Genomic DNA, 66,690 nt, shown 5'->3' on the forward strand with positions numbered 1-66,690 from the left:
CTTGACTTCCTACTTTTGCATTCCAGTCCCCTATAATGAAAAGGACATCTTTTTTGGGTGTTAGTTCTAAAAAGTCTTGTAGGTTTTCATAGAACTGTTCTGCTTCAGCTACTTCAGCTTCTTCAGCGTTACTGGTTGGGGCATAGACTTGGATTATGGTGATATTGAATGGTTTGCCTTGGAAACGAACAGAGAATATTCTGTTGTTTTTGAGATTGCATCCAAGTACTGCATTTCAGACTCTTTTGTTGACCATGATGGCTACTCCATTTCTTCTGAGGATTCCTGCCCACAGTAGTAGATATGATGGTCATCTGAGTTAAATTCACCCATTCCAGTCCATTTTAGTTCGCTGATTTCTAGAATGTCGACGTGCACTCATTCAGTATGCATAATGTATAATAAAGTGAATATTTTCCCTGTAAAGCTCAGAGGAATATGTATATATATATTGGACAAGGAAATGGCAACCCACTCCGGTATTCTTGCCTGGGAAATCCCATGGACAGGGGAGCCTGATGGGCAGCAGTCCATGGGGTCGCACGAGTCAGAACCTGACTTAGCAACTAAACCACCACTATTTGTATGTATATATATACATACACACACACACACACACACACACACGTATATAGGCTTCCCTGGTGGCTCAGATGGTAAAGAATCCACCTACAATGTGGGAGACATGGGTTTGATCCCTGGTTGGGAAGCTCCCCTGCAGGAGAGCTTGGCAACCCACTCCAGTATTCTTGCCTGGAGAATCCCATGGACAGAGGAGCCTGGCGTATGGTCCATGTGGTTGGAAAAAGCTGGATACGACTGAGTGGCTACGCACAGCACATATATGTGTGTGTGTGTATATATATATAATGTAATCATCACTGCTGCTCACCAAATATTGTTCTTTTTTCTAGGCACATGGTAAGATTTCCCTTTCCGCCTTCTGATATTTCAGTGGCCACGAGACGGGCTTTGGCAGGGACGTGTGAACAGAATGTTACATGTCACTGCTGGACCCAGAATAAAGAACTATTTGCACATCCCGGTTTTCTTCCCTCAGTGATTATGAAGCTCAGAGATGGGGCCTCCCTCAGCTTAAGTGCAGAGGATAACATAGAGCAGAGCTCCCTGTACTGGGCATCTGGCAAGGGTGAGAGATGGATCTTGGCCTTTTGAGCCCCTGAGAATTTCCTGTGGTTCATTAAGCATCATCAAGCCTGTCTTGCCTAGTGTGTATATTTTTGTTTTTAAATCAACAGAGAAACCTGCTGTTCACTGTATTTCTTTTGAGTAACATCCGCAAGACAAAAGTGGCTGAAAAACCACATGGTTGAGGGGGAGTCTAGGTGGTGATATGGGTCCGAGTACTTGATTAAAAGGTAACCAGATCTAGTTTCAGTTTTGCCACCACCTACCTACCTCTGGGATATGGCAATTCAAATCATGTGATGATATAACTTAAATTAGATTCAGGTGGTTTGGATCCCACTGACCCTGAAATTTTTTTCACAAATATTAGCTTTTTTTTTAAGTGCACTTTTTACTGTTTATTGTAATAGGAAGAGGCAGATGTCAGAAAAAAATAATTTAAAGTTTAATTCTTGTAGAATAAATATTTACTGTGGCTTTAATTATTCTTAATGATATCTTTTCATGAAATAGTTTATGTGGTTATAGACTTCAAATTTTTAAATGTTGATATTCTACTTATTAAATATATTTTTCCTATGAATTAAAAAGTTTTCTCAGTTTCCCACATATTTTATAGTTCTTAACTTTTAAGAAGCACTTTGGTTTCTCTGGTGGCTCAGATGGTAAAGAATCTGTCTGCAATGCTGGAGAAGGGCATTTTCACTCCAATATTCTTATCTGGAGAATCCCAGGATCATAGGAGGATGGCAGGCTACAGTCCATGGGCTGCAAACAGACACGACTGAACGACTAACACTTTTGCTTTATCCAGATAGTAAGATTTATTGGATATTACCAATCTTGAGAACATTCATATAGCCATTTACGACATCTTGGTGTGTTATAGTACCCCACTTCCCAAACAGATCTTAACCAGTTGTTTCCGTGTGCCAATTATTTTTTTTAATTGTACTGTCAAATCATTATGTGTAAGTAATATAAAATAGCTCCAAGTAAGTGGATAAGGGCTTTTGCATGGTAGGAATTGTGCAGAAGTTTAATAACTGATGAAGGGCAATTAGGGAGAAATCAGAGGAGAGACAGAGCCTACATACTTTAGATAGGGTACTGAAGCCAGCAAACAATGAATTCTTCCTTGATTACGGAAAAGACATTCTCTTCTCTGCTAGCACCTGAAATTCCTAATTCATAAAGATAGGCTGAGAATCTAGTTATAATAAGGAATATTTTTTTCAAAGAAACAGCAGAAGTGAAGTCATCATCTTACATTATCCAAGCTTATAGAAGACTTGACAGGTAGCACCTTCCCATATTACCTCCTCTCAGAAAGGAACTATTAGACTTCATAGTTTGTGGAACAAGGAGTCTTCTGTATGACAAAAATCTTATGGTGTTGCCAACAGGAATCAGGGTCAATATTTTTAATTTGGGTCCTTTGGAAAATAAACATTTATTTGATTACATCTTCCTTCCATTTAAGACTGAGTTTTTGTTTATTTTTTCATTGTTAAAGTTTAAATTCCTCTTGATATGATGATATCTTAATGTATGAGTGAAAAGAAATTTATTTCTTTTCAAAAACTTACCATTGAGAGTATTTGTAGAATTAGAATATGTTTATGTAATAGAACATATACATTTATGTATATAATTCTTTTTTTTTCTCTTCTTCAGCAAAGTCAGAAAATCAGATCTTTTGGAAAAGTATTCAGTTTTCTTTTCCAGACCTCTATGATGATGTGAGACTTTTAAATTACTTTAGCATGTACAAGTTAGTTTTTTTTATGTGTATGTATAACACAGAAGGATATTCAAATGAAGAATCAGATCAGCATGTTAATAATCAGCTGCTTAATTATTTATAACTTAAGGCAAATAGCATCAATGTATATATTAGAAACATCATCAATATCATACTTCCAAGAAGTAAGTTACCTAGTTAAAAATGAAACATGCCTTTGTAATAGGAAAGCATTATCTGAAAGACAGTGTATGATATGGGATAGTCAGATTTTGAGTCAAATATGAAGAGTCATCTGCAGCTGGTATGGTCTGCATTGCTGTCTATATAGATAACAGTTTATGTAGCACCAAGACATAGCAGAAATACTGCCTAACTAATTAATTAACTCACTGAACAATTATCAGAACATTTTCTTCTCTGTCAGTTAAGGTGGCAAATATGTAAGAAACCATGTGCCCATTTTGTGTGTTTTCTCTCAGTAATATTAAAATTACTGTAATACATGGGTCTGAGAAGGCAATGACACCCCACTCCAGTACTCTTGTCTGGAAAATCCCATGGATGGAGGAGCCTAGTAGGCTGCGGTCTATGGGGTCGCGAAGAGTCGGACAAGACTGAGCGGCTTCACTTTCACTTTTCTCTTTCATGCATTGGAAAGGGGAATGGCAACCCACTCCAGTGTTCTTGCCTGGAGAATCCCAGGGGCAGGGGAGCCTGGTGGGCTGACGTCTATGGGGTCACACAGAGTTGGACACGACTGAAGTGACTTAGCAGCAGCAGTGCTACAAATGGTGAGGTATATCAGAAGTTTTATGCTAAGAAAATAGCTTGGGCTAACTTGATGAGAAAATGAACCTGGTTGCAGTTTGCCCATATAATCATGCTGAAAGCCAGGGGATCAAGAACAGAAAGTGGATATGGACAAATAAATGAAGGCTGGCTAGAGAGCCGGAAGGATACCTAATCACGACTCATGAACACTCTGGTTGGTGGCCACTGGCATAGCCACTTGTAGATACCAAGGCTGTTTTTTTACTGTCTCTGCCAGACCATTCAACATGGGACATTCAGCTTGCTGCCTTTGGACTGCACATTGATCTGTTAGACAGTTGAGGCGGAGGCTTCTGCCATTAATCATTTCTCAGCTGCTTGCATCTTTTGAAATCTTGGTTGGTCAAGCTTGGATTCTGAGCCTATGACCAAGTTACCAGGAGGGCAGGAAGAGAGTGTCTTCAGTCACTTTGGCTTCTGAACCAGGAAGCAACACTTATATAAACCGAGAATGCCGCACAATAGGCAGTCCCTGGGTGCTGGTTACATAAAACAACCAATGTCCACCAAGAATGCCTACCTGTGTCAATTTTCAATGCAATAGGAAGGACATACAACCAACTAAAAGGTGCCTTATAAATATTTCTACTTAAAAACATGTTTTTATTATTCATCTGAAAGTAGTAGTCTTTTCCCTTAAGCGGCATGTCACAAATTAATGAACTTCAGCTTAACATGATCTCTTAATTTTCATAAACTTGTCCTTTTCTAATTATGATTACACAAAAATTCAGTAGTTAGACTGCTTATTTTGAGTACTGTCTTGAGGAAGTATGATGCATTTTGGAGTGATCTAAATTGCATGTTAAAGTTATATCTCTCTTTGTGTTTCAGATTCATTCATTCTCTCACTCAGTAAATATTTCTGGAGCACCTGGGCCCTGGGAATAGACCAGGGCACACAGCAATCAACCCTGATTCTTGTGGAACTGATTATTTCCTTTGCTTTTAATTATGTCCAGTTTTGGTCTTCCCTGTAGCTCAAACAGTAAAGAATCAGCCTGCAATGCAGGAGACCTGGGTTCGACTCCTGGGTTGGGAAGATCCCCTGGAGAAGGGAATGGCTACCCACTCCAGTATTCTGGCCTGGAGAATCCCATGGACCGAGGAGCCTGGTGGGCTACAGTCCGTGGGATTGCAAAGAGTCAGACACGACTGAGTGACTAACTCTACTACTGCCACTACCATGTCCAGTTTCGATCCTGTGTTCCTTAGACCCTTCAGCCTCAGGCGTGGGAGTACAACGCTGCAGAGACATTTCCATCCGTTGCTGGGGAGTTTACTTTTTATCTGGGCAGCTATGAAACTGGTACAGCTTCTGATGTTAAAATTGAGTGAAACGAGTCTTCTTAAGTTACCATAATCCTATGTGTTTTTCCTAGATTTGCCTTTCCAACTGTGTTTATTACTGTTTTTAAGGATCTTATTCTTTGCATTAGTAGGTATAAGGCTCTAAAAAGAAGCAGTGCTCTTGAGGCCATATTATCTTCCCATACAAGAACAGGTGTGATGTAACTGCATGAATTTGGGGCATACATTTAAGCTTAGTTCTTCTTTCCTGCCCCTGTTCCCATTAGTCTTCACCTGTGTGTCAGGAGTGATACTATTTCAGTCTCCATTATGGAAATTCTGTAGATTGAAGTGATTTTATTCACAAGCCATTCCCCTCCCCACTTTTTTTTTTTTTAACTCTGTAAGATCTGAGAATAGGGCAAGGAACAGAAGGAACAGTTCAGTTCACACTGGCAAGAAGATGGCCTGAAAAATCAGGTACCTTTTTGTCTTTAAAATATTCCTCTTAAGTTCATCTTCATTCTATATTCAGTCGTCCTCTTATTAAAGAAATGCATTTAAAACTTATTTTCTTCATCTTTAATGTTTTGCATTTTTAATATGCTGTGCCTGTGAGGTTTTTCTTCTTTATTTTCTTCTTTTTTCTTTATAATCTCTTTGCACTGTAGTGTGGCATATTGATCAAAGAACTCATGCAATTTTTTTCAATTCTGGAGAATTTTCATTCATTGTCTCTTCAAAACTTGCGTCATTTCCATTTCGGCCATTTTACCTTTGGGACTTTTAGATATATGTTGGAATTCTCATTTTACAAATCACGATATTTTCTATAATCCTATGACCAGACCAGAAATTTTTAAGTCTGAAAATTCATGACAGACTAAAAGAGCAGAGTTACTAAGTTGCTAATACTTATCACTTGCCTTTCCTGAATAAGAATGGACTGCCTGTCCTGAAAGATATAAAATAAAGCTTCTATTTCCTCTGATTTCCTTTTTCAGCAGCTATTAAGATCGCAGATGTGATGACTCCATTGTGAATGGCAACAAAGTGTAGACAACCCAAGAATGCTGTCTTAATTGGACAACTGCCTCCACTAGTATATAATGTCCCACTCTCTGACCTTGATCTGTGTGCCAGTGAAGTTTCCACCACTTACAGTAACTAACTGGGTTACATATCTTGTTGTAGGGCTTTGAGTGATATGCATACATCTTGGCTAAGGATAGAAGTCAAGTCTAAATTACTCTGAGACAGAAAAAAAAATACATATATATATATGTATATATATAGAAAACACTAGGTTTTGTGGAATAGAATGCCTTACCCACCTGATCAACTTGGGTCAGAGATGTTGATAAACCTCTTCTGCTTTTTCAGTTTACTTTTTAAACTCAGTATTTTTGTATTGGGGTATATCCAATTAACAAACCATGTTGTGATAGTTACAGGTGAATAGCGAAGGAAGGAATAGTTAGGGAGTTGGGATGGACATGAACACACTGCTATATTTAAAGTGGATAACCAACAAGGACCTACTGTATAGCACAGGGAACTCTGCTCAATGTTATGTGGCAGCCTGGATGGGAGGGGAGTTTGGGGGAGAATGGAAACCTCTTCTGTTTCAAAATGTGACTGGTGATGGAAGAAAAAGAATATTAAGTGACTTTCCTCAGCTCCTCTGCCACTTGTGTCTGCATTTTAGGCAGAGCACTAGCCCATAAAATAGAATGAGCTTCAGCTTTATAAAGTGAAAAACAAAAGAAGAATTTTAAATTAGTGATAATTTTTGGCCCCTGATTAATTGAATGGCTACAGTATTGTGTCTCCAATATTCAGAGAAGCTCAGCTCATAACTGGGCTTATAATGTTATTAATTACATTGCACATTTTTGTTGAAAGCTTTCTATGATCTCAGCACTGAAATTTTAGTGAGAGATAGTAAAAAAGATATGTCTTCTAATAGGAAACATCAACTTATTTACCAAACACTTCTTGAGATCTACTGCTCTGCCAAGTGCTTGAGGGAAAATTCTAGTGTGTATCATACTGTAGATGCCATGTCCTTGGCATTCAGTTCTCACCAATTTTTTAAATTGGAGGATAATTGCTTTACAACGTTGCAGTTGTCACTGCTAGTTTTTCTTTTTAAGCATCATAAACACCTGGGTAAAATACTTACAATACCCCATGAACAGTATGAAAAGGCAAAATGATAGGATACTGAAAGAGGAACTCCCCAGGTCAGTAGGTGCCCAATATGCTACTGGAGATCAGTGGAGAAATAACTTCAGAAAGAATGAAGGAATGAAGCCAAAGCAAAAACAATACCCAGATGTGCATGTGACTGGTTGTAGAAGCAAGGTCCGATGCTGTAAAGAGCAATACTGCATAGGAACCTGTAATATCAGGTCCATGAATCAAGGCAAATTGGAAGTGGTCAAACAAGAGATGACAAGAGTGAACGTCAACATTCTAGGAATCAGCGAACTAAAGTGGACTGGAATGGGTGAATTTAACTCAGATGACCATTATATCTACTACTGTGGGCAGGAATCCCTCAGAAGAAATGGAGTAGCCATCATGGTCAACAAAAGAGTCCGAAATGCAGTACTTGGATGCAATCTCAAAAACGACAGAATGATCTCTGTTTGTCTCCAAGGCAAACCATTCAATATTATGGTTATCCAACTCTATGCCCCAACCAGTAACGCTGAAGAAGCTGAAGTTGAACGGTTTTATGAAGACCTACAAGACCTTTTAGAACTAACACCCAAAAAAGATGTCCTTTTCATTACAGGGGACTGGAATGCAAAAGTAGGAAGTCAAGAAACACCTGGAGTAACAGGCAAATTTGGCCTTGGAATGTGGAATGAAGCAGGGCAAAAACGAATAGAGTTTTGCCAAGAAAATGCAGTGGTCATAGCAAACACTCTCTTCCAACAACACAAGAGAAGACTCTGCACATGGACATCACCAGATGGTCAACCCTGAAATCATATTGATTATATTCTTTGCAGCCAAAGATGGAGAAGCTCTATACAGTCAACAAAAACAAGACCAGGAGCGGACTGTGGCTCAGATCATGAACTCCTTATTACCAAATTCAGACTTAAATTGAAGAAAGTAGGGAAAACCGCTAGACCATTCAGGTATGACCTAAATCAAATCCCTTCTGATTATACAGTGGAAGTGAGAAATAGATTTAAGGGCCTAGATCTGATAGATAGAGTGCCTGATGAACTATGGAATGAGGTTCGTGACATTGTACAGGAGACAGGGATCAAGACCATCCCCATGGAAAAGAAATGGAAAAAAGCAAAATGGCTGTCTGGGGAGGCCTTACAAATAGCTATGAAAGGAAGAGAGGTGAAAAGCAAAAGAGAAAATGAAAGATATAAGCATCTGAATGCAGAGTCCCAAAGAATAGCAAGAAGAGATAAGAAAGCCTTCCTCAGCGATCAATGCAAAGAAATAGAGGAAAACAACAGAATGGGAAAGACTAGAGATCTCTTTAAGAAAATTGGAGATACCAAGGGAACATTTCATGCAAAGATGGGCTCAATAAAGGACAGAAATGGTCTGGACTTAATAGAAGCAGAAGATATTAAGAAGAGGTGGCAAGAATACACGGAAGAACTGTACAAAAAAGATCTTCATGACCCAGATAATCATGATGGTGTGATCACTAATCTAGAGCCAAACATTCTGGAATGTGAAGTCAAGTGGGCCTTGGAAAGCACTGCTACGAACAAAGCTAGTGGAGGTGATGGAATTCCAGTGGAGCTATTTCAAATTCTGAAAGATGATGCTATGAAAGTGCTGCACTCAATATGCCAGCAAATTTGGAAAACTCAGCAGTGGCCACAGGACTGGAAAAGGTTAGTTTTCATTCCAATTTCAAAGAAAGGCAATGTGAAGGAATGCTCAAACTACCGCACAATTGTACTCATCTCACACACTAGTAAAGTAATGCTCAAAATTCTCCAAGCCAGGCCTCAGCAATATGTGAACCGTGAACTTCCTGATGTTGAAGCTGAGTTTTAGAAAAGGCAGAGGAACCAGAGATCAAATTGCCAACATCCGCTGGATCATGGAAAAAGCAAGAGAGTTCCAGAAAAACATCTATTTCTGCTTTATTGACTATGCCAAAGCCTTTGACTGTGTGGATCACAATAAACTATGGAAAATTCTGAAAGAGATGGGAATACCAGACCACCTGACCTGCCTCTTGAGAAACCTGTATGCAGGTCAGGAAGCAGCAGTTAGAACTGGACATGGAACAACAGACTGGTTTGAAATAGGAAAAGGAGCATGTCAAGGCTGTATATTGTCACCCTACTTATTTAACTTATATGCAGAGTACATCATGAGAAACGCTGGACTGGAAGAAACACAGGCTGGAATCAAGATTGTCGGGAGAAATATCAATAACCTCAGATATACAGAGGACACCACTCTTATGGCAGAAAGTGAAGGGGAACTAAAAAGCCTCTTGATGAAAGTGAAAGTGGAGAGTGAAAAAGTTGGCCTAAAGCTCAACATTCAGAAAACGAAGATCATGGCATCCGGTCCCATCGCTTCATGGGAAATAGATGGGGAAACAGTGGAAACAGGGTCAGAATTTATTTTTCGGGGCTCCAAAATCACTGCAGATGGTGACTGCAGCCATGAAATTAAAAGACGCTTACTCCTTGGAAGAAAAGTTATGACCAACCTAGATGGCATATTCAGAAGCAGAGATACTACTTTGCCGACTAAGGTCTGTCTAGTCAAGGCTATGGTTTTTCCAGTAGTCATGTATGGATGTGAGAGTTGGACTGTGAAGAAGGCTGAGCGCTGAAGAATTGATACTTTTGAACTGTGGTGTTGGAGAAGACTCTTGAGAGTCCCTTGGACTGCAAGGTGATCCAACCAGTCCATTCTGAAGGAGATCAGCCCTAGGATTTCTTTGGAAGGAATGATTCTAAAGCTGAAACTCCAGTACTTTGGCCACCTCATGCGAAGACTTGACTCATTAGAAAAGACTCTGAGGCTGGGAGGGATTGGGGGCAGGAGGAGAAGGGGACGACAGAGGATGAGATGGCTGGATGGCATCACTGACTCAATGGACGTGAGTCTGAGTGAACTCCGGGAGTTGGTGATGGACAGGGAGGCCTGGCGTGCTGCGATTCATGGGGTCGCAAAGAGTCGGACACGACTGAGCGACTGAACTGAACTGAGAATACTTACAATGGATAATGTGGTTATATTTTGCATTACCCTTTACTAACAAAGCTATGGATGATTAATTAAGCTTCTGTGAATTTTCAAGTTTAATACCAAATATATGTGGGTTTTTTTGGTCCAAAATATTTTATGTACATTTTGATCTTTCTGTTCACATTGAAGATTAGGAAAGATTATTCTCAGACCTCTTTGCAGCTCTCTTCAATTCATATGGTGAGTTGAAAGAGTTTTCACAAGAGTTTTTCTCATGAAAAACTCTTCTCAAAAGGCAAACAGGTAAGACTTGAACTCCTTAGCTAAGATAACCTTCATCTATAAAGAGAAATCTTTATAAAATATCCAGAACAATCCTACACTCTGGGCAATTAATTGTAGGGAAAACCATAGAGAATAACAGAAATCATCTACCTTTAAAATATATAATTTGTATACTGTATTTGAACTACCGGAAGATGGGTGATCAATACATGTAGCATGCATTTACCCATAAATATTGAGAAAAGAAGGTGACATCTGCCATTTAAAAAACATTATTCTGGTTAATCTATCAGTTTATGTTGCTGAGCTTTTGTCTATTAAAATTTAAGCAAGAGATTCTCATTTAAGGAACAAATAACGTCTACATTTAAAAAATGGCTTTTAAAACTAATTTTATTTTTACTTGTGCTGGGTCCTCATTGTTCTGTGAGCTTTTCTCTAGTTGCAGCGAGCGGGGGCCATTCTCTGGTTGGGTGCGCAGCTTCTCATTGCTGTGGAGCACAAGCTCTCGGGCATGTGGGCTCAGGAGCTGTGGCACACGGGCTTAGGTGCCCCCATGGCATGTGGGATCTTCCCAAACCAGGGACTGAACTCGCATCTGCTCCTTTGGCAGGCAGATTTTTTTACCAGAGCCCTGAGGGAAGCCCTGACTTCTACATTTTTTAAAAGAATATTTATCATCAGTGTAACTGGTGGTGTACTAGAGCCAGTTTGCACCAGCTTATTCGAGTCAACTATCCATGTCTTCATAATTCTGTGTTCAGTGCTGTTCCATTTGGTAGCTTCAAATCAAGGGTAGTGGGACTATTTATACCACAGAAAGTCAAAGTTACTAAAGCTCAGTCCCCTAACTGCAAGGAGTTGGTTTACCACTATATATCATTAAATACAAACATAGAGTGAAAAAAGTTAAATTTGCTTGGAGTCAAAATATAACATTTCAACAGGGAAACATTTTTCTTTTTTTTTTCCAGTGAAGATTATAAAATATGATGTGTTTATCAAAATCCACTATGCTTTGTTAAAATACTATCAAACTACACTGAAGTTCATCAGAAATAATAAATTGAATAGAATAAATATGAAAAAGGAATAAATGTGAAATAAATAAGAAAAAAGAATAAATTGGTATGTGTTGACTATTAAAATACTATGAAACTACAATGACAAAAATAGTGTATTGGTACAAGGATAAAAAAATTGAGTAGAGCAAAATATTATACAAGAAAATGACTCTGTCATCTAACCACAATAACATATAAGGAGAGAAAGGTGTTAATATTTACTGTGGTAATAACAAATTGGTGTTCCATAAATTAAAATTATTTGTGCCTCTTACCTCATCAACATTTCAAAATAGAAGTTAAATATATAACTACAGAAAAAGTAAAAAGAAATGAAATGCTTATAACTTTTTACCAAGTAGAAAACCTTCTAAGTTCTCTCACTTCAAACTTGTTTCCAGAAAGTTGAAAAGTTTGCTGTTCTCAATCCAATAACTCAAGGTTTTTTAAAAAAGAAATCCCCTCAGATTGCTGAAGATACAAAGAAACATTAAAAACACCTAAATTCCAGAAAATGATGACCCTTCCCAGAAAAGACAAACAGCTGCTTATATCCCTGGTGGGATTATGGGAGAGAGAAAGCAGCCAAAATTTATCAGCAACATGTGGGCTAGTGTGACATTAAAATTCCCAAGCACCTGTCCACAGATCCACAAAGGCAACAGCCATCGAGTGCCAGGAACCCATTCGAAGTTCTTTACAAGGAATATCATTTATTTATTGCAACAACTCTATGAATGCATTACTGCTACCTGTATACGGTTATTTCTGTATTACAAATAAAGTAACTGAGGTGGAGAGGTCATCAGATCAAAGTTATGACATGAATAGGGGAGCCAGGATTTACACTCAGGCAATGTGACTGCATAGCTTTCAGTCTTACTATGCTTTTGTGTTTCCCAGTAAATACTGAGTCAAAGTTTGTTCATCAGTGTGGCCTGATAAAGTTATTCACTGATTGAATGAACCCAAATTATCAAGCACTTTTCCCATGTTTTCTACAAGGATGCAAACTCAAGACATAAAATGAGAAATTTAAGAGCACTGAAAAATAAGGGAAACTAGGTTGATGGAAATAGATGGTTTTTATGGGTGCAGGTGCTATAGCTTTCTGCTCCAGAATTCTGATGCTTAAAATGTTGCCTATTTGAGATTTAACAACTCTTCTCTGCTTAAGTAGTATCCAAGAATTTGCATGTTAATTTAAAGTCTATCAGTATTATGTATAATTCTCTCTTTCCTCATTGTGGAAACCTACGCCTGGTATAGGGGATTCACTGGTGGCTCCAACAGAAGAGTCTGCCTGCAATGCAGGAGACCTGGGTTTGATCCCTGGGTCAGGGAAGAGCCCCTAGAGAAGAACATGGCAAGCCACTCCAGTACTCTTGCCAGGAAAATCCCATGGATGGAGGAGCCTGGCGGGTTACAGTCCCTGGGGTTGCAAAGAGTCAGACATGACTGAGTGACTTCACTTTCATGCCTGGTGTCCATAGGGGATGGGGCAGGTAAATTAAAATTTCTACCATTTGGACCAACTCCTAGTGAAATAACTAGGTATTTTTCAGAAAAAATCTAGAGACTTGAGATTTTTCTGAAGCTTATCATTTAAACACAGGGCTTACAGTGTGTCACCCACCAAACACCTACAAGTCTCATGCTTGAATAAAACTAATAACATGAATATTTTGCTTATTCGGTTATTACACTCAACCTCCCAGACACCAACAGCAATAAAGTCCTTTTCAGACTTAGCAATGAGTTTGTAAAGGATTATAAAAATATTAGAACTTTCCCATATTTGATGTTTTCCCAAAATTTTATTTCTGGCAGTACTTTTTCCTAGGGGTCCCCAAGCAAAAGGAAGGAAGAATTAAACAGATTTTTGAAATTGTTGTCATGATTTATCTCATTTGTTTGAACCAAGTAGTGAAATAATACATTAAGCTTTCCTGAGTTTGTCGTGAGTTTTCAGAACCACTTCTTGGTTTATGGAAGAAAAAAAAACAAAGACTTGAACAAAGAAGCAACAAAGTCAATTAATATGTTTTATTAAAAATTTTATTTTTGAAGCCCATAAATGAGCAAATTCCAAAACAGTAGCAATACAGACAATTTCACAACATTTTGACATCTACTTAGCAGTCCATTTTTGCATTTTGTTTCCTATAAACAAATACACTGGATTAAAACAACAGTGCCCTTAACCCCAAGTTCAATGCCTGAGTATTTATTTTGAGCACATAATAAAGCAGAGGCAATTACTTTTCCTGAACATTTTATTTCCATTCAGAGCTTAGCAATTAGTTTAGCTTCACATTATTCTGTCATAAATGATAACCAAATGGCCTACCTAAGTGGCTAAAATCATAAAACTATTATAAGCCAAGTCAATGTTTTATATATATATATATATAAAGTTAATATAAAATGACAACTATACTGGTACACATTTGTTTTGGATCCTACTAGAAATATGCCAAAATAACAAGTTTTAGTAAAGACTGAGGTCCTTGGGTAGAGGAGGGGAAGAAGAGTCATATCATCAAAAATTATTAGCAAAACTGTAGGTTAAAAAAAAAAAATCAGCCTACAATTTAAACGAAATAGAGGAGGAAAGAAGAGTACAACAGTAGGGCGATGACAATTCAGGAAAACACATTTCCCATCCGTCACAGACTTGCTCACCACCTCAAGAGCACAGCACCAGGCTCTTCAGGCATTGCTACTCTCCCACAAAGTTCTTTATGTGGAATGGAAACCTACATTTATGGTCACAACAGAATTTTATAACTGCTTTTTAATCTCACAGCAAAAAACAGGAAAAAATTGTTAGGGCCAGAGTGACCCTCAGAACATCTCAGCACCCCTGAAAATCGGGGCAAAAAGTGAATCATTAAGGAACAGTATCCAAAGAGCACTGTATTATCTGGTGTGATTTATAAAGCAAGATTCAGTACTCTTTGATGGGAAGAGCCATAGTAGCTGAAATTTGGGAATGTTTTGATGCTGATTTTTTTTTTTTACTGATGTGGTACTCTAAGCTGTTAAGTTGGAACAAATTCCAAACTCACACTGACTTGCATCACCTCAGTTTAATAATCCAGTAAATGACAAAAAAAACAAACAGTGAGAATAGCATCATATAGCACAGCAACTTCGTTTGGCTTCCTCTGGATAAAATCTTCAGTTTTCCCATAGTTTTACCTAGAAATCCAGTTGTAGAATCAAACTGTGAATCCTGTGAGGAAAAAAGGAAAACATAATAGTTGGATTCTAACATTCTACATATGCATATTTGAGTAATTTAATATATAGTTATTAGAATACCTTTTAATGACATTTTCTGGAGCCTGTGTATAACTTGGATAATCAATCTGATTACTCCATGCAAAATAATTTTCTCAATAAATAAGCCCTTTCATTATCCAATAAACATTCTTTCAGCTCCAGAGTAATTCAAAATCCCGAAGTATTTAGGTCTTATTCCAATTATGTGGATTAAAAAACATTAACAATAAAAGTAAGAGGTTCATTTACCATCACACAGGTTTCCCCCTCATTTTGTTGGAGTATCACTCTCCAAGGTTAAATGGTTGGTTGCTTCCCAGCACAGCAGTTTATCCACTGAATATGGTTAGCAGTTAAATCTACCTTTACTTTTAAGATCCTTTTGTTTAGGAAGCTGACTTCGAAGGTCAACAGAATCTATTAAAAGTTAACAGTCTATCATGCAGCGGTAGTAAACCGTGGTAGACTTCAAATGTGGATGGGGAAAACGGCCACACTAAAACACAGCTAGAAAAGTCCTGAGGGTGAGAGAACTACGTATGCTTTGGAAAGACTGCACTTTTTTAGAAATCTCAATAACCTGAGATGTAAGGTCCTGACATAATGACAGCCTTTGTACAGTTCAGGTTCTAGGCAGCTTAAGCACTTTACATTTATAGTTCTTCCCTAGGGCTATGCAACAAAATCACCTGGGATGTAAAATTTTTTCAAAATACATATACTGAGCGACACCCCCCTCCCTAAAATTCTGAATCAGTACATTTCAAGTGAGAACCAGGCATGGACATTTTCAAAGTTCCTCAAGTGATTCTAATGTACAGCCTTCACTAGAAAATTTTCAGTGCAATATTCATTCTTAAATAGTACAATTTTAAAAGCATTTGAAGAAACTAGGGAAGGTCTAGAGGAGTTTGACGTCCAAAATAAACAGTAAGGAATGAAAAGAGCCTGTAGCAAGAAAAAGTATACCTTACTAAGCTTGTTTAGAGAGAAAAGGCCTGGGGATGTTACTATATTCCATCTTATTGACTTGTTCACAGTGATCCTTAGGAGATCAAGCAGAAGACAGGTTTACTTTAAGTGAAAGACATTTGGTTGGCTGGATATAAAGCATTTACTTGGCAGTCTATACCTGCTGAGATCTTAAAGACGGCTTGAAATAATCATTTGTCCTAAGCCTTTAACAGTGTTCTAAATACAAGATAAAATATATACTCACTCCTACCTCCTCCTCCTACTCATATGGGTTAGGCAAGATGAAAAATGTAAAAATAGGGCAAAAACAACTCTTAGAGTTATTCCAAGCCAAATCCGAGAATATCCAATCAAGATTCTTAAAGTTAAAATCATAACCACTTACCATTTCAGCTAATAATTTATTTTGATGTTTAACTTCATGCCCTATTTCAATGGAAAGCTACAAAGAAGAAAGCATAAACATCATTACTTACCTAAATGTTTGTAAGTGTTATAAAGTAAAAACAACAATGCCACTCTAAGCATACATGTTTTCTCAAATAAAACTGCATTCTTAAAAACATAAAATATACTTTATTCTTTGGTTATTTTTCCCACTGAAATTAATAAAAACTAATTTAGAAATTAAATGTCCACTTTTAAATGATGGGTATATCTAAGAAGCCGTAACAAAGAAAATTAGAAAATACTTGTAGCAGAATAAAAGAGAATTTATCAGAATTTGTTGCATGCAGCTGAAGCTGATCAATGCAACTAAATTCAATATGGAATCTTGAATAAGGGATGAAAACAAATAATGAACACTAGCATAAAATTTTGTGAAATTTGGATAAAAGCTGTACTTTAGTTAATAATACTGTATCATATGTTAATTTCCTTTTTTTTAACAACATAGTATATATGGGGTTTTTAAAGTATCTCTGATATTAAGTTCTCAGTTTGATATTAACTTCACATTTAAATGCTTTCTTCTCTGCAATCACCCTGTTTTTTCAATCTTTTAACTTTGTTGAGGCTTTCAATGGCCAAGTCAAAGATCTCTCTTGGGAAATGTCACATTGTACTTGAAAATACGTGGGTTATTTTCAAATATCTTTTGATACTGATCTCTAACATAATTCCACAGCGGTAAGAGAACAGACACTGTATGATTTCAATACCTTTAGGCCATCAGATTTTTGCACTTGGTCTCATGTCTCTGGATATGCTTCAGTGTCTCCTAGTTTATAGTCTACGGGAACTTGATAGAATTTATACCCTGATGTTGTGTGAAAACTGTATAAATCTTAATTATATTGAATAGGCTCACAGTGTTTTCAAGTCTACTGTATCATTCTACTTTTGTCTATTCATTCTATTCATTTTTGAGAGTTTGATATTGAAAATTCAACTAAAAATCCTAATCTACTTAAAAAATTAATTGTAATATATAATGGAAATATTATTTCATTCTGTATTTTCCAAGTCTCCTATAAAGTTACCTTAGTTTCATAATTAAAAAGAAAACTAATTTAGAATCTCTATTCCTTCTCAACTATAGACATTGTCTCCCTGTTCTTCATTTTGATTTAAACTTAATATTCAACTCCATCTTTTAATTTAGGTACATGTTTCTTTCCTGTCCTCTTATCCTTGAATTCTTTTTTCTCTCTTTATATCATTCACACAATAGCATTTGTTTGTATATTTCTTCATTTACATTTTAAAAATGTTATCTAAGTTCCCATATTATCAAGTTCAGATATAAGTAATATTTTCCTAATGAATGTGACATTACTTTGACTATATGCCTAAATTAATTATTTCTTTAGATTCTAAAGGTATTGTTTCTTTAAAATGTGATAACAAATTGGAAAAAATTTACAAGTTAGTGTTACCCACATCATGAAGCTATGCAGAGAAGAGGCTGAGTCTGAATGAAGTATCACAAGTGACTACAGCTGCTATTCAAATCAAAATCTATCTAATACTTCACATGATAAATTCATCAAAGACTTCACTTCTAAAATAGCTGAATAAATGCACTACCACTAAATGTTGGAAACTACTAAAAATCATGGTAAACCACTGCAAATATTGTCCTCAACTTATTTTGTAAAAGTATCTGGGGTAATATTAACACAAAATAATTCTAGGGTTCTACAGATCAGAATATAAGCTTTTCCCCAAAATTTAACAATTCAGAAATAATAAAGCAACTATGAAACTAGCCAGCCCAAATCGCCTAACTACTTTTACAACTGTCATTCATGCCAGGGAAAGAAATATGCATGAGAAAAAGGGCTTTCTTCTAACAAGGAGCCTAAATTATCAATATTGGAATTTTAAAAAATCATTTAATTCTTAATTTCCTCCAAAATGTTGTATTTTCTAAGTTATTAACATTATACAATATTGCTTAGTTCATAGATTAACTCCTTTTGATTTAATATGACCTTGAAAACAATACTCATTTCAAGAGATAACAGTCTCTAGGCTGAAATACAATTCTGTTTTACAAAGACTAATAAACTATCAATTAAGTTTTGGCAACATAAGCTTCCAATGAATGCTCTATAAGTGTACCACACATGTTTATTTTAATGCACAATCAAAACTATCTTTTGGTAATTCCTTTACTTAATACATATTAACTCAATACACTATAAGGAAATATGTTAACTGCTATGTAGAATATAAAACTACAATAGAAAACGCTGTATTCTGATAAATTTCTTTTACATATAAATAATTTCAATGCAGATCATTACACAGTAAGTGCTACAGAAATGGTACAAATGATCTTATGTTCACAAGGAAAAAGTTAGGTTTATGTGGTGATCAGGTGAAGCCTGGAGGAGAGAAGGTGAAAAGAAGAGATGGAGCCTTTCAGATGGGCAAGACTTCAGCCAGGGTCGGGAGGAAGAGGATGCCCTAGGCACGGGGACTGCATGACCAAAGATGCAGGAGTGGGAGGGCGAGAGCGCGCACAGGGCATGAGGGACGCGCAAATCTGTCTGGCGGCAGCACGCACACGTTCTGAAGTGCGGGAGGTGAGCTCTAAAAGGCTGGGGGCAATCTCTGCAGAACCTGTCTCATCAAGCTACAGAGGGTGAACTTCATTTCTTACATCATGGGAGGCCACTGAAGACTTCTGGGAGTGTAGAATGCAATTTAAAAAATACTCTAAAAACCAAAAAGGTGACTGTGATGACTACTGGGTGTAGCTCAGACCAAAACATATGAAAACTGGGAAAGAGATAGGTTAAAAGGCTTTCCCAATAGTCCACTGAAGAAAACCGGGGCATAGCATTAGAAACAGGAAGGTCAGTAGAGAGAAAGAACATAGGACTTGGTGACTGACAGGAGGTTCAAAGGCAGACACACAGAAGCCTGAGATTCGTAGCTTTGGAGACTAGAAGCAGCAAAGTCAGAAGATGAGCTGCTTGGGGGTGGAAGGTGGAAGGCTCTGAGATTACTACACTGTAACTGTACTGTGGTATTGTAAAACACTACAAGCAGTATTTAAGATTTAACCACCAAAAAAAGCTGAAGTTTAAAATAGATATATATCAAAACCAATACAATATTATAAAGTAAAACAAATAAATAAACTATGAGCCCCCCCCAAAAAAAAATATATATATACCATAAGTTTTGACATTTTCTAACCTGTACTCAGACTGTGTTTAAATTTTGAGTCACAATACTAAAACTTAACTGATATTTCATTAGTTTTTGGAAAGTAGAATTATATTCAGCCTGGAGACTGTTACATTCTGAAATGAGTATTATTTTCAAGGTCTTAATAAATCAATAGGAATTGATTATTGAACTAAGCAATATCATATAATGTTAATAATTTAGAAAATACAACATTTGGAGGAGATTAAGAATTACTTGAGTTTTAATATCACTATTGATAATTTAGGCTCCTTATTAAAGAAAGCTTTGCTCATGGAAATTTCTTTCCCTGGAATAAATGGCAGTTGTATTAAAGAAAGTACAGTACTTGGATGCAACCACAAAAAAGACAGAATGATCTCTGTTTGTTTTGAAGGCAAATCATTCAATATCACAGTAATCCAAGTCTATGCCCTGACCAGTAACACTGAAGAAGCTGAAGTAGCTGAAGCAGAACAGTTCTATGAAGACCTAAAAGGCCTTTTAGAACTAACACCCCAAAAAGATGTGCTTTTCATTATAGGGGACTGGAATGCAAAAGTAGGAAGTCAAGAAACACCTGGAGTAACAGGCATTGGCCCTGGAATATGGAATGAAGCAGGGCAAAGACTAATAGAGTTTTGCCAAGAGAACGCACTGGTCATAGCAAACACCCTCTTCCTACAACACAAGAGAAGACTGTACACATGGACATCACCAGATGGTCAACAGTGAAATCACAGTGATTATATTCTTTGCAGCCAAAGATAGAGACACTCTATACAGTCAGCAAAAACAAGACCAGGAGCTGACTGTGGCTCAGATCATGAACTCCTTATTACCAAATTCAGACTTAAATTGAAGAAAGTAGGGAAAACCACTAGACCATTCAGGTATGACCTAAATCAAATCCCTTATGATTATACAGTGGAAGTGAGAAATAGATTTAAGGGACTAGATCTGATAGACAGAGTGCCTGAAGAACTATGGACGGAGGTTCATGACACCGTACAGGAGACAGGAATTAAGACCATCTCCAAGAAAAAGAAATGCAAAAAAGCAAAATGGCTGTCTGAGGAGGCCTTACAAATAGCTGTGAAAAGAAAGGAAGCGAAAAGCAAAGAAGAAAAGGAAAGATATATCCATTTGAATGCAGAGTTCCAGAGAATAGCAAGAAGAGACAAGAAAGGCTTCGTCAGTGATCAATGCAAAGAAATAGAGGAAAACATTAGACAGGGGAAAACTACAGATTGCTTCAAAAAAATTAGAGATACCAAGGGAACTTTTCATGTAAAGATGGGCTCAATAAAGGACAGAAATGGTATGGACCTAACAGAAGCAGAAGATACTAAGAGGTGGCAAGAATACACAGAACTTTTCAGAAAAGATCTTCATGACCCAGATAATCATGATGGTGTGATCACTCACCTAGAGCCAGATATCCTGGGATGTGAAGTCAAGTGGGCCTTAGGAAGCATCACTACGAACAAAGCTAGTGGAGGTAATGGAACTCAAGTTAAGCTATTTCAAATCCTAAAAGATGATGCTGTGAAAGTGCTGCACTCAATATGCCAGCAAATTTGGAAAACTCAGCAGTGGCCACAGGACTGGAAAAGGTCAGTTTTCGTTCCAATTCCCAAAAAAGGCAATGCCAAAGAATGCTCAAACTACTGCACAATTGCACTCATCTCACACGCTAGCAAAGTAATGCTCAAAATTCTCCAAGCCAGGCTTCAGCAATACGTGAACCGTGAAATTCCACATGTTCAACTAGGATTTAGAAAAGGCAAAGGAACCGGGGATCAAACTGCCAAGATGTGCTGGATAATTGAAAAAGCAAGAGAGTTCTAGAAAAACATCTATTTCTTCTTTATTGACTATGCCAAAGCCTTTGACTGTGTGGATCACAATAAACTGTGGAAAATTTTGAAAGAGATGGAAATACCAGACCACCTAACCTGTCTCCTGTGAAATCTGTATCCAGATCAAGAAGCAACAGTTAGAACCGGACATGGAACAACAGACTGGTTCCAAATAGGAAAAGGAGTATGTCAAGGCTGTATATTGTTAGCCTGCTTATTTAACTTATATGCAGAGTACATCATGAGAAACACTGGGTTGGAGGAAGCACAAGCTGGAATGAAGACTGCTGGGAGAAAGATCAGTAACCTCAGATATACAGATGACACCACCCTTATGGCAGAAAGTGAAGAACTAGAGAGCCTCTTGATTAAAGTGAAAGAGGAGAGTGAAAAAGTTGGCTTAAAGCTCAACAATCAGAAAACGAAGATCATGGGATCCAGTTCCATCACCCCATAGCAAACAGATGGGGAAACAGTGGCTGACTTTAATTTTTGGGCTCCAAAATCACTGCAGATGGTGATTGCAGCCATGAAATTAAAAGACACTTACTCCCTGGAAGGAAAGTTATGACCAACCTAGATGGCATATTAAAAAGCAGAGACATCACTTTGTTAACAAAGGTCTGTCTAGTCAAGGCTATGGTTTTTCCCATAGTCACGTATGGATGTGAAAGTTGAACTGTAAAGAAAGCTGAGCACCGAAGAATTGATGCTTTTGAACTGTGGTGTTGGAGAAGACTCTTGAGAGTGCCTTGGACTGCAAGGAGATCCAACCAGTCCATCCTAAAGGAGATCAGTCCTAGGTGTTCATTGGAGGACTGATGTTGAAGCTGAAAATTCAATACTTTCGCCACCTGATGTGAAGAGCTGACTCATTTGCAAAGACCCTGATGCTGGTTAAGATTAAGGGTGGGAGGAGAAGGGGACAACAGAGGATGGGATGGTTGGATGGCATCACCGACTCAATGGACATGAGTTTGGGTGAACTCCACAAGTTGGTGATAGACAGGGAGGCCTGCAGTCCATGGCATCACAAAGAGTTGGACAAGACTGAGCGACTGAACTGTACTGTACTTAGGTGATTTGGGCTATCTAGGTGCTTTATTATTCCTGAATTGTTAAATCTAGGGGGAAAGCTCATATCTCTGAACTATACAGTTTTGTGGGACTAAATCCCCTATGCCAATAAAAGTATACATTTTAAAACTTTTTTTATTTTTTACTGGAGTACAGCCAATTAACAATGTTGTGATAGTTGTAGGTGAATTGCAAAGGGACTTAAAGGATACACATGTATCCATTCTCCTCCAAACAACCCTCTCATCCAGGCTGCCACATAACATTGAGCAGAGTTCCCTGTGCTATGCAGTAGGTACATGTTGGTTATCCATTTTAAATACAGCAGTGTGTACATGTCTGTCCCAAACACTGTAACTATCCCTTCCTCCCATGACAAAAACATATATGTATATAAATGTACAAACTAAAAAGTACATGTTATATACTTACAGATTTTATAGCAGTTACTTTGTTTCTCAGACTTTCCGTGAGTCTCTCGTTCTCCTCTTCACAGGCACTATACCCACTATTAGGATAGCCATAGTTCCCATAGTTGCCAGGGGGTACTCCTTCACCTGCAAGGATCAGTCTTGAGCAGAGCTGTAGCACAAACAAGTCCCTTCTGAAACCCTGACTAGAAAGAACCGAAAAAGACCCCTGGAGGGCGCTGACAGACAGACCAGGTATGTCTGTAATACTCACACTCCAAATGAACTTTAAAAATTAATAACCAAATAGGGTTCAGAACAACTCTAATAACCTCTTTTAAGCAAAGGATACTGAATTCAGCTCTATATGCATTTGTTGACTGCTCACTGATTGCCCACAAGAGTCTGAAATAGACACTGATATATAAGGGTATTCTGGACGTATTTCCTGCTCTCCAGAACTATACCATTAAACACACACACACACACACACACACACACCCCTAAAAATAGTAACATCAACTACCTATGGAAGAAGCTTGGCTGTGAAGGGAAAGGCAGAGACAGGATAATACAACAGGATGGAGTTTATGGCAGACAGAAGGTCCTTTATGGGCATCTCTTTTTAAACAGAAGAGAGCGAGAATAACTTATGGAGAATATTAACTGAGATTTAAGAGGGAGACTCATTCATTCTTCAACAATACTTGAGAAACTATCATGCATCAGATCCCTTGTTCTTTCTAGGTGTTATCAATACTTTTCAGAGCTCTTCTTCGAGGGAAGAGCATTGGGATACAGGACAACAGTCCCAGGCACTGCCCAATATAACTTGATATACATCAGGCACTCCAACAGGTGGAGTGAGCCTTGAACAGTGAATACATATACTAACATGTTGGGAGGACTGAGAAAGGAAAGCATACTTGAAGGTATTCTCTAACTGCATTTAAAAGAGAAAAAAAAATGTTGACAATTTTCTCAGTGAAATAAGAGAAAAGCCTGTTTTTGAAGAATGGTGATCTTTTGGGGGAAAAAACTGTAGAGAATGATGGAGGAAAATAACTGGGGTTGTGCAGGATTACTACAGGGATAAACCAATTGTGGCTGAGGCAATTATACTGTAGTGTGATTTTTCACCTGGATGTGTGATTTTTCTGCAGAAACACTGATCAGCCTATATCAGCCCACGAGAGCCTGGAGGGTTCGACTGAAACAAGAGTTGGAGTGCAGTGTTGGGGCTGCTCAAGAACAGAGGCCCAAGATGTTGAGATTCCTTGTCAAAAGAGTAAGTGATATATATGGATTCTGGGGACTAGACTGGCAATGGAAGCCTGGCACTATAATACAGAGACTAGAGGCCTCCGTCTACTCAGAGTGAATGAAGTGGCGCTGACAGTAAGATGGAAGAGCAGAAAGTAGCAGGCAACACTGGTGACTGAAGGAAGTGTTGGGAAGCGAACAGAAAGCTCTTTCCAGGCATAGTAAAACTCTCATTTTCTCTAAAAAGCAAAACCCTCTTTTGAATTCCTACAGCTCTGACTATACATAACACTAGTATCATGCTCTGGACTGCACTCCAAGGGCAGAAACTAAATTTGTTCTGCTCATGGCTATAGATCCCCCCCCAAACATATATACACAGTAAGGCACAGCCAGTAAATACTTGTAAATGAACTAATTAATGAACAGAATCTGAATTCAGTTAATCAGCTTTGAATGTGTCTGCCTTTGTCAACAGTGGTCATAAGCTTCTTTGAGGACAAAAGCAGCATCTCAGCCTTTTTCTGTATCCCTGAATCTAACAAGTACTTCAAGCAGGAGACACACAATCTCCACCACCACAAAAACCACAACAAGATGTTAAACAAGTATATTACTGAGGAGAAAGAGCTGCCTTCCTCAAATTTCCCTCAACTGCTGATCCATCATCTACAAAGTTCTATAAGTGTGCCATTGTACAACATAAGGACAAGTGACTAGATATAATATTTGCCTCTACTCAACAATTAAAAGAATCATTTAAAAAATGCATTCTCACCCTATTCATCAATGATATGCTATACAAATTCTACTTTAATAAAGACCAAAATCCTTAAAGGAAATAAAAATATCTTCATATTTTATATGATTAATATGCTACATAAATAATGTTCACCCAGTAAGTCATTACTGACTGGTTGAATTAACCACTTGACAACTTCCCCAAGGAATTCAGTTCTAAATTAGTGGCTATTTGTTTCCATTTCCTTCATTATTATTTTTGCATATCTTATTTTTAGAGTTCTGCACTGTTCCATTTATTAAAAGTGAAATTCCCATTTTATTTATTGTCCAGAAAGCTTTCAAAGCACCTTCTCCTATTAAAGAGTTAAACTTCCCTCACACCGTCATCCATCCCCAGTATTTAAAAAAAAAAAAAAATCAAAAGTTAGAAGTTGTTATTCCAAGTTTAGCCACTTCTTTTGTGTGACTTACTGGCATGAAAATTTGTAGGAAAGCTAATGGGTGTCAAAGATAATCCTCAGACTGTGTCCATAAACAAATGCTACTTCTGCACAGTTTCTATCATAAATGAACCAAGTCACTTAAACAGTCATGTGAACTGTGGGCCTGGAGAGGGGAATGGCAACCCAGTCCAGTATCCTTGCCTGGAAAATTCCCTGGACAGAGGAGCCTGGCGGGCTATAGGTCTTGGGGTCACAAAGAGTTAGGCCCGGCTGAGGCACTAAGCATGCAGATGAAGTGGGCTTCTCTACATGAATGTTTATCAGACTCAGGACCCCAATACACATTGATACTTAAAAGAGAAAAAAAGCTCTTGTCACATCATGCCACATCACACCAATGTAATTTACAACAACACACACCTAAGGAATCACCTTTCCTCCTCTCAACTACAGGGGAGTTTAAAAACAAACTTAAAAAAAAACCTCTATCCTAGAGATTCTAACTTAGTTGGTCTGGGCTGGGGTCCAGGTATTCAAGCCTTAAAAGCTCTCTAGGCGATTCTAGTGTACAGTCAGGGCTCAGAACCACCATCTCTCAAGTTCCTCTCTCTGCAATTTCACAGCATATTGCTGCACAAAACTTTCATAAAGGCCCAAAGATCTACTGAAGAGATCCAAATTCTTTGACCTGGTACTCAAAGGTCTCCACAATGTGGCTGGTTCTGGTTCTATGTCTCCTACTTCAACCAAATTGTTTAATCATAATCCCTAAACACATCAGGAGAAGGCAATGGCACCCCACTCCAGTACTCTTGCCTGGAAAATCCCATGGACGGAGGAGCCTGGTGGGCTGCAGTCCATGGGGTCGCTGAGAGTCAGACATGACTGAGCGGCTTCACTTTCAGTTTTCACTTTCATGCACTGGAGAAGGAAATGGCAACCCACTCCAATGTTCTTGCCTGGAGAATCTCAGGGACGGGGGAGCCTGGTGGGCTGCCATCTATGGGGTCGCACAGAGTCGGACACGACTGAAGCGACTTAGCAGCAGCAGCAGCAGCAGCAGCAGCAAACACATCATTCATAATTCCTAGATTCTAGTCCTACAACTGTTTTGGAACGAGGAGAGGGTCACACTTCCAACTGGAAACAAGCCCTCCTATACTTTGCTATTTAAGCTGCAGCTGAGGCTTCTATGTCCACACAAATTACCAAGTGCTCTCTGAAATCCCTGGGACATTCATGGCCTATAGAACTTATCTGGTATTTGGTTGTATAGCTATCACCTTGTACCATGATTTATTTTTGTACATATTTCTACTCCTCAACTAGATTAGAAGCTTGGGGATAATGAACAGAGCTACACAGGGCTGCCTGTAAGTGCTCAGTCCTGACTGACTATTTGTAACCCCATGGGCTGTAGCCTGCCAGGCTCCTCTGTCCATGGGATTCTCCAGGCAAGAATACTTGAGTGGGTTCTTTCTTCAGGGGATCTTCCTGACCCAGGGATCAAACAGGCATCTCGTCTGCACCTCCAGGATTGGCAGGTGGATTCTCTACCACTAAGCCACAGGGAAGCCACAAAGGACTGTATACCTAGAGCTTACTCAAATACACAATAAATGTTTGCTGTCATTAATGATAAAAAGGAAACTCATTTAGGCATATAAAACTAAACTTGTTCAAAATGAGTTATTTTTTTTCTCTACAATTTACCCAGCCAATTTTCCTTTTATGACCCAAGTATTCACAAAAACTACATTTTTCAAGAGCTTTTTCTCATACTACAATTTACTAATCAATGTACATGCCTAGAGTTACTGGCAACTTTCACTAACTTTAAATACCTGACACTTTTGAAACACTTTTTTCCCATCGAATTATAAGAATTGGAAAAGGTAACAAACATTATCCTTTTTCAAGTATGTCATATATTTTCTCAGGTATACTGTATATTAATATGGCAGTTTTTTTCTTTTCTTTTTTACCAGTCATCTCTTAATAGTTCCAGAACCAGAATATGCTGTTTTAATGGCTCTGTGCTGTAATAGCCCACTGTAAAGTCTTGTGCGTAATTTGTTCTGCTGCTTGGTGAACTACTTCCTAGGCCAAAAGTCAAGAACAAATGCTAAGTCACCAGGTATTACTACATTCTACCGTCTTAGCAGCGGAACAAGGGTCAGATAAGAAATGTTCTGGGTAAAATGGCCTTTGACTCCGAATATCCACATCACGGCCTTTAACAATAAACGACACTTGAGTTTACCTGTGAAACTCACTGTTACCAGGCTAATATGATTCTTATCAGTGTGCTTGGCATGCAACACTCTTCAAACTTCACTTCTGAAGAAACTAACATTAGGTCCAGTAGAGAGAAGCGAAGACAGACTTCAGCAACTATGGAAACTCAGCAATTTCCATAACCGCGCTCAGTCAGTAACACTACAAAAAAAAACTCCTCACTGGGTTGGTACCTGTACATACCTCACCCCTAGTTCTCTACTATTCCATCTAAACCTACCATCCATAACTTGAGACAGAACCAACTTAAGGAACCCGCTAGGATCTGGAACAAACGGTGGTGTTTCCACTTGACAGCACCTCCAAAGACTCCTCCATACACCCTGCTCTCTGCCTCAGATTCCAGAGACAAGAGGCCAGTCCGATTTCCACCCCTGCGCCCCTACGCCCAGCACCGCCAGTTCCAGGGTCCCGGAACTTCGAATCTCAGCCTCTTCTTACCCAGGCCTGCACGCCTCATCCTGCCAGAGGAGCGGGGGGAAAGGCGGGCAGAGGGGTGGGTAGGAAGAGGCCAGGGACCACCTGGACCGCGTCCTCAGGACCAGGGCCCGGCGAAACAGCAACCTCTTCCTCCAATGCGCCACGACATCAGTAGAGTCTAAACACCGCGCTGGCTGATGGCGTCACCCAAGGCGCGTACTGGCGCCCTGCGAAGCGGCTTGAATGGCATTCTGGGAAATATAGTTCGCCGCCGAGGCCGAGCGTGAGGCCGGGACTTGGGGTGAACCCGGGTGAAGAAGTGGGCGGGGCTTCCGGCAAAGGGGCGCGTGCTGCTTCAGCTGCCACTCAGGACCTGGGACTTACACTCCGGACCTGGCAGGCTGGATCTCCGCTCCTGGACTGGCTCTTTCTCTCAGCTGCCGGCCCCCGAATTTAAATCAGTACATCTGTCCTTCCCAGACCATGAGAGGACGGTTAACTTCTCTTTCCTGATTCCGCCTCTCACTGCCTGTCACCACGAGTTAGTTCAGGTAAAGTCAAAGAAAACTTTATCCAAGTTTCTGGTCTCACACATAAGTAATCTGAGACCCACTGAAGGGACGGAAAAGGGGTAGCCAGTTGGTGCCCGGGTCACCCAATGGTGTAGAGTAAAACCAAGCCCCTAGTACTAGGATCCTGCTCCATTGAACTAGTCGATCAAAGTACTTGGTCTCCTCAGAGGCAGTGGAGGCTTCATTTCCTTTACTGAGCTGGTTGCATTTCTGGAAAGAATCACAGCCATTAGTTAAGGGACTGAAGGACCCCTAAACTTCCCTCTACTTAGATCTTTTAAACTTACACGAAGGATAAACAAAATACTATTTACACATGGTAAGGCGCCAATTTAGAGTTTATAAGCTTGTTGGTGGAGGTGGAGTAGTAGTGGAATGGTGGTTATTCCTAGAATGTCATTGTACCTCAGGATTATGGTGAGGATTGAATGAGAAATTTAAAAAAAAAAAAAAAGAATCTGATACACAGTAGATGAACAAAGGCCATTGGATCCTTGCAGTTTTATCCTTGCTGCTGTATGACAGTGAGATAATCTCTGTACTAGAGAGTTCTGAGAAGGAAATCTCTGATCAGTCAGTTCAGTTCAGTTGCTCAGTCATGTGGGACTCTTTGTGACCTCATGAACGGCAGGACACCAGGCCTCCCTGTCCATCACCAGCTCCCAGAGTCCACCCAAACCCATGTCCATTGAGTTGGTGATGCCATCCAACCATCTCATCCTCTGTTGTCCCCTTCTCCTCCTGCCCTTAATCTTTCCCAGCATCAGGGTCTTTGCAAATGAGTCAGCTCTTCCCATCAGGTGGCCAAAGTATTGGAGTTTCAGCTTCCACATCAGTCCTTCCAATGAACACCCAGGACTGATCTCCATCAGAATGGACTAGTTGGATCTCCTTGCAGTCCAAGGCACTCTCAAGAGTCTTCTCCAACACCACAGTTCAAAAGCATCAATTTGTCGGCGCTCAGCTTTCTTCACAGTCCAACTCTCACTTCCATACATGACCACAGGAAAAACCATAGCCTTGACTAGACAGACCTTTTTTGACAAAGTAATGTCTCTGCTTTTTAATATGCCGTCTAGGTTGGTCATAACTTTCCTTCGAAGGAGTAAGCGTCTATATTCCCTCACTCTCTACCTTTTCATCTACCAATTATATTCCCATTACCTTGGAAGATTCATCTCTGCAGAAAAGGGCAAGTGCAATATACATGTTTATCATGGCTGCAATCACCATCTGCAGTGATTTTGGAGCCCAAATATTAAAGTCATCCACTGTTTCCATTGTGTCCCATCTATTTGCCATGAAGTGATGGGACTGGATGCCATGATCTTCGTTTTCTGAATGTTGAGCTTTAAGCCAACTTTTTCACTCTCCTCTTTCACTTTCATCAAGAGGCCCTTTAGCTCCTCTTCACTTTCTGCCATAAGGGTGGTATCATCTGCATGTCTGAGATTATTGATTTTTCTCCTGGAGATCTTGATTCCAGCTTGTGCTTCCTCCAGCCCAGCGTTTCTCATGATGTACTCTGCATATAAGTTAAGTAAGCAGGGTGACAATATACAGCCTTGAGGTACTCCTTTCCTATTTGGAACCAGTCTGTTGTTCCATGTGTTCCCTTATGTTTCTCAATAGGAACATTGACTATAGTAGTGACAGAGTGAGTCTCTGCCCTAAGGTTGTTTTTTTAAAACACACACAAAACCATTTTTTGAAACTTTATTTTATATTGAAATACAGCGAATTAGCAATGTTGTGCTAGTTGAGGTGCACAGCAAAGTGACTCAGCCATACATATACTTGTGTCTGTTCTCCCCCAACTCCCCTCATATTCAGCCTGCCACATGTTGAGCAGAATTCCCAGTGATATACAGTAGGTCCTTCTTGGTTATCCATTTTAAATATATGGATTTAAACTGTGTACAGGTCAAAAAAGCCAATTTTTAATAAAATTTATTAACCTCGGAAGTAAGCTTAATCCAATAATGTTTTGAGAGGAAAACAGTCTTCATAAAATTATACAACCATTCTCTAAAAACACAAGAATTAAATGAAGATTTTATCAGAAATAGTTATTCCAAATAAACACTGAATCTTCAATAAGAGAAATGATGGCATTTTATCTTACAATCTGTGACAGTTCCTTCTTTTGTAAGAAGTACATGTGTTCTATAATCAAAACATGTCAGAAAAATCATCTTACTTTTTTAAATCGAGCGTTAAGTTTACCAAAGCAGACTGTTTAAATTACAAAAGTACTTATCCTCTTAAAAACTGCTTCCCCTACATGGTACTGTGCTATGTTTAGTCGCTCAGTTGTGTCCAACTCTTTGCAACCCCATGGACTGTAGCCTGCCAGACTCCTCTGTCCATGGGATTCTCCAGGCAAGAATACTGGAGTGGGTTGCCATGCCTTCCTCCAGGGGATCTTCCCAACACAGGAATCCAACCCAAGTCTCCCTCACTGCAGGCAAATTTTTTACTGTCTGCACCACCAGGGAAGCCCAAGAATACCAGAGTGGGTAACCTATCCATTCTCCAGGATAACTTTTTGACTCAGGAATTGAACCAGGATTTTCCTGCATTGCAGGCAGATTCTTTACCAACTGAGCTACCAGGGAAGCCCCCCTGCCCCTACTTGATAGGGAGATATAATAATAAAATGTAAAAGGGAGAAAAAATAAAATAATGAAAGGTACTAAGAATATAATGTCAGATAGGCAAAGCTGGTTTGTATTGAGCTGGTGACCTAAAAATCCAAATGGTTACTTTCTCCTTTCTGCAAAAGAAGTTCTGGTTCATGTGCTGTTTAGGGTGGTCAGGGCCCACACTTATTCAGTCGTGGACCTAACACACTTGTGCTCACTTTAAAGTGAGTTTTGCTGAACTTTCATGCGTTATGGGTCCATTGGCATTCTGTGCTCATGGAGCGCCACGTATGTTACATGTGAATGAGATGGCAAGGAGTGATAAACATGTATATTGCACTTGCCCTTGTCTGCAGAGATGAATCTTCCAAGGTAATGGGAACATAATTGGTAGATGAAAAGGTAGAGAGTGAGGGAATATAGAGGACATACATATCCATACAGGGACTCTTTTTGTAGATGTTAGGAGGTGTTCTAATTTCATTCTTTTACATGTAGCTATCCAGTTTTCCCATCACCAGTTTTCCCATCACTTATTGAAGAAGCTGTCTTCTCCATTGTATATTCTTGTGTCTTTTGTCAAAGATAAGGTTCCCAAAGATGCATAGGTTTATATGTGGGCTTCCTACCTTGTTCCATCTGTATTTCTGTTTTTGTTCCAGTACTGTACTGTCTTGATGACTATAGCTTTGTGGTATAGTCTGAAATCAGGAAGGTTGATTCCTCCAGTTCCATTTTTCTTTCTCAAGATTGCTTTGGCTATTCAGCATCTTTTGTGTTTCCATTACAAATACTGATCAAGGTGACATAACTGAGAAGTGAAAATTTCAGGGAAACAGGAAAATAGAATATGTGATGTCCCAAGCAAAACGAACGAAGGAATGGAAGAGGTTGTAAGTTCCACCATTTTCCCAAACCACCCACCAGGTTGGCTTCTGTCTTCAGTTCAGTTCAGTCACTCAGTCGTGTCTGACTCTTTGCGACCCCCTGAGTCGCAGCACGCCAGGCCTCCCTGTCCATCACCAACTCCCAGAGTTCACTCAGACTCATGTCCATTGAGTCAGTGATGCCATCCAGCCATCTCATCTTCTGTCGTCCCCTTCTCCTCATGCCCCCAATCCCTCCCAGCATCAGAGTCTTTTCCAATGAGTCAACTCTTCGCATGAGGTGGCCAAAGTACTGGAGTTTCAGCTTCAGCATCATTCCCTCCAAAGAAATCCCAGGGCTGATCTCCTTCAGAATGGACTGGTTGGATCTCCTTGCAGTCCAAGGGACTCTCAAGACTCTTCTCCAACACCACAGTTCAAAAGCATCAATTCTTTGGTGCTCAGCCTTCTCCCCAGTCCAACTCTCACACCCATACATGACCACTGGAAAAACCATAGCCTTGACTAGACGGACCTTAGTTGGCAAAGTAATGTCTCTGCTTTTGAATATACTATCTAGGTTGGTCATAACTTTTCTTCCAAGGAGTAAGTGTCTTTTAATTTCATGGCTGCAGTCACCATCTGCAGTGATTTTGGAGCCCAAAAAAATAAAGTCTGACACTGTTTCCACTGTTTCCCCATCTATTTCCCATGAGGTGATGGGACCAGATGCCATGATCTTCGTTTTCTGAATGTTGAGCTTTAGGCCAACTTTTTCACTCTCTTCTTTCACTTGCATCAAGAGGCTTTTTAGCTCCTCTTCACTTTCTGCCATAAGGGTGGTGTCATCTGCATAGCTGAGGTTATTGATATTTCTCCCAGCAATCTTGATTCCAGCTTGTGTTTCTTCCAGTCCAGGATTTCTCATGATGTACTCTGCATATAAGTTAAATAACCAGGGTGGCAATATACAGCCTTGACACACTCCTTTTCCTATTTGGAACCAGACTGTTGTTCCATGTCCAGTTCTAACTGCTGCTTCCTGACCTGCATACAGATTTCTCAAGAGGCAGGTCAGGTGGTCTGGTATTCCCATCTCTTTCAGAATTTTCCAGTTTATTGTGATCCACACAGTCAAAGGCTTTGGCATAGTCAATAAAGCAGAAATAGATGTTTTTCTGGAACTCTCTTGCTTTTTCCATGATCCAGCAGATGTTGGCAATTTGATCTCCAGTTCCTCTGCCTTTTCTAAAACCAGCTTGAACATCAGGAAGTTCACGGTTCACGTATTGCTGAAGCCTGGCTTGGAGAATTTTGACCATTACTTTACTAGCATGTGAATTGAGTGCAATTGTGCAGTAGTTTGAGCATTCTTTGGCATTGCCTTTCTTTGGAATTGGAATGAAAACTGACCTTTTCCAGTCCTGTGGCCACTGCTGAGTTTTCCAAATTTGCTGGCATATTGAGTGCAGTACTTTCACAGCATCATCTTAGTAAGATGTCTTAGTAAGAGGTTAATGAACCGTAGGTGAGTGAATTTCATGTGACTTGGTGGGTATAGGCAGTAGAAAATTTTTTATCATGGTGGGGATGATATCAGAGAACATGAAAGATAGATCGAGTATAATTGCAGAGATAACTTTTTCTCATGTTTCACTCTGAGATATTTCAATCGTCCAACAATTCTAATGTATTACTAAGACCTCATTCTGGGAAACGACTCCTTCCTTAATATCAGTGAATCAGTAGCTTTGATTTTTTTCCCTGAATATCTGGACCCACGGCAGAGCTATATTTCAAATGGCACTTTGCATAGGCTGCCCTTATGATAGTCCAATTTTAGAGACATTCTTAACATTTATAAAACAGTGTTTTAGGTTAAAGATGATAGATTTAATTTCTATTGCTCAGAAAATATCAATGTATATTTCAAAAGACTCTACATTATGTCTCAAAGTTAGAAACCAGAGTATCTAACTTACAAATTGCTTTACAAGGTAGTATTTTTTAATGGACACTAAAGTTAACAGTGAGTAAAGTTGGCATGATGTTATATTTTTGCAGGGCTTTTTGCTTTTTGCATTTGGGGACAGGTAGGAAGACAGAATTTCAAGGTGGACATTTTGGAATCCAACTGCACAAAGTACAACCTAATTTCTTTGTGGAAAGACCAGATGCAGCTGATTTTGTCCCTCTGGGGCTATGTGGTGCCTCCTCTCTGTATCTCTCACCTAGTTTACTCTTCTCTTTGAACATTGGATTCCTTTAACTGTTATAGAACAAAAGCCTCTGCATCATGTCTCTTTGATGGTCCAGTTTGATCCCTGTACCACAGTATTCTCAGTCCCAGGTTTCTAGAAGAGAAAATCTGATTGGTCAGCCATGAATAAGGGGTCTCTCCCTGGTTGGTTCAAGCAGTTGATGCTGAGTGTTAGGGATTCCAGTATTTTGGGCAGAGCAGATTCTCCAAGTGCAATCAGGGGTAGGGGAAAAGATTATTTCTTAATACATTAAAGCATGTGTGTGGTTTGAGCACTTGCATAAAAAGCTGTTGATCTCTGTTCTGAGTAATAAACAGATTTCATAGAATAGCTTAGGGCTAGGTGCTCACTCACATCACTGAGGCCTTTATTACTATCATAAACTGGCCAGGAAGTTACGGTTCGTGAGTTAGGGCAATGATTTGTGTTCTGAACCCAGACATGTTTGGCCACATGCTTTCACTCCTGTTTATCTTATGTTGTTGAATTTTCTTTATTGCAATTAGAAGACCATCTTCTCTTGGGAGGCAAGGGTAAAGTCCTGATCTTGTCTGAAGCAGATCTTGATGTGAGATGGTAAGAATTTGATTTTTTTTCTCTTGCCAAAGGCCTCCCTCCACCTCCTCCTTTAAAATTCTCTATAAATAGGGGCTCAAGGTCAGAAACATGATCTGAGCAATAACTATTAGCAAGGAATTATGTGGAAATAACAATTCCTACAGAGAAAATTAGAACAATTGATTTCATAGAAATAAGGGAAAGAGAATTTGCCTTCACAGCCCCCACACCTCAAACTTTATTAAAGTGTGAATATGGCACTTCTGGGCCTTTAGCCTGGGCTAGTTCTAGGCTAGTGTGCATTTTTCTAGCTCAATTAGAAAGGTTGGAGAGATTTTTAAAAAGTGTTTCTAAATGATAATGTTACATAAATATTCATGATTATGCAGTCCTCTGATATCTGGACCATTTAGAACTTTCTTCCATTAAATAATGACTTTTTTTTTTTTTTTGCTACAGGTGCCATCCATTAGCTGGTGACCAATGACATTCATTATGCATGGCCATGAATATTTATCTAGTGCCTTATGCCTGTACCAGAGAGGATAGGGAAAGAGGAGTTACAAGGAAGCTTTTCTTCCACACCAGATGACTAGTTCAACTGAAGAAACTAAGTGGATCCATCTTCAGGTAAGCCTTCATAAAGGTAAAAGAGTTCAGTTGTCCAGTTGTGTAAAGTAAAGGTAAAGTTCAGTTATGTCCAACCCTTTGAGATCCCATGGACTGAAGCCCACAAGACTCCAGTGTCCATGGGATTTCCCAGGGAAGAATACTGGAGTTGGTTGCTGTTTCCTCCTACAGGGGCTCTTTCTGGCCCAGGGATCAAACCTGGGGCTCTTGCATTTCCCGCACTGGCAGGTGGGTTCTTTACCCCTGCACCACCTAGGAATCACAAGTGAAGCTTCATCCATTAATATTCTTCTGGGTGAGGGTTAGCTTAACTGTTGAAAGCAAGCATGTGACAGACCCTAATGCTAGTGGAATAATGGAGTAGTTTGCCAGAGTCTATTAATACATCTCTTTATCTGGAAGGCCTTAAGACAAGGTCAATTCAAAATTTTGCTCAGTATCTGTGGGACGTAAGAGTTACTCACAGGCAGCCTTCTGAAGAATTGTCTGTTTCCGTTTTTACCAGCACTAGCTTTCCCTTCCTCTCCAAAACCAGCTAGTCTTACGCAGATGACACCACAATCATCACTCAGTGAATGGATGGGAGGGAACTGGGATAGACAGTGAGTAGTCAGCCATGTGTCATTTATCCGCAGACATTACTGACATTCTACTCTATCACTCTAGACCTGGCCCCTTTTTGCACTTCCAGTAACTTATTTCTACCATCCTTTTGAGCATTTCTCTTTGGATATCCCACCATCAACTCAAACTCAATCACTATCTACCCCAAAGCAGCTTGTCTTTCTGATTTTCTGCCCTTGTTAATGATATCATTAAGCCTCAGAACCTCTGAGTCACTATGACTTTTCCCCACTTTGCCAACACTATCAACCCAATGGCCAGGTCCTCGGGAAATGTCTTTTTGATGCGCACCTTTGTTTCCATTTCAAAACTAACATTATTTAAAGTTTAAAACACCTCTAGCTAGGGCTTCTTCATTTCGTTGCTTTCATGTCCACTCCTTTCAAACACATCAGACTAAAATGTCCAGAACTCTAATTTTGTCTTACAACTGTTTCCTCCCCCTCCCGGCTTTTTTTTTTTTTTTTTTTTCGTCTGAACTGGGTGGTTTGTGGATTCTTAGTTCCCAGACCAGGGATGGAACCTGGGTCCCCTGCAGTGAAAGCTCAGAGTCCTAACCACTGGACTGCCATGGAATTCCTGGCTTACCACTGTGTAATGGCAGTTGATGAAATCTGCAGGATTTATTAGCGGGAGAGGTGGAGAGTTTGAGTTTCCCTGAAGTCATCTGAAGATGCTGAGAAAGTGGTGGCTGTGTGTGGTCTTTAGAAGTCACAGTTTTGAGGAACAATGTAATAGACATCTGAATCTTTCTAGCATTGTAAATTATTAGTGTTTTGTCATTCACATATCTCTACTTTAACTGTAATTAGTTTTGTGTATGGTATGAGATAGTAATCAAGTTCGTTTTTTTCCTATATGGATACCTGATTTTTCCATTATCATTATTATTACAAACACTGTTCTTTTCCCATCTCCCCCAGTTCCTTCTCATAAACCAAACACCCCTATCAGTTCAGTTCAGTTCAGTCGCTCAGTCGTGTCCCACTCTTTGCGACCCAATGAATTGCAGCACGCCAGGCCTCCCTGTCCATCACCATCTCCCAGAGCTCACCCAAACTCACGTCCATTGAGTTGGTGATGCCATCTAGCTATCTCATCCTCTGTCGTTCCCTTCTCCTCCTGCCCCTAACCCCTCCCAGCATTGGAGTCTTTTCCAAATGAGATCAGCCCTGGGTGTTCTTTGGAAGGAATGATGCTAAAGCTGAAACTCTAGTACTTTGGCCACCTCATGCGAAGAGTTGACTCATTGGAAAACACCCCTATACCTGTAGCCTTTTTATACAGCCATCTATTTATTCCTTTGATCTATTCTTTTATCCTTGCTTCAGCAACACACTCTCTCTTTTTTCAGAAATATGTATTTATTTGTTTATTTGGCTGAGCTGGGTTTTAGCTGGGGCATGAAGGATCTTTAGTTATGGTATGTGGGACCTAATTCCCTGATCAGAATAGAACCCAGGCCCTCTGCACTGGGAGTGAGAATACACTCTCTTAAATAGCTTTATAATAAGACTTAGTAGTCAGTAAAAACAAGTCCTCCTGCAATGTTCTTCTTCATCGAGGATGTTTTAACTAAGACCCCTTTGCATTTCCATATAAGTTATAGAAACAACTTGTGAAGTTTCATTTTTAAAAATCCTATTGGTATTTTGACTGAGCGTGCATTGCAGTGGGGGAACAATGACATTGTCAACATTGAGTTTTCCAGTTCTTAAACGCGATGGGCTTTTCTGATAATATTGAGAGTTTCCTTAATTTCAAACAAGAATATTCTATAGCTTTCTGTGTAGACATTTTGAAAAATTTTTGCTAGATACGTCCCTATGTATTGATTTTTTGATGTTATTACAAATGCCATCTTTCTTAAGAATTTCATTTCTAATTGTTGCTAGTGTATAGAAATGCAATAAAAGTATTCTGATAGATTATCCACTGCTTCAGACAATTACATCGTCTATAAAAAGTAGATATTTTATTTGTTAATTTACAATCCCTAATCCTTTCTCTTTCCCTATTTTTTCTTTTTTCTATTGGTTAGGATCTCCAGTACAGGGTTGAACTTATGTCCAAAGTCATGGTGATGACTTTCAATATTATAACTTTGTGTATAAATATTTTCTTAGATACCTTTTATAAATGCTTTGTCAGATTCAAGAATTTTATATTCCTATTACCCAAATTTTTTTTTAAATCATTAATGGCTGTAGGATTTTACTATATTCTTTTTCTGAGTTTTTTGAGATGATCAGCTTTTTGAGTTCTTCCTTTTAATGTGGTGAATTAAATTAATTTTTAAATGTTAAACCAACTCTGCATTCCCAGAATAAAACCAATTTAATCATGATATAGTATTATTTTTTCATATACTATTTACTTTGACAATATTTGTTAAAAATTTATATATCTTTATGAGAAAAATTTGCCTGGAATTTTTCTTTCTAATTATGACTTGTCAGGTTTTATTGTCAAAGCTAGCCTAATTCCTCACATATTTGGAAGAAGTCATTGTGAAATCATTAACATCTGATTTTTCACCTGTTTTCTTGAAAATATTTATTATGGGTTACTAATGCATGGGCATCCCTGGTGGCTCAGAGGTTAAAGTGTCTGCCTGCAATGTGGGAGACCTGGGTTCGATCCCTGGGTCCGGAAGATCCCCTAGAGAAGGAAATGGCAACCCATTCCAGTATTCTTGCCTGGAGAATCGAGCCTGGTGGGTTACAGTCCACGGGGTCGCAAAGAGTCAAACACGACTGAGCAACTTTACTCACTCACCCAGTGCATGGGTTCAATATCTGAATCACCTGTGGGTCTGTTTATATTCCGTTTTTTCCTCTTTGTTTTTAGTCACAGGTCTTGCTAGCATATCTATTAATTCTTAATTGAATGGTAGAATATATGTAATGTCACTTCATAAAATTTTAAATATTTTTACTGGGAAAAAAATCACACAAATTCAGCCTTTTTCATCTCAGTATATGGCGTGATGCATTTTCTGGTTTGTTCAATGCTTTCAAAGCACAAAATGAACTCTGCTTTGGAAATATGCATGGGCCTGAAGCATCAAAGATTTAGCTAAACAGATGAGAATCTCAGTAAAAATTAAAATGGAATGAGTTAGTATAAAGACAGAGCATATCTATTATACATTTGAAAAGTAAAATACCCATAAAATTGAAATCTGTACTAGTAAAATAAAATGATTCTCAAACTGATCCACCACAAATTTCTGAATTGGTTCTGTTACAGAAAGAATGGGGGTGAAATTAGCAAACTCTCCTTAAACTTTAAAAATCTAAATAGAACAGAAATCCACACCTTAAACATGTATTTATTTTCTCTACTTTATGGTGAGTCAAACAGTTCTGTTAGGAACTAACTATGAAATGTTTCAAATAAATACAAAATTTAAAAAAACCTCTTTCATGAAAATCCTTAAGACAAAAGTAAACTTCAAAAGTAGTTATTTTGTCCCCCACTGGCCCCACAGGGTTTAGTTCACTCTTATAGGACACAGTTTTTATGTTGATCGAAATGTCCAGCTGTTTTCAGTTGTATTTGCCATGCATTTAATTTCGGTATGTGTTGGAGAAGATGGAGAACTCTATTTCAGACCAGACAATTTGTTTTGATACAACTAATGACCTTAAATTTTAAACTGACTCTTACTTTTTGTACAGCATTCATACAATGTAATTATAATACGCTGTACACAAACTGAACTACAATAGGATGGCAATACGGTGTAGAAAGGGCCTGTGCACTTTTTGTCATGCCTTCCATTTCCAGAATCTCACATTATTATATTTCTTAAAAAAACATTTTGCTGAAGAAATAGAGTTGATTTACCAAGGTGTAATTAGAAATGAATTTTTTTTTCCAAAAACAGCTTCTACAAAGACTTATTCCCTGCTTATTTGTTAGAAGTAGAAAAGGTTTCAGCTTCCATGGCGTTTTCCCTCTTCAGATTTTTTCTAAAAAATGTAAATAGAAGGTATTTGTAGAATGTAACAAAAAATCAGTTTTTTAAACTAAAACTGAGATTTAAAAAAAAAAAAAAGTTAGCACATTTAGTGTTAATGACAAAAAGCAAGTATGGAACATGTAGAGTTGAGGAGAATGCATTTTTGCCCCCAGTTATATAGTAGCATTAACATAAAGAAATGGGACTACATTTTCATGTCAAATACCTAAACCAGTTGCAAATACCTAAACAATTGTTTTACAATTTGTTTTTAAATGGCAGTAATAAATTCTTTATTTGTAAAAATTCCAACCTTTAACCAGAACCAAATCAAATGTGAACCACCAACTGTCCCAATATTGTAGGGTCTCTGTGGCCCACAAAAGGTAAAAAGGAAGAAAGAACACTTTTTGGCAGGGGGGATGGGGTGGGTGGGGAGTGTGTGCAGTACACACAGGCTGCTTAACTCATGGCAGGACAAGCAAATCATGTTCTCTGGAAAATAAAATAAATGAGCTAAAACAAATAACCTTACATCTCCAAGGCAGTTAGCCAGCATTCTTTCAGTGTTCCAAGTAAAACCAAAAAAAATGAAGGAAGGAGAAAGGAAAGTATTGAGTCATTCCTGGTTCCCTGTAACCAGTTTATCACTCTAGTCATAAATAGATATGGCGAGCTTTCCATGGAATTACCAGATATTAATTTTAAGAAATTTAATTTTATTCTGGTAGGCAGTTATAGCTGGTTAAGCTCCTCTGTTTTTGATCTGCTATTACTACTAGAGATAGCCCCTTCAGGCTCTCATTCCTTTTGGACCTGGGCCATCGCTCCCTGGTGAGCTCAAAATTCCATCTTCCTGGAACCATCTAATCACTGTGTTCTTTGCTTAAAGGATTAGCCTTTAAGAAGCTGTTTTCTGCATGGTTTCTCAGAGCCTCTCACCATGCTTTCATTGGTTAAGGGGTCAGTAAATGCACTGAGGGCAGGATATCTAAAGAAGGGTGGACTTTCTTTTCTGTAGGTTCCCTTTTTTCCTGGGATCTTGATCTTTCAAGTCCTGATTGCCCTGAAAGGCTCTGAACTCCAATTACTGTCTCCCCAGCCCAATGAGAGAGAAGACTGTTGCAAGTTCTAGGTTACCACTTTCTGCTCAGTCTCCATGCTCCCATGCAGTGAATCTGAAAATAATTTGCAAAGAAAAAGAATGATCGATTTAACTTCATAAAACTTTGAAACTTCTGCTTCCAAAATAGTTCGAATGAGTTATATCAGAAATTGTATCTATGGAACTTCCCTGGTGGTGCAGTGGATAAGAGTCTGTCTGGGAAGATTCCACAGGCCTGTGTTCCACAGCTACTGAGCCCTTGAGCCCTAGAGTGTGCACACTGGAACTGCTGAGTCTGTGCGCTGCAACTACTGAAGCATGTGTGCCTAGAGCGCATGATCCACAATAAGAGAATCTCATAAGAGGCTCAATAGGAAGCTTGCTCCCTGCAACTAGAGAGCAACCCCTGCTTGCTGCGACTAGAGAAAGTCCACTCAAAGCAACAAAGACCCAGTGTGGCCAACAATTTAGAAATGTAAATAAATAAAAATTTAAAGAAATTGTATCTGTTTTCCTAAATTTTATTCATCCTTTCTATAGTATACAGTTGTACATGGAATGTAACAGCCCAATCAGGGACTAAATTTCCCCATCACATTTGCCACTAAGTGTGGTCAGTGAAATATAAGTGAAAGCAGTGCGTGCTGATTTCTGGGCCAAGGACCATGAAAGGCCAGTGTACTTCCCCCATGCTCTCTTTCCACCTCAGCTGGAGGTAGATGATGGTAAGGCGGATGTCACAGATGCTTGGGTCTTCTTCTGACAGTAAAGTCACAGGATCCAAGCATCTAGGTCCCACAGTCACTTCATTGAAGAGCCGTTATAAATTTAGAGATCTAGTTGTTATAATGATTTAGTCTATACTAGCTAAAATGTAAGGTTAAAGTTATAAATAGAAAATATATGTTGTCAGAATATATAACTTGCTCTAATTTGAAATGAGCCTTGAAATTAAATTAATAAAAGAAATATTTCAATAAAGATTAGAATAGAGGCACTTATCAAAAGAAGGTATTTTTAAGTTAACAGTGATGTTCAAACTAACTACTGAGATTAATATCATGTATTAACAACAGGGTCTGGTATATAAGCTATGAGATTAACAAAAAAAAAATTTAATGCAAGTGTCCAGTGGTTAAATGTCCAACAGAAATATGCTATTGATATTGATATATAATGTTGATTAATGATTTTATACTTCTATTTTTTATTATTTGGCTGCACCAGGTCTTAGTTGCATTATTTGGGCTCTTAGTTATGACATAGGGGATATAGTTCCCTAACTAGGGATCGAACCTGGTCCCCCTGCATTGGGAGAGAGGAGTCTTAATTAACCACTGGACAACCAAAAAAGTCCCTTTGATTTTATACATTGAAGCAGAAATAACATGCTGACATTTTTTCCGAAGGAGAAAATGACTGTAAAATGATGTAGCCACTATAATGTTCATTTTATCATTTTTTTAAAAAGTCAACAGAAAATAACATTAGTGAGACCAACCATATATAAATCATGCCAGTATGATAAAATTTTATTTATAACATATTTTGAGTATTCTTTCTATGAAAAGTTATTCTTATGTAAATATATCCATTTAACCTGTATGGATGTGAAAGTTGGACCATAAAGAAGGCTGAGCACCAAAGAATTTATGCTTTTGAATCAGTGCTGGAGAAGATTCTTGAGAGTCCCTTGGACTGCAAAGAGATCAAACCAGTCAATCCTAAAGGAAATCAACCCTGAATATTCATTGGAAGGACTGATGCTGAAGCTGAAGCTCCAATACTCTGGCCATGTGATGCAAAGAGCCGACTCATTGGAAAAGACCCCAGTGTTGGAAAAGATTGAAGGCAGGAGAAGAAGCGGGCAACAGAGGATGAGATGGTTGGATGGCATTACCAACTCAATGGACATGAGTTTGAGAAAGCTCCAGGAAATGGTAAAGGACAGGGAACCCTGGCATGCTGCAGTCCATGGGGTTGCAAAGAGTCAGACATGACTGAGCAACTGAACAACAACAACCTCTGTGTGTGTGTGTACACGTGAGTGTGTATAGAGATAGAAAGAGAGGTAAGAATCTGAAAGATATTTACCAAAATGTGTATGGTGGTTCTCAGTTGTGATGGTGTTCCTGCTTTTGTGCTTGTACCTCTTTGAACTTCCAGCATCGCATCATTATCACCCAAAGTCTATGACACACATTAGAGTTCACTCTTGGTGTTGTACAATCTGTAGGCTTGGACACATGTATAATGACACGGATCCGCCACTAGACTATTGATGCTTATGGTGTACAATGTCGGTTTGGTGATCTCTGAAGAAGAAGATTTAGCCTCAGGACCAAGGACCAGTCTTGATCACTTAAGAGCTTTTGTGTAGCAGAGTTTTATTAAAGTATAAAAGGGGACAGAGAAAGCTTCTGACACAGGTATCAGAAGGGGAACGGAGAGTGCCCTCCTCGCTAGTGTTAGCCGAGGAGTCATATAGTTTTTGATTAATTATTACAAGAAATCAAAAGAAGGTCTCAAGTTTGTGAAAATTTTACCAGACCCACTCCCATAAAATACATTTTAAAATGTCAGGATTAGTCAGAAGATTTTCAGGAAGGAGAAACTGTGCTCAAGCAGGATACATTGTTATTATACCTAGTATAGAGTTTAAACTGAGTTGTTTGTTGTGTAATCATCAGTTCTGGGTTTAAAGAAAAAAACATTTTATGTGACTAAGACTAAGGAATGTAGAGGGGGTGAAAAAAGGATTTTGCCCTTTCCTCCTCCTTGAGAACCCCAGACCACTATCTCCACTTCAAGAGCCCCAGACCCCTTTCTCCTCCTTGGGGACCCCGGACTTCTTATCAATCTGCCTAAGAATTAATTCACTGTCATACAGTTTTACTGCCTGAAGAAGCTTATGCTTTTTAAAGTGAGAATTCTTTGATTAAAGCCACAATCTCCTTCTCTCAAAACAATGGACCTGGAAAATGGACTTACATGGACATTAACTTTTCAGGTAATGTCAGAATTTCAGGCTGCCTAAGAACCTCTGCACTAGCTCCGAGAACTGCATTTAAACCCAAAATAGGTAGTCCCTTCTAGAGTCTTCCCAAGGGCAAACTAGGCATGTTATCTTATGTACCAATGATCTTCCTGGGTGTCTTTCAGAACATTTTAGATGCCAGAGAGGAAATATTTCTGCATTGCAATTTCTGTGTAATGTTCGCTCATAATGATAAATTATCCTTTAAAAATTATTATCATATCAAATAGATAAAAAGTAGTTTGCCTGGGTAAGAAAAATAACACAGAAACTTTCCTTTCTCCTACTAAAAGCTCTTCATCTATCATGTAGCTTTCAAGCATAGTGACCTTTCTTCTATTGATATTTCTGGCAGAAATCTTGGAAACCTCAGTCTAACTTTAAGTATTCCCAGCAATAGATAAATCATTATTAGGAAGTGAAATGGGCACTTTGAGAGTTGGGTATGTCTGCCCATTACCTATTTAAAAGTTTTAGAGGATGTCCGTTTTAATATGATCCCAGCATATGTTGGTGGCTTATTTTTGTTATCATTCATCTCCTCTGTCAAAATTACAATTTTAATTCATTTGTTTACAAATGTGTGTCTTCTGGAGACCCTGTCTCCTGAATGCCATCCTCCTCTTTCACCATATTCTCCTTCACTTTCTTACTCAGATCCCACTGTAGTTTGCTCACCTTTTTAAATGTCATGCCCCTGTCATGCTCTGGGTCTCCACCTGCATATGTTGTTTATGGAACAACACGTGTTTAGAGTGTTCTTTCTGTTCTTTTACCTCTGCTAAGTTTATGCCATCTGTAGTAAGCAAAATGTCATTCATTAAAAATGACAGTATCCTAACTTCCAGGCTTCCCCGGTAAAGAATCTACCTGATGATGCAGGGGACGCAGGTTAGATCCCTGGGTCAGGAAGACCCCCTGGAGAAGGAAATGGCAACCCACTCCAGTGTTCTTGCCTGGAGAATCCCAGTGACAGAGGAGCCTGGCAGGCTACAGTCCATGGAGCTGCAAGAGTCTGACGTGACTTAGCAACTGAAGGACAACATTCTTAACCTCCAGAACCTGTGTGTGTGTGTGTTTGTGCGCCCACACATGTGTGTGCATGCACTCGTGTGCACTTAGGGGTATAAGTGCAGATAGAATACAGTTGCTAATCAACTGACCTTTATTAGCCTGGATTATCCATGTGGGCCCGGTATAATTGGAAGGATCCTTAAGAGTGGATGAAGGAGGAGAAAGAGGAGTCAGAGGACAATGAGGCCCTAAAGAAAGGCACATGCATAGAGATACAGTATTGTTGTTGACTACAGAGCAGGGGAACCATGAGTCAAGGATGAGCGCAGCTCTGGGAGCTGAGAAGGGTGAGGGCGCAGATTCTCTTAGAGCCTCCAGGAAAGAGTAGAGTTCGGCTAGTGCTTTGATTTTTATCTTGTGAGATCCATGTGGGAATTCTATCCTAAGGAACTGTACAATAAACATTATGTGATGGTTTCTACCAAACATCAACATGAATCACCTCCCTCCCCATCTCACCCCTCTAGGTTGCTACTGAGCCCCTGTTTGAGTTTCCTGAGTCATACAGCAAATTCCCATTTGCTATCTGTTTTACATATGATAATGTATGTTTCCATGTTGCTCTCCCCATATTTCCCACCCTCTCCTTGCTCCCCACCACAGTCATGTTTATAAATCTGTTCCTCCAGATAGTCAGGTTCCCCTCTTAGACACTGCATTAGCACAGCATTTATTCATTTTGACACCTTAAAGCTTGTAAAATAGCCATAACTGAAATGTATTGTTTTACAAACTTACAGTTGCCATGGGGGAAAGAATGGGGAGAAGGGATAGTTAGGGAGTTTGGGATGGCCATGTACACACTGCTGTATTTTAACTGGATAATCAACAAGGACCTGCTGTATAGCACAGGGAACCCTGCTCAATGTTAGTGGCAGCCTGGATGGGAGGGGAGTCTGGGGGAGAATGGATCCATGTATACGTATGACTGAGTCCCTTCACTGTACACCTGAAACTGTCACAACATTGTTAATCAGCTATACTCCAATATAAAATAAAAAGTAAAAAAAAAATGTATTGTTGTATTGTTTGTATGTATATATATATATATATATATATTTAGTCATTGTCCCCTGCTGGTGTGTGAACTCCAGGATGTGGTCCTTGTCTTTCTCATGCTTGCCACAGAGTAGGTGTCATATAAGTGTGTGTTCCAGGATTGACTCCCCTTTTCTTCCCTAAGTGTGCACACATCCAAAGGAAATCAGATAAGTTCCCCTGACAAACTCATGGGACAAGGAGAGTCACCTTGCATTTAGTAACCCATTGAATTCATATGGTATTTCTTTTGTCTAGGACATCAGCTCAAAAAGTGTGGTCCCCAGACCCAGCAGCTCCAGTGTTGCCTTGGAACTATTGCATTAGGGTCGATCCCTGCAACGGGTGTCCAGATGATGCCATGTACTAAAATTTGAGAATGTAGGCTCTAGGCCCTGCTCACAGAATTTCTGACTTAGGAGGTCTCCAATGGGGCCTCAGAACTTTCCCACCAAATTCTTAAGAGATTCTGATGCTGCCGGGGCTGGGACCTCAGTGTGAGAATAACTCACCTAGCCTACGGGTAGGCCAGGGAACTTCTGTCAGTAGAATTTGATCAGAAGAGATCTGACAACTTAGTCTTTATCAGCCTACTGCTGTGTGGTCTGTGTGCCATCCTTAGCCAGAGACTGTCACTGTCTTTAGATCAAGATAATGTGATCCCTTATAAAGTCCAGCCTAGATCTCTATTAGAGTGATTGACAATTAGATTGAACAATCCAATTGAAATCCAATCTAAACATATCTTTTCAGTTGTACATAGTTAAAATTGCTTGATTTTTCTAAAGTCACAATAGTCCTTTCAAAGATGAATGAAATAGTGACTGTAAACCAGTTTGCTTGGCTCTAAAACTTATTGCATAATGATTTTCCTAAGGATGAATGGAAAATCCCCTGATGTTATATTTCTGACATAGTGACAGCAGTCACTTATAAAATATTTAATAATGTGCTTTAAACAACTAGGAACAAGTTACTGAACATAAATTACATTTTAAGGAATGATTTGGTTTAATGAAAGATTAATAATATATAGAGTTTACAGATGGTTTTAAAGTCAGTTTTCAGTTGAATATTTTGGTAACTAGGAATGACTATGGTACCCATCTTTTGGAGGGAAGGTCCTTGTGGAAAGTTAAGTTATTGTCTTGAATCAACATGCCAGTGCTTATGAGAGTGACAAGGCAACACTCCAACACCCACGGTGACACACGATGGCCTCTTAGACTGATTTCAAGGTGCAAATAGGATCCCTCTGTCCTTTATTCACCTGCCTGCTGCAGGAAACAAGGCTTACATTTCACAGCTGAGGGAACCAGTGCTCAAAGTGTCAATGACTCTGGACAGGTATCAGATTGCTTTCCATCCTCTGATAATAGATTCCATTTGAAAGAGGATGCAGTGAGAACCTAAGAGAAGAGCTCCTCCAGGAAAACCTGGGAGGCAGAAAGTGAATAGAGGAGAATAAAAACGTAACTAGGCATGAAAGTGCTGGGGAACAGGACTTAGCTGAAAAGCTTCAGTATTTTGAAACAACGAGTCATTGGCTTACAGCAACACTAAGGAGGTAATTAGGCTGGGAAATTAAGTATGGATGTATTAAGGGACTTCCCTGATGGTCCAGTGGTTGAGAGCTTGCCTTCCAACTCAGGGGATGCAAGTTTAATTCCTGGTCTGGGAACTAAGATCCCTCGGGCCTTGGGGCCAAAACACCAAAACATAAAGACAGAAGCAATACTGTAACAAATCCAATAAAGACTTAAAAAAGGAATTGGTTTCTTAAAAAGCAGGCAAGTTAAATGAGGCAGTTATTAACTGAAGAGAAAATATAAATATGTTACATCTGTCTCTAATGAACAGTAAATACTAAGTTATGCTCGTTTATAGCATGATTTTCTATAAAATCATGATATAATTGTATTGGTTAGGAAGAGAGGGGGGAATGAACATCTGTAACTGGGCTATACCCACCCACATATCATTTAGAAATATGAAAATAAATACAACAGCATAACCAAGAGCAATCATACAGCTGAAAGCGTTCAAAGTGGTGGCTCTGCAAAGTGGAAGCAGGGTGACCACATGGCAGGCTATAGGTGTTTTTGTAACAACCCTTCAAAAATAGCTCATACATCAATAAAATATGTCTTTAATTGAAGACAATCATGTGTTATTTCTTTATTTTGATTATTTCGGAGGTGACTTGCAAATTTATTCTGAGGTCACTTTTAGAAAGAGTATTTTCGTCATTCGTTTTTAAGAAAAAGATTATCGACAACAAAATTCAGTCAGTTCTCTTTAACCTTGGGTGCTGAGTTCTAGCTCTTGCTGCCTCCCAGCATTGTGTGAACTTGGGCGAGTCCTTTTGTCTACCTCCCTGAATGTTAGCATCCTCATTCGTTAGAGTTACTGTGAGGGTTAAACACAGTGAGGCCTGTAAAGTACTGGGATGATATCAACCACTCTGCTCTCCATACCGCCCTTCCAGTTTCCTGTACCTTCAATCACCTAGGCACAGAAACAGCTTTCAAGTCCATGTCCAGAAGTACAAAGAGCTTTTATGTGACTTTGTAGTATCGTTAGCCATATTTTCATTGCTTTTATATTTACAGCATCTGTTTTATTGCAGTTTCCCCCAATGCCTTCTAGCTGTATGGCCCTAGCTTCTTCATCCCTTTTGATAGTTTCTCCTTCCAGAAGCACTTTCCCAGGGACTCTTGTCATTCTACAACTTCATGCCAGATGGCCACATCTATTTTCATGGTGTTAACAACCACACAGTGGCAACTTCCACATTTGTATTTCCAGCACAGACCACTCATCTGACTTTCAGACGTGTACATCCATCCAACTGCCTGTCTGATATCTCCTTTGGGATGAATTCAGGTGTATCTCAGACTCAACGTGTCTAAAACCAAACTCCTAACCTACTTCCCCTGAATACTCTCTTCCACCCTTTCCTAATTTCAGGAACAGTACTTTCACCATCCAGTTAGCACATCCAGAAACTTCCAGTTCCTTGACACCTCACACTTTGGAAATTATATCCTGCCCAAACCCAAGATCTTGTCCATCAACATAGGCTGTTGATTTTACACCCACTCTCAAATCCCTCTCCTCTTGTCCTCTACCACCATTACTATCTAGACCATGCCAGTCCATACTTATACCATTCCAGCTTTCTGTTTTATACATATCCCTTCTTGCACCATAGCATCCATTTTCCATAGAATATTCAAAAATTGTTGGCCTTTTGTCACTATCCCTTCTTCTGGTATAAGGACATATTTTGTTGAATAAATGCATATTTATCTGGGGTCTACTTAAGTACTTTTGAATCATATGTATATACTAAATTCAGTAATGTTTATAAACTATAAATCAAGCTTTAAAATGTTTGGTAATGTTGACTTTAATACTTTAGAAGTAAATTCCAAGTGTGGAAAGCTTGTCCACCTCCTGAGGGGAAAAAATCAGACTGAAATATATGAGAAAATAGAAAAATAAGTTTCAGTAGGAGAGAGACAACAGTTTGACCCTTGCATTGCTATTTGTAACAGTGTTTCTGGGTTGTTTTGGTGGGGAGTGGTTTTGGTGTGTTTTCTTAGCTTAAGTTCTTACTTTTATCCCTTTGGGTTTCTGAAGTAGCTATTTAAAGCATTTGATGTCAAGGCAAAAATAATTTATCTTCTGTGGTAAGAGAACGCATTCCTTCCTTTAACTCTGGAGAGGATTAGAATTCAACCATGTGTGATGAACTGGCAGGTGATCCAAACAGGGGCTTCCCTGGTGGCTCAGTGGTAAACAATCTGCCTGCCAATATAGGAGTCATGGGTTCTATTCCTGGTTCTGGAAGATTCCACATGCCGAGGAGCAACTAAGCTTGTGCGCCACAACTGCTGAGCCCCATACACTAGGGCCTGGGAGCCACAACTGCGGAAGCGTGTGTGCCCTTGAGTCCATGTCCCACAGCAAGAGAAGCTATGGCAGCGCAGCCCACACACTGCAACTAGGGAGCGGTCCCCACTCACTGCAGCTGGAAGAAAGCCCGTGCAGCAACGATGCCCCAGCACAGCCAAAACACAATGAATAAAAAAGTAAAAAGGACATGCAGCATAAGGACCAATGGGAAAGTATTCAAATAAGAAAAGAGAAAGAGGAACCAGAAGCGGCAGGGGTCAGGGTCTAGGCACCCAGCCATATGAGAGGAAGGGAGGAAGAACCTGAGTCCAGCTGGACTATAGGAGAGTGAAAGGCACCACTTGGTGGAAGGGCAGAGTGGGCTGGAGGGTCCACTGGAAAGCAGAGTCTATAGGAACCAGACATCACCACCAGATGGTTGACACTGAAATCAGATTGATTATATTCTTTGCAGCCAAAGATGGAGAAGCTCTATACAGTCAGCAAAAAGAAGACTGGGAGCTGACTGTGGCTCAACTCCTTATTGCCAAATTCAGACTGAAATTGAAGAAAGTGAAGAAAACAACTATACCATTCAGGTATGACATAAATCAAATCCCTTATGACTATACAGTGGAAGTGAGAAATAGACTTAAGGGACTAGATCTGATAGACAGAGTGCCTGATGAACTATGGACGGAGGTTCATGACATTGTAAGGATACAGGGAGCAAGACCATCCCCAAGAAAAAGAAATGCAAAAAAGCAAAATGGCTGTCTGAGGAGGCCTTACAAATAGCTGTGAAAAGAAGAAAAGCAAAAACCAAAGGAAAAAAGGAAAGATATACCCATTTGAATGCAGAGTGCCAAAGGATAGCAAGGAGAGATAAGAAAGCCTTCCTCAGTGATCAATGCAAAGAAATAGAGAAAACAATAGAATGGGAAAGACTAGAGATCTCTTCAAGAAAATTAGAGATACCAAGGGAAGATTTCATGCAAAGATGAGCTCGATAAAGGACAGAAATGGTACGGACCTAACAGAAGCAGAAGATATTAAGAAGAGGTGGCAAAAATACACAGAAGAACTGTACAAAAAAGATCTTCACGACCCAGATAATCACGATGGTGTGATCACTCACCTAGAGCCAGATATCTTGGAATGTGAAGTCAAGTGGGCCTTAGGAAGCGTCACTACGAACAAAGCTAGTGGAGGTGATGGAATTCCAGTTGAGCTATTTCAAATCCTGAAAGATGATGCTGTGAAAGTGCTGCACTCAATATACCAGCAAATTTGGAAAACTCAGCAGTGGCCACAGGACTGGAAAAGGTCAGTTTTCAATCAAATCCCAAAGAAAGGCAATGCCAAAGAATGCTCAAACTACCACACAATTGCACTCATCTCACACACTAGTAAAGTAATGCTAAAAATTCTCCAAGCCAGGCTTCAGCAATACATGAACCGTGAACTTCCTGATGTTCAAGCTGGTTTTAGAAAAGGCAGAGGAACCAGAGGTCAAATTGTCAACATCCGCTGAATCGTTGAAAAAGCAAGAGAGTTCCAGAAAAACATCTATTTCTGCTTTATTGACTATGCCAAAGCCTTTGACTGTGTGGATCACAAAAAACTGCGGAAAATTCTGAAAGAGATGGGAATACCAGACCACCTGACCTGCCTCTTGAGAAATCTGTATGCAGGTCAGGAAGCAACAGTTAGAACTGGACATGGAACAACAGACTGGTTTGAAATAGGAAAAGGAGTCCGTCAAGGCTGTATATTGTCACCCTGCTTATTTAACTTATATGCAGAGTATATCATGAGAAACACTGGGCTGGAGGAAGCACAAGCTGGAATCAAGATTGCCTGGAGAAATATCAATAACCTCAGATATGCAGATGACACCACCCTTATGGCAGAAAGTGAAGAGGAGCTAAAAAGCCTCTTGATGAAAGTGAAAGAGGAGAGTGAAAAAGTTGGCTTAAAGCTCAACATTCAGAAAACTAAGATCATGGCACCCAATCCCATCACTCATGGCAAATAGATGGGGAAACAATGGCTGACTTTATTTTTCCTGGGCTCTAAAATCACTGCAGATGGTGACTGCAGCCGTGAAATTAAAAGACGCTTCCTTCTTGGAAGGAAAGTTATGACCAACCTAGATAGCATATTAAAAAGCAGAGACATTACTTTGCCAACTAAGGTCCGTCTAGTCAAGGCTATGGTTTTTCCAGTAGTCGTGTATGGATGTGAGATTTGGACTATAAGGAAAGCTGAACACCAAAGAATTGATGCTTTTGAACTGTGGTGTTGGAGAAGACTCTTGAGAGTCCCTTGGACTGCAAGGAGATCCAACCAGTCCATCCTAAAGGAGATCAATCCAGGGTGTTCATTGGAAGGACTGATGTTAAAGCTGAAACACCAATACTTTGGCCACCTGATGCAAAGAGCTGAGTCATTTGAAAAGACCCTGATGCTAGGAAAGATTGAGGGCAGGAGGAGAAGGGGACAACAGAGGATTAGATGGTTCGATGGCATCACCGACTTGACGGACATGAGTTTGGGTAAACTCTGGGAGTTGATGATGGACAGGGAGGCCTGGAGTTCATGGGATCGCAAAGAGTCGGACATGACCAGCAACTGAACTGAACTGAACTGATGGCAACCGTGAAACAATTATTCCATTATGTTCTACTCTGAGCAGACCTAGAATATTCTGCTTTTCCAGAGAAGCAGGATGTGGGAAATGTGTGTGGGAGTTGGAAGGAAATCCACAGACATGAATAAATGCTGAGGACATTAAATGCTGTATGGATTATTTCCACATGAAAATCCCGAGGTTTACAGAAAGGGAAGTGAACTCTTTTGGAGCTGTATTTTTCCATTTTCAGAAGGAACCTCTTCTAAAATCACTTGCAGTGAATCCGTGAGGAAGCATTCCTTCAGAGTCCTAGTCTGGTAGACGATCTGGGTTGCACTGAGGACCTCACTGGAGGGAGTGAATTGCCAGGGCTCCGTGCTGTGAAAGAGCTGATGGAATACGTAAAGCCATTGTTCAGCATGACGTCTATCTGTATATGGGGGCTCAGCTGTAATGAATGAATCGAGCGTGGGTTGATGATTGCTCATTGTGCTAGTACCATTCAAACGACATGACTGAGAGATGTAGTATTTGGGGTTATTCTGTGGATCCGGAGCATCCAAGAACATATATGAGTCACGGAAAAAAAATGTTGACCCAAATCTGACTTATAATGATGTCTTTTTTTTAATATCAGTATATTATACTGACTAGGATTCTATAGAAGATGGAAAAGCTTTGACTTCTTTAGTCTGGCTACACAGGGACCTTTGGGGCAAAGATATGGAATAAGTTTGAAAAATATAAGAGAGCAAAATTTGTAATGGGAAGGTGGTCATTCCAAGAAGTGAGGTTCCTCATTTTCCTTTATTTGTAGTATCTATCTTGAGAATATTTTTTTAGTTTTTATACTGTAACAAAAGAGAATGACTCCCTCCTCCAGATTATAGAGCCATTTCTATGTCTTTTCTTATCATATTAAATTGCTGACAACACAATCCAACCAGCCCACCATTTTCAGGACACTGTACTGTGTGGCTGATGTTATAACTGGGACACTGAGAAATGTGTGCTCTAATGAAAGGCTATGCTGTGATGCAGGGTATGTGGGGTAGGGGACAGAAGGCAGGAGGCGGTGACCCATCCGTGGGACCCAGATGACATCCTGTGCCTTTTGAAACCTCTTTTTAGCAAAATACTTTTAATTAGCAAAAGAACTATTGTAACAGCTTTGCTTACAAAACATGTAGTCTCAGCCCTCGGATAGTGTATAGCTATGAAATCAGATGTTGATTTATTTCTCAGATGTTAGTGGAGGTCTGAGTTCATAAAGGATCTCAACAGTGCCTTCAAGTTTGTTTGCCTCCAGTCACCTTTTGCATTTTATCTTTCATCACACTTTGCAGGGGCTCTGTGATGCTCTTTTAGACCTCTTGTAGGGAAGAGTCTTACTGGAAATCTAGTTAGTATTTGTGTCCTAAAACTGCTACCTTGTATGGAATGATTCAGTATCATTCCTCCTGAAGTATGAATGGTGTACCCATTGGCTTACAGCCTTTAAATGTCTGCAGTTCAAATCGTGTTAGTTATAGGCAACCTTCCTACGGTCTTGTTGCTTGTTGACTTATTATTGGGAAGGGGTAACTGGGCTGTGGCACTACCATTCCACTGTTCTCCAAGACCAGTTCCGCTGGAAGATCAAGTATCATAATCCTCTCCTGTGGCTGTCAGTTCTCACCACCCAGAGCTGTACCCTGGGTCAACAAGGGCAATCTACCAAATGACAGACGATCCTCAGGATGTGAGTATCAGCATCAGTATAAAGAATTTTTTTTATAGAAGCATAGAAGCAGAGTTTGTATTCATCAGGGTTCTCTTGATCACAATTCAAATGAACTTAAACAAAAAAATTATTAGCTCACTTAACAAAAAAGTCCAGGAATGATGCCTTCAGGCCCAGGTGGACCCAGAGTTTCAAATCTTCTCTTTGAAGAAGAGGGGACAACAGACAGAATAGTTTGTCTTCGCCTCCATGTTGTGTTTCTGTTTGTCTCTTCTTATCTCTGCATGAGAGTCTCTTTACTTTTTGTTACAGTTTCTTCCATGTGACCAGAGAAGATGGCCACTTGCAACCATAGCTTCACACCACCCTGGTTTTCTAGCCAGTAGAAAGAAAGCAACATTTTTCTTTATAGGTGTATGTCAATCCCAGGCAAGACTCTCCTTGGTCCTGTTTGCAAAATGGGCTTATGTTTATCCTCAGTGTGCCCAGGGGAATGGTGTACTGGGACTGACCATTACTAAAGCATAACTGATAACCCATCAGAAGCAGATAGAGTGCAGGAAGTATTTTCAGAGGACAGGAGGAGGTAAGTATGCTAAACGATAGAAATGACAGATGCTGTAGTTTTTTGCATGAGTTGTCTCTCATTAGAGCTCTTCTGAAACTAGGTATCAAGGTAGCTTGCAAGCTCTCTGACAACTCTCTGACAACAATATCCTACCATGATTTGGTCAGTAGAATGGTTGATTTTAAATGTCAACTTGACTGGGCCACAGGGTGCACAGATATTGGCCTAAACGTATTCACTGAATGAAAGCAGATCGCCCTCCCCAGTGTCAGTGGGCCTCATCCAATCTGCTGAAGGCTGGAACAGAACAAAAAGCAGAATAAGAAAAATTTCATTCTCTCTGCTTGACTGTCTTTCAGCTGGGACATCTCCTTCAGCCTTCAGTGCTTCTGGGTCCATTGGATCTCCTAGGTCTCCAGACTGCCAACTGCAGATCCTGGGACTTCTTAGACTCCATAATCCCAGGAGCACCGCCCTGCCCTCTATGTATATGTGCAATGTATATATAGGCTTCCCAGCTGGCTACTAGTGGTAAAGAACCTGCCTGCCAATGCAAGAGACATAAGAGATGCAGGTTCAATCTCTGGGTCCAGAAGATCCCCTGGAGGAGGGCACGGCAACCCATTCCAGTATTCTTGCCTGGAGAATCCCATGGACAGAAGAGCCTGACGGGCTACAGTCCAGAGGGTCACAAAGAGTCAGACACGACTAAAACGACTTAGAGTATATATATAATATATTATTACTTGTTTTTTTGGAGATCCTCAGCTAATACAATTAGGGATATGTGTGTGGCAAAAGGGAGAAGGAATATCTGGACTACAAAATCAAGTTTTATGTGTTATGGTTTAGCTTCAGTTTGGGGGGACATCTTTTCTCATCTTCAGATTCCAGAAGATAAACTGTAGTCTTTTGTAGGGTGACTTTTAAAAATTAAGTGAGAGATTTTTATTTTGCATTTATGCTTCCAAAAGCAATTTTAGATATCATCACCAGCAAAACAAGAATAAACTCTACCAAATAGCATGAAATGTTAAAAAATTTTCATATCTCCTATGTGATGTGATCCAATTAAAATTCATATTGCTCTTCCTACAAACTTAAGAAAAACCACAGAGGACAAATCCAATGCATTAATATTCCATGAATACTGGGGATAGGTAAGTCTAACAATTTCCTTTCAACTATGTGCTAGGATTAGAATAATATCATGTAGAAAAGACAGTTCTGATTTAAACTTACAACCCATGGAAATGATTAAATTGTAAACTTGGCAAATACATTTTCCAATTTCTAAAAGATGTTTAAAAATGAATTCAGAAGGGCATCAGTGGAAAAATAGAGGAAACACTCTTACTTTGTGACCAAACAGGAAACAAATGACACTTCTAAAATGGTGCAGCACCACATCACCAACACCTCTTCCATGACTTTTATTAACAGGCCCTCCTGAATGTGTCTATATAAAGTTTCTCGTAAGTTTGATCTGAGGATCAGATTTGGTATCACTTGTATAATTACATGGGAACAGGTGGAGTTGACTGATTTGATTTTTCCACATGGGCTGACTTGTTTGTTTTTTTGTTTGTTTGTTTCGGTTCTCCCTAAAGAGAAAAGAAAAATAAAACATACTTCTTGGAACTATGGTTACAAAATTAACCGTATACCAGAAAAGAGCGTGTTAGATTTCCTGTTGTACTTTTTAGAACATAGATGTATAATTTACTAAATTTAAGATGCTTAGTTCTTTGGGTTAATTGCAGTTTATATCCATGTACATGGTATTGTGGTTCTAATTAACTGATAGAGTACTAGGCAGAATAGTTCTTATACTAATTTCAGGCATTAACCAAAATTGAAGAGAAAAACTGGCAAACCTTGAACTTCCTGAGTGATTATGGAAATGGTCTCTGAGAAATAAATCTCAGATCAAGTGATTAAGCCAATCCAATCCATAAATTGGGGGATTAGCTAAATAATTCAAGCTGGTTTGCCTTTAATTATATAAATGGAATTTAGGGACTGATTTTCTCAAATCAGAGTTTCACTCTAATATTATTTTTCAGTTTTTATTTTTGGTTGCACTGAGTCTTCGTTGCTGCACATGGGCTTTCTCTGGTTGCGGGAGCAGGGACTCCTCTCGAGGTGTGGTGTGCTGGCTTTTCACTGTGGTGGCTTCTCTTGTTGCTGAGCACGGGCTTTAGGTGCACAGGCTTCAGCAGTTGCGGTGCTCCGGCTTAGCTGCCCCCATGGCATGTGGGATCTTCCCGGACTAGGGATTGAACCTGTGTCCCTGCTTTGACAGGGGGATCCTTAACCACTGGACGAGCAGGAAACTGCACTCAAATCATTACTGCCTGAAGTTATGCAGTTGAATTCACTTTCCCCTTGTTCCATATAGACCCGACAGAAGTGGGACTCTGGAGGGCACCTATTTTCATTCAGTGTTTCAGATCCCATAACAGTGGTCTTATTAGTGAAACAAGATGAAATAAAAACATTTTATAAATGCAGGCCAGTCCCCCTGGACTGCTCAATTGACCGAATCTGATGTATTGAAAAAGGCCCTCCCCTTTTCCCTGTGGGGAAAATAATGGAGATGATAAAAAGGGAAGGGGATATAAAAAGGGAAAGTTCCTGAGGTACCATCTGGGATGGAAGCTTCCCTGACTGCAGGATTTTGTGAATAGAAAAGTAGGTGTGGCATTCCATGGCCAAGATCCACACACACAGCCACACGCACACACCAGAGCCCGTCTTCCTTCACGTGATGGAGGTTTTGAGCAAATTGCGTGAACTCAGTTAGGCCAGAAACTCTAGACTTTTGAAACTATAGTCCACCCCTCTTCCCACTCTCAGCCCTCACCAAATTTCATGTAAAGCAAAGATTAAATGATATATTGGATCAACATGATAGAATCAGCTTTTTAAAACATATGTATAAGAGAATCAACTTTTGGTTTTGGTTTTTTGGAGCATCAGTTTTATAAGAACTTCAAGAGAACAGTTAAATAAGTAAATAATATACAATATAATGTGTTGCATGAATTTTTAAAGTTAAACCTGAGTTGGGCAAATATAGTTTCTGTCTGGAGGTGTATCATTTCCGGCAACCTCCATACCCTCTGAGGTGCACGTGAACTCTCTGGCCATAAGGAATGTGTTGATAGATAAATTGAGAAGCACTGGAATAAACCAAAGGATCCCTCTCGTTTATGGTTTTGTCTCTAAATCTCATGGAAGAGTAGTATATTCTACATTTGAAAGAGCCCTGGAAACCCATACTTCCATACTCTTACTTTAAAAAAAAGTCCAGATCGTGCCTTATCTATCTGGCCAATTTCAGGCGCTCCTGTTAAAGTTCTGTCACATCTGTTCTAAGATATGAGAAAATCTAAATAACTTTGAACAACAACTTGACACTGTTCTTCAGTAGTTTTGTTTTAAAATAATGTCAGATTTACCTAGAGTTGCAAAAATAGAACAGTTCCCATATACTCTTGGAGAAGGAAAGGGCAAACCACTCCAGTATCCTTGTTTGGAGAATCCCATGGACAGAGGGTCCTGGTAGGCTGCAGTCTATGGGTTGCAAAGAGTCAGGCATGACTAAGCGACTAACACATATACTCTATCATCTAGTTTCCCCTAATGCCAACATTTTACATAATCATGGTACATTTATCAAAACTAAGAAATTAACATTGGTACAATACTATTAAACTACAGACTTCATTCAGATTTCCCTAGTTACTTCACTAATAACCTTTTTCTATTCTGGGATCCACTTGCATTTAGGGGCCGGAATTTTTGCTTTTCCCTCTTTGTCTTTAAATAACACAGCATTACTATTAAAAGCTTGATCTTTCACAATTATCAAAAGCTATTAATATCTTCCTATCATTTAAAAAAAGTAGTATTAAATTCTTGCACTAGGCTGAACTGTTTGAAATCAATAAAAAATTTATCATGAAAAATTTTAAACTTGCATATCTCAGGAAGATTAGTTAAAAAACAAACTGCAGCCTTTTCAAAACAGCACAAAATCTCTTGACATCTAGAAAAATCCTTTTCAACTAAGAAATTATTTACTGATCAGTTCAATTTAATTTCCTACAGAAAAGTTCTGAATTTTTCAACCCACAGCTCAAACTAGCCCTTATGAAACAAATAGATTTTGAGGTGCTTGGAGACAAGGACCTGTTCCTAGCCATTTCTGTATCCATAACATTGCCTTAAATGTTATAAATATTTGTTGAATTAATGAATACATGAAATTTCCTAGGATATTCAGGCTGGAGAAAATTTGAAAACCTAACACCGTCAGGTTAATTAGACTCCAGAGCCTTCATCTCTAACTGCCTTTGGGATGTTTTGGTGTAGTGTCAAAGAGGTTTATAGGTGGTGCTTTATAGACAGCTTCATGGAAATGTCATGAACCCTTGTAGAATACTTACTGCCAGAAACATGCCAAGTTTTAAACGTGTTTCTTTTTTTCTGAACAAACAAGAGCCCTTATCTTCTTATGAATGTGCAATCAGAATATTATAGAGAAGCCAAAATATTGTATGAAGCATTGGTCATATCCTGCTTAGTTGTAAGCAGCTTCCTAGTAATGCAAGTATCATTCAAAACACAATCATTCCAGACATAATGCCATTTACAAATGGCAACAAGGATGGACCTAGAGATTCTGACAGTTGAGTGAAGTAAGTCAGACAGAGAAATATTGTATGACATCCTTTATATGTAGAACCTAAGAAGAAATGAGAAAAAATGAACTTACAAAGCAGAAAGAAACTCAGAGACTTAGAGAACGGACTTATGGTTGCTGAAGGGTGGGGAGTAAGGATTGAGGGGAAGGGATAGCTTGAGAGTTTGAAATGGACATGTACACACTGCTCTACTTAAAATAGATAACCAACAAGGACCTACTGGACGGCACATGGAACTCTGATCATTGCTATATGACAGCCTGAACAGACGGGAGTTTGGGGTAGAATGGACACATGTATATGCATGGCTGAGGCCCCATTGCTCTTCACCTAACACTATCACAACATTGTTAATCAGCTCTGCACGGGTGCTTAGTCGCTAAGTCATGTTTGATGCTTTGCGACCCTGTGGATTGTAGCTCTCCAGGCTCCTCTTCTCCATAGGATTTCCAGGCAACAATACTGGAGAGGGTTGCCATTTCCTTCTCCAGGGGATCTTCCCAACCCTGGGATCGAACACGCATCTCCTACATTGCAGGTGGAATTTTCACCCCTGAGCCACCAGGGAAGCCCTAATCAGCTGTACCCTAATACTAAATAATTTTTTTGTTAAAAAGCAAATATTCTGGGGCTCTAAATTCTGACATGTACAGTGCATTAGAACAGAGTATGCCCAGCGGTCACTCTGGGATCTCAAAGTACCTGTTTTCTTTTTGTTTGTTTGTCATCTTTTCCGCTCAACTCTGGAAAATTTATAGATAGACAACATGTTTGAATATTCTCTTGATATTACATACAAATAATTGTTTATATATTTTATATATTAATAACCTGCTGTATGAAAAGCATTTAAGTAGGAATGTCTTCATGTAACTATAAGCAAAAAATGCCTGCCAAGTCAAAATAATAGTTATATTTTTTAAGCCTAAGACACTTGTAAGTCTCAATAGGTTGTTGGCACGGCTAATCCCAAAATTTAAATCTTGTAGGCGCTAGTCTCTTATGAGTCTGTCTTGTCCAGGCAGAATGTCAGCTGTGTCATAATGTGAACTGGGCCTAATATGTCATATATTGCCCAAAACACTGAGAAGACAACCATAGGAGAGGGGCCGTGAGTCCATATTTCCTGCATGAAAAATTGTGGTGTTGGCCGTGACCCTGGATCTGCTATGCAAGCAACCAGCCTCGTAATTTCTACTTGGTTAGATGTTACCAGGGAAGATTCTACCTAACATGACTCATTGAGAGATGAACATATCAGTTTGCCCATAGTTCATAGTTCAGTCGCTCAGTTGTATCTGACTCTTTGCGATCCCATGAATCACAGCATGCCAGGCCTCCCTGTCCATCACCATCTCCCGGAGTTCACTCAGACTCATGTCCATCGAGTCAGTGATGCCATCCAGCCATCTCATCCTCGGTTGTCCCCTTCTCCTCCTACCCCCAATCCCTCCCAGCATTAGAGTCTTTTCCAATGAGTCAACTCTTCGCATGAGGTGGCCAAAGTACTGGAGTTTAGCTTTACCATCATTCCTTCCAAAGAAATCCCAGGGTTGATCTCCTTCAGAATGGACTGGTTGGATCTCCTTGCAGTCCAAGGGACTCTCAACAGTCTTCTCCAACACCACAGTCAAAAGCATCAATTCTTCAGCACTCAGCCTTCTTCACAGTCCAACTCTCACATCCATACATGACCACTGGAAAAACCATAGCCTTGACTAGACGGACCTTAGTCGGCAAAGTAATGTCTCTGCTTTTGAATATGCTATCTAGGTTGGTCATAACTTTCCTTCCAAGGAGTAAGCGTCTTAATTTCATGGCTGCAGTCACCATCTGCGGTGATTTTGGAGCCCAAAAAAATAAAGTCTGACACTGTTTCTACTGTTTCCCCATCTATTTCCCATGAAGTGATGGGACCGGATGCCATGATCTTCGTTTTCTGAATGTTGAGCTTTAAGCCAACTTTTTCACTCTCCTCTTTCACTTTCATCAAGAGGCTTTTGAGTTCCTCTTCACTTTCTGCCATAAGAGTGGTGTCATCTGCATATCTGAGGTTATTGATATTTCTCCCGGCAATCTTGATTCCAGCTTGTGTTTCTTCCAGTCCAGCGTTTCTCATGATGTACTCTGCAGAGGACCATATAATCAAAACTGTGGTTTTCCCAGTGGTCATGTACAGATGTGAGAGTTGGACCATAAAGAAGGCTGAGCACCAGAGAATTGATGCTCTTGAACTGTGGTGTTAGAGAAGACTCTTAAGAGTCCCTTGGACTGCAAGGAGATCCAACCGGTCCATCCTAAAGGAAATCAACCCTGAATATTCACTGGAAGGACTGATGCTGAAGCTGAAGCTCCAATACTTTGGTCACCTGATGGGAAGAACTGACTCATTGGAAAAGACCCTGATACTGGGAAAGATTGAAGGCAGAAGGAGAAGAGGACCACAGAGGATGAGATGGCTGGATGGCATCGCCAACTCGGTGGACATGAGTTTGTGCAAGCTCCAGGAGATGGTGAAGGACAGGGAAGCCTGGCGTGCTGCAGTCCATGGAGTTGCAGAGTCTGTCACAACTAATTGACTGAACAACAGTAAGCTTTGTTGATCTGTTTGGGTGTATGATGTAGAATTTGAAGCAGAACTGGGCATAGTTTAGATTAGGAGTAGACAAACTTTTTCACGAAGCAGTAGGTAGTAAATACATTCAGCATTGCATATCTCTCTCAATACTACCTAAGTCTGCTCTCATAGCTTGAAACAAATGAGTATCATTGTTGTCCCAATAAAACTTTATTTATAAAAATAGGTGAGGGGGACTCTATTTGGCCCTTGGGCTATACTTTGCCATCTTGGTTTAAAATAAAAAATGCCTTGGGTCTTTCCAATGCTAATCCACATTTGGAACAAACAAATGGATTTAGACTCCTTAAAATAACACCTATGCTGATTATACCTTGCTGCTTTGCTCTGCAGTGACTGCTGCCAGCATCTTAATTTGCAGATGGTCTCCTAACATATGGGCTTCCCTGGTGGTTCAGATGGTAAAGAATCTGCCTGCAATGTGGGAGACCTGGGTTCGATCCCTGGGTGGGGAAGATACCCTTAGGAGGGAATGGCAACCCACTCCAGTATTCTTGCCTGGAGAATCCCATGGACACAGGAGCCTGGCGGGCTACAGTCCATGGGATCCCAAAGACTCAGACATGACTGAATGACTAATGCTTTTGCTAACATACAACTAGCATATGGAATACGAGGAAAAAGTCTATTTTGACTCTGTACCAATTATTTTGATTACAAACAGATGACCGATGTTAGTGGCCTACTCGAAGATGTTTATTTCATTTATGCAGAAGCAGTGCAAAAAACCGAACCTCAATTTAGCAAGAAATATTTGAGGAATGGGTTTATACCTTAGCATATTTTTGGTGAACATTGGGTTAATCAGGCTCCCATTTATGTCTTGTTTTCTGGTGGCTCAAATGGTAAAGAGTCTGCCTGCAATGCAAGAGACTCAGTTTCATCCCTGGGTATGGAAGATCCCCTGGAGAAGGGAATGGCTACTCATTCCAGTGTTCATGCCTGGAGAATCCCATGGACAGAGGAGCTTGGTGATCTACAGTCCATGGGGTAGCCAAGAGTCGGACATAACTGTGCAACTAACACACACCTTACTGGTAAAAATGTTTCTTTCCTATCTTAGTGAAATGGGTTCAGCTGGCCTTCAGAAGCGGGACACCATGACACTGTCATACAATCTTTGCTTATTTGCATTTCACCCTTGCCTTGCTTCAACACTTATTACATGCCTTAGTAGGAGAAGGAGGAGGAAAAGACCAAGAAGCACATGTAAATCAACCACCCTTGTGTGCCATAATTAAAAATGGGAATTACATAGATTTAGCATAGTCACAAAATCTGTCCTTTTCTTTCTGGTGTTGGAAAGGGCTTGGGCTGGATGCAACTGAGACTTCTTTGCAAGCATTCCACTGCCTTTCAGGTGGCTGCTGTTAGTAGACAATTACTTGATGGTTTCTATGAATCTGTCTGATCAGGTTTAACCAGAAGTCACTTGCCCTTGTGCTCTGTCTCATAATAGTTGGCATTTGATATCAATTGCTGAGATGTCTCCACCCGCTCCCACCCCTGCTCCTGCCCCGCACACCCCTGGCAACAGTTGAAATTAATTTGGCTTTCTTCCTACTGTGCTTATCCTTGTGGAACATTATATTTTCTTAGTTCTTGACATATTGGTTACTTGATGCATGTGTGTGTGTGTGTGTGAATCACTCAGTCATATCTGACCAGGCTTCTCCATCTGTGGACTTCTCCAGGCAAGAATACTGCAGTGGGTTGCCATTTTCTTCTCCAGGGGTTCTTCCAGGCCCAGAAAGAGAACCCAGGTCTCCTGCACTGCAGGCAGATCCTTTACCATCTGAACCCCCGGGAAGCCCTCTTGATGCATGACTTGTGCTGAAAGTCTTCCTTCAGCGGGACAGCCAACCTGATCCTAATGAAGAAACAACCCAGCAAGGTGGTCCGGCAGGTGACCCGGCAGATCGTGACCCAAATCTCTGGTCTGCAGGCTGCTTGGTCTCCTTGTACGACTCTACCCTAGTTTGGGATGAGACCCTCAAAGGGGCTGTTGTGCAAGTAGTGATTTATATTTAAGAGGCTATACATTCTGGTAGGAGGAAGAGAGACTCCGTGACTTAATAGATCTGGTTTTGCATATTTTTTAATGTTGGCTCCTCTTATTTGTAGGACTTGGAACAAGTCATTCATCTTTTTGTACCTAAGGGCTTCCTAGGGGGCTCAGCGGTAAAGACTCCACCTGCCAGTGCAGGAGATGCGGGTTTGATCCCTAGGTTGGGAAGATCCCCTGGAGAAGGAAATGGCAACCCTCTCCAGTATTGCTGCCTGGAAATCCCATGGACAGAGGAGCCTGGTGGGCTACAGGCCATGGGGTTGCAAAGAATCGGACTCAACTGAGTGACTGAGCGTGAGCATGACTTAGTGAGACCAGAAACTCCGTTTACTTCATAGATTATTTTGGTGCTCAGGGAGCGTCCACATGCCAGCGTGTTCACATCACTCAGCATGCCAGATACATAGTGGGTGCTTTGCAAATTTTGCTTTGAAGGAAATGTGTTTCCTAGAGCCTCTACCCAAAAGGAAGGGCTGTGACTTTTTGGAGAGATGTCCCCTTCCAAGTCCCTTGACCTAAGTCACCTGGGCTGAGGGAAAGGTGAGCCTTCTCAGGGCCCTGGGTGCCTGTCACTAATAATGCCTTACGGCTTGTCACACCAAGTATTCATGTTTGGAAGCTTGCTGAGCCTGATGCGTTTCTGAGGCTTTTGTGTAATGGGCTTTGTGTAATGCTAATAAACACACAAACCTCTTTATAAACATGTTCCATGTGGACCCCTGAGGCTACAGTGCTGATGAGCTTATTTTTTTTGATAAAAAATAAGATGAACTGCAAGCACCCAATTAGAGAGGCTCAGTCAGATCACTGGAGGTTTTTAGGCCTGGACACAATAGAAGAGCTTTTGAGAGGCTGGGGCAAGATAAACCATAATGAGGGAGACACTGAACTTGCTTTCATTCTTCACAGCAGCTTTGTTTGTCCTCCCTGCAGGCTCAGAGCTGTGCTGCTGGGACTGAACTCATTTCCCAGCAAGCTGTTTTTGTTTCTCACTTGCAAGGCTCTGTGAATGGATCTCTGAAAGGCAAGCACCCTAGTCCCCAGGAGTGCAAAGGGTTTGACAACACAATGAGTAGCAGTGGATGCCTTTTCTCACCTAGATGAAGAAGCGAAGTCTCTTGCAAAAGACACTCCCAAACTTGGAATAGTTCTAATCCAGTAATCTCACCCTTGTCACGTTAACAGAGAGGATGAGACTGGGGAAGTGATGCTTTTTAGGCTCTGTTCTTGTCCACAGCTTACAGCTCAGAGACCACTGCCATATATGTATCTTTTAAGATCAGTTTGTGGGTGATGGAGTTGCAAGCAGATGATGAGGGAAAACATCAGAATAAAACTTCTAAGGATAATGACTCTCTTACCTGCAGAATCACCTTGAAGTGTGCATATATATGCTAAAATTTCAGAACCAAATCTGTTCCTAATCTTAGTGTGATTAAGATTAGGGCTATATCTCTTTAATGATTTAGCCAGCAGAATTCTGATTACATAGATTCCTTCCTTATCTTCCTGTAATTGTACTTCCCTTGCTGGAGTTCCCATGGTTGGTATATCCCATTGTATGCACATTTATGGTGTGCTTTTCTTTTGATCTTTATTTAAGTTTAGAGATAAAGACATATAAATACTTTGAGCACAAAGACCCTGATGCTGGGAAAGATTGAAGGCAGGAGAAGGGAGTGATAGAGGATGAAACAATTAGATGGCATCCCTGCCTCAATGGACACGAGTTTGAGCAAATAGTGAAGGACAGGGAAGCCTGGTGGGCTACAGTCCATGGGGTCACAGATAGTCATACACTTCTGAGCAACTGAGCACACACACACATTCACAACGCTGGCTAAACCCTGTACCAAGTGCTAAGATTCCATAGTGAACAAAGCTACAGTCTCGTACAGCCATAGCAAAATAGTGAGATGAATGAGTAGTCATAAACTGATCAGCCCCATGGATGAAAAGTCCAGGCTATCACAAGAACTGTAGCTGGGTAGCCAATAAAGGCTAAAGAGTCAAAGAAGCTCGCCTCAGGAAGGATCCTATGGACTAAGAAGTGAATGATGAAGAAGTGAGTGC

The 66,690-nt window shown here is 39.8% G+C and overlaps 1 protein-coding gene across 1 annotated transcript; it reads right to left on the reverse strand.

The window, feature by feature from the left end:
* Positions 1 to 13,611: 13,611 nt before the first annotated feature.
* BET1 (Bet1 golgi vesicular membrane trafficking protein) lies at positions 13,612 to 28,249 on the reverse strand. Its single transcript, XM_040260441.1, has 4 exons — positions 28,018 to 28,249; positions 22,851 to 22,975; positions 16,220 to 16,276; positions 13,612 to 14,809 (listed from the first exon to the last, which is right to left on the reverse strand). The coding sequence occupies exons 1-4, from the start codon at positions 28,034 to 28,036 to the stop codon at positions 14,654 to 14,656; spliced, it is 357 nt and encodes a 118-aa protein (XP_040116375.1). The 5' UTR covers positions 28,037 to 28,249; the 3' UTR covers positions 13,612 to 14,653.
* Between the last annotated feature and the right edge of the window lie 38,441 nt (positions 28,250 to 66,690).

The sequence above is a fragment of the Oryx dammah genome, unplaced genomic scaffold (genome assembly GCF_014754425.2).
Source record: "Oryx dammah isolate SB20612 unplaced genomic scaffold, SCBI_Odam_1.1 HiC_scaffold_18, whole genome shotgun sequence".
NCBI classification, from domain to species: domain Eukaryota; kingdom Metazoa; phylum Chordata; class Mammalia; order Artiodactyla; family Bovidae; genus Oryx; species Oryx dammah.

Bases quoted from the DNA above. Each gene is read 5' to 3' on its own strand.
- BET1 (XM_040260441.1), bottom strand. The intron at 16,277-22,850 runs GTAAGTATATAA...TCTTCTTTGTAG, and splicing joins AAGTAACTGCTATAAAATCT to CTTTCCATTGAAATAGGGCA. The intron at 14,810-16,219 runs GTAAGTGGTTAT...TTTTCCTCACAG, and splicing joins ATAAATTATTAGCTGAAATG to GATTCACAGTTTGATTCTAC.